This window comes from Anser brachyrhynchus, assembly GCF_964034855.1.
Source record: "Anser brachyrhynchus genome assembly, chromosome: 2".
Classification (NCBI taxonomy): domain Eukaryota; kingdom Metazoa; phylum Chordata; class Aves; order Anseriformes; family Anatidae; genus Anser; species Anser brachyrhynchus.
Genome location: NC_137695.1, coordinates 26331984 through 26388933, shown reverse-complemented (window position 1 = coordinate 26388933; position 56950 = coordinate 26331984). Strand labels below are relative to the sequence as shown.

The 56950-nt window shown below is 40.5% G+C and overlaps 3 long non-coding RNA genes across 3 annotated transcripts; 2 read left to right on the top strand and 1 right to left on the bottom strand.

Annotated features, from left to right (window-relative positions):
- Nucleotides 1–11949: 11949 nt before the first annotated feature.
- LOC308188623 lies at nucleotides 11950–16081 on the bottom strand. Its single transcript, XR_013945651.1, has 3 exons — nucleotides 15780–16081; nucleotides 15374–15437; nucleotides 11950–14845 (listed from the first exon to the last, which is right to left on the bottom strand). It is a non-coding gene; the product is annotated as an uncharacterized lncRNA (long non-coding RNA).
- Nucleotides 16082–30658: 14577 nt separating this feature from the next.
- Nucleotides 30659–34266, top strand: LOC308190054. The gene is made up of 2 exons (XR_013946809.1): nucleotides 30659–31128; nucleotides 31249–34266. It is a non-coding gene; the product is annotated as an uncharacterized lncRNA (long non-coding RNA).
- A 14983-nt stretch (nucleotides 34267–49249) lies between these two features.
- On the top strand, nucleotides 49250–54380 carry LOC308191347. Its single transcript, XR_013947904.1, has 3 exons — nucleotides 49250–49698; nucleotides 51127–51377; nucleotides 54109–54380. It is a non-coding gene; the product is annotated as an uncharacterized lncRNA (long non-coding RNA).
- The last annotated feature ends 2570 nt before the right edge of the window (nucleotides 54381–56950 follow it).

Here is a 56950-nt window from a genome sequence, read left to right as displayed (position 1 = left end):
AATCACATCAGAGATTATCCAAACCGAAAACAAAAATGTTCTCTTAAATTTTTTGTACCCAAAAAAGTCTCATAGAATGGAAAAGGAACAAACCAACAAAGGGTTAAAGCGCTTCCAAAACAAACCAGACTGTCTAATTAAGCGACTAATTATGATTTAAAACATCTTTGGTTTTTGGAAGGCTACCCTGAAAGGTTTAAAACCACAGAGGATGGTGCCTCTAAGCTATAAAATTGCTGTAGACAAGAAGTTGGGGGTCAAACCTACTACAGTCCCCTCAAAGATATGGCAGCAAACAAAGCTAGCCACAAGTCTGGTTCAAGATGCTTTCCATCTGACTAGTCTGAAAACAAAATCACCCGTTATGGCAGAAAAAATAACTATATCTATTGTTTTTTACCCAGCTGGTTTGGACTAGGGATTATGTGGCATCTGAAGCTACTCTCTCTCTGAGCCATCAGAGAACTTACTGTTTTCATGAAATTAAGTGAATGTGTTTGCTGCAAACAAAATGTATCTCCCTTCATTCATCCCTCTCATGAACTGAAAGATATTCAGTTTTTTGGAGAGCATCTGTGTACTTCTGGAAATACAGTCTGACTGTGTGTGTGCATCCTCCAGAACTGGTTTGTAAACTTCATCTCAGTTTAAATGCTCTTAGGAAGTATTGCTTGAAAGCTATTAATTTGCATTCAAATAGAGAATGTGAAAGAGTGACATCAACCTTAGTTCTTTTGTTTTCTGTATTAAATACTCATGATTTTATCTCTAATTTTAAATGTTGAGACAGTTTGTACTCCGTGTTGTACACAAATTCTAGTTCTGCATTGGGAGCATCAGCTGTGTCTAAGAATCCAAGACCTGTGCAACCTTTGTGCATATAGAGACATGTCAACACAGTCAGTCTTGCAAGTACATACTCTAAGAATTTAATGCTCTTAGATTAGGCAGATGCCTCCTTCAAAATTCAGGCCTCATTGTGTTTTTGCATCACAGTCACAGGACAAGATTTGCTTGTCCATCACACGCAAACTCTGACTTCATTGTACAGCTACTTGGTCAGCAGAGGAGTCTGAGGGGCAGCAAAGGGAAAAACAAACTGCAGCAGAGAATATGTATCTTAACTTGTATAGGGGTATAGGAGTTTACTTTTTTTTTTTTTTCCCCCTTTGGGTTGATATCATTTTCCTTAGCTGTTTCCAAATCCATAACTTACCCTGCAACTCAAAGTTGCCACATTCCAGATGATTTCTGACTGGGGTTGCCCAGTTGAACTTTTACTGCTTCGTTTCCAAACTCTCCTATTTATGAGCTCTTTCCAAGTTGCTGGAACTGCTGCCCCTATTGCAAGGAAGAGCTATATTGAAATGAAGCACACAACCGTGCTGTCACTTATTCATGCACAAAGATGAGAACAAGAGGAATGATATTATTGATGTTTATGCAGTATCAGCTGTGAAGACTGTGTATGGGCAGTGAGTTTTGTCATAGAGCTCATAGTTTCTTAGGATTTCCTTAATCAGAAGTAGGAAAGAAGTAAGCTTGCTTCTATTTTAACACAGGAAAACTTTATGGAAACCAAATCCTTCTGCTTGATTAGTAAGGGTTAATTTGCTCATGGTTTAATTTTGCTCGTGAGAAATTGTCATGGTTCACAAGCTTGACTTAAAAATGGGATAATTTAAAGAACAGTGTAAAGTTTCCTCTCATTCCTATTTGGGGAAACACATCAGGAAAGAGTTACACAGAAATATAAGACAACTCACAATTAGATATAAAACACACAGAAACAAAAAACTATTTACTTAGTTAAAAATAATACGATTATTTATCCTAGGAGGAGGTTTTGATTGGCGTTTGCTGATGGTATCAAGAACGACAATATTTCTTGTCTACTATAGGAGATACGCTGAATTAGGGATAAACTTTATGTAATACATAACTAACAAATCCATCATGTATCAGGTAATGTATTAACTTGTAAGCATACAGAGTGAAAATGTAAGCCATTCTTGTTTCGTATTATGGGATAGAGACCACATGGCCAGATTCATGGGATTAGATTATAGACTTCTCCCCAGTAAACTGATTTTGGATAAGGACACTGAGCTGTACTGATCCAGGTCTGATCCGCTGGTACATTCATGAGAATTACAAAATATGAGTTTGAGTCTTCTTTCCCTTGTGAGCTTCTGTGCCTGCAGCCTTGGTGCACTCAGTGGACTTCTTCCAGTGACAACTGGGGAAGTGGGGGGAAAAAGTAATCAGAGGGGGTCGTGGGCAATGCCTCAGGCTTTTACAAGGAAAACTTGTTCATTAACTAGCACAGAAGAGTTGACATCACAATTTGGTGAGCAGCTAGCTTTTTTTATTCTAATCCAAAATACAGGGGGAATGTCTGGGAAGAATTAAGACACTGAGGTTTTGTTTGGTAAAGAAAAAATCCTGTTGTAAATTCATCCTTTCGCTGTTATTCTTAAGCCCGTAACATTTAAATTTGCTTTTTCTCTTCCAACTAAGATTTATTTATTTTTTATGTTTTTATCAGGAATAGTATCTCAAGAATAGGGGGAGGAGCATACTTAGACAGACCTCAAACATTCCAAGTTCCAATAAGTTATGGATCAAAAACTTCATAGCAAACTCTTATCATTAAGAAGCTGCCAAAATGTGGAGCACCTTTCATGGTATATCACATATTCAGCGGGTCCAATTCTGTCCTGCAATTGTCTGTCTTTGTTCCTTTATTGACTGATGGGGGTAGCTCAAAGGTGGTGAGGTGGGAAACCCTTTCTTCCAAGACTGTCAGTGAAGATTCCCGACAAGCATTAACTTGCCTATGAAAACTATCAGGACACTGAAAGGAGGTAGCACGTAGTTTTTCTTACCTGTTAGAAAACCAGGAATATGTAATAATAAACAACTATTTCTGACTACATCCTAGTCTAATTTTGTTCTCTAAGACTGATGATTGAGATTATTTTAATTCATAATCTTTACTCCTAATAGCTTCATTGTTTCCCCTCCCAGTTAGTCACTTTTCCTACACCCACAATCCTCTTTCCAACAACATGATTTTCTCAATTATTTTTTCTCTAGGCAAATATATATCTATATATAGCTTCTAGATTAATTACTTGTTTGTATACAGAACTGCGTTTGACAGTTGCAAAGTTATTCATTAAAAATGAAAGCATATCAATTTTTACATGGTTCAGGTACTCAGTTCTTATTTCACCAAAGTAACAACTGCTCCTAAGGTCAGAGCAGGAGAAGAAGCTCACTTATTACAGATCCAGAACTAAATAATGGTCACATTTACGCCTGGGGGAATCTATCACAGTACACCAGAGGGTTTCATTGGTGCAAGATCCACACTACTAAAATGACAGGACTTTGGTTCTCATTCTTCACATCCTTGCCAAAATTAGTCTAATTAAAGCAATGAGCACCTTTACATTCACTCCCTGCTGTATTAGTTTCCGTTCCTGGTTTTCAACTCATTTTGCTGTTTCACTTTCCATACCTCATCTTAGCAGTTAATCAAATTTTGTTCAGAAATGTGACTAATAATTTGCATGTTAAACATGTCACATACACCAATATTTAGTTTTCAGGTCTTTAATATAGCCAAGGGACTCAAACAGATTAGTTAGCTATAGCCCCTATTTGCCAACTTAAGAGAATTTATAATCTTGTTATTGCAAAGGCCCGTTAAGCTTTCAGATAATTTCTCAATTTCATGCAACAAATGGAGTATTTGCAAACAAGTTATGTAAAAAGGCAGCATGATGGTATTGGCCATAACACCAGCAGTCAAGCATTTAGCTTCATGTGAAGCCACCAATTTACTATTAAACCTCTGGCAATTTACCTCCTGGGTCTTCGTTTCTTCCCGTGCTTAATGGTTGTAAGAGCCTTCATTTACATGACTTACAGACATGTGATGCATACTAAGAGTTTCATGCTGGCACAGGTCTTTGAAGATAGGAAGTTCAACAATGGTGCTAAATATTCTTCCTTTCGTCAACCCTACCTTAATTTCAACTGACACAGAAATGTTAATGTTTTGGCTGAGCTCTAACGCTCATCTGAACCTTTAGTGTTGAGTTTATTCACTCAACTCTAACTACACCCGGGTATTCCCTCTCACCAAGTAATTAATACAAGAATTATCCTTCAGTCATCACCTGCACACTTCCGTTGGACTGCTTACCATTGTTGCATGTGATCCTTGAATCTAATCTATGAATCTATTTTTAAGCAGAATATTAGGCCTTATTTATCATGAGTTGGCATAACTGTGAGTATGGTTGGGAAATGGCATTCTCACTGCCTGAATTCAATTGTGGATATAATTCAGCTTTTCAGCATTCTTCACACTGGGAAGGTGTGTGCAGAGGGTGTCTGCCCGTTAAAATGCCCACTGGAAGACTCTGCCTTAATGGCCAGCTCTACAGTTGTCACTTCTAAAGAAATTTTAGAGGAAAATTTGTGGCTGGTTATGGTTCTGACAGCCTGAGACACTAGCTTTGAATCACAACAATGGAGCTATGCATGCATATATTTCTTACACATATTGCTTAATGAGTTGGCCAGAAAAGGACTATATATTGTCACTTGCAGAAACTTTACCAGTCAAATAAGGCTGTAAAGGAACCATAACAAACAGGAAGCCCTTGTCTTTAAACCCTAATTTGAACAGTATGTGTGGTTACACAGAGCCAGCTAACAACTATTTTGCTACATGATCATGCTGATCAGAGATTTGCAGAAGCTTATCAGGTAGGCAGAATGCAAACACATCCTGTATTTCAATGCAGGGATAGATGACAAAGTGCAGGAAAAAAATGTAGAGGGGCTGCGACTGAGCTCAGGAGATGGCTTAAGGCAACCTTTCTGTGTTCCAAGTATACCTGCAAATATGTAGGTATGATATAAGCTGTTCTTAAATTTCAGTCCTACAGATTACCACCTTTCAAAGAAAGCAGCATGTTAGCAGTGCTCAGAGTTCCTGGGCTTACCCCACAATGAATAGGTGTTTCAGGATTTGTCCCATAATTCTTGTTTTTTTAGCTGACCTGGATTCTTGTATCCTTTCTGCCCTGCTCATGAGTGTGTATTAAGCTGGGTGCTGTGTAGAGTCACTCAGGTAGTGCTCAGGTAGCATGGAAAGGGGACAGAGGGAAGGTGAAGAGCTTTGTGAAATGGCTGCTGTTCGTCCTGCATCAAACATCTGCCTCTCCCCTGATGGGCCAGGAGCTGCAGCTGTGTGCCAGCTGTGAGAGACGCAGGAGCACTGTGCTGTGTGGGAAAGACTGCAGCAAGGCATGAGAGGAGCTGTGCTAGCAGGCAGCTTGGCTTTGCAGGGCACGAATGCGAACGTGGTAGTGAAATGGAAATCACTTTCCACCTGATTTCTGGGTTGGCCTTTATGAGCTGCTCATGCAGCTGGGTCACGCAGCTAACAAGTCCTGGATATGAAGTGGCTTGAGGTATTCCAGCCTGTGGAGGAGATTCTTCTCTTTCGTTTCTATGAGCTCTTGTGCACCACTGCTATGATCTGTTAGAACAGTTTCTTTGCCACACTGTGTGCCCTTTGCTAGTACACACCACCCTTTTGCTAAAATACTCTGTGGTCACACTAATTAGGAAATGAAACATGGAATCCTATCAGTTTTCACAACTAACTAATTCATGTAGGTGCTTTAACAAATGGTCTGGCACTGGCTGAGCTATGATAAGTGTCTCTGAGCAAGACTCAGAAATCTGTGACAAACAAGAGAAAATGAGGTTACTTTGTCCCTTTTCCCTTAAGGGATAAGGTAAATTGTTATTAGTTTGGTTTTTACAGGAACTGAATGTGTGCTTGTAGACAATACCATAAATAGTTGATGTGCAACCATATCTTAAACTACAAATTTGGTTGTGCGTATGGGTCTATACCTGCTTCCATCTGAAACTGTGTAACTGCGGAGGTTCATTGTGTCCTTTATAAGAGGGAGGTCCTACATCTGTTCCTTATATAACTGTCTGGTAAGTAAATGTATGTTAATCCTAATGAGATTAGGGTTTTGCTGTAGTATCAATACAGGCAATACTTTTTCTGTTACACTACAAATTTTCTTTTGGTATTTATACAGACTGGCCAGTCTTTTTTTTTTTTTTTTTTTTTTTTTTTCCTGGACTGGTCAAGGCTACATTTTCATGGACTGATTCCAAAATCTGTTAAAAAAATGAAAGAAAAAAAAAAAAAGCTGGAATGGGAAGTGGGAGTTCCGCATAGTTGGTCCCACGTCAAGCTGTGTCTCTCTGAGGCTGCAATCAGGAAATCTAGGAATGAGCCCATGTTCCCTCCTCATGTGTAATGCAACAGCCATCACCCAACATGGTGATTTTGTCTGGTTGGATTGAGCTCCCCGTGCTCAAGACCCCGAGGAGCTGCCTTTTTTTTTTCTTTTTCCTCCAGCAGATTAGGTAGAACAAAACTTTTGACAATTTGCCTGGTATTTTAAAGGTTCTAAAGCGGCAGAGAAATCATGAGTCAGAATAGACCTAAGGAATGTTTTCCAACCCAAATAGTTTATTTAAGCAAAGTACAGTCTGAAGAATGGGGGCGGGGAGGGAGACGGGACCAGATCAGACATTCTTACAATTTCAGCTGCAGTTTTTTGGGTTCTAGGGAGGAGTTATTTTTCTTAACCCTCTCATTTGTACTTGAGCATCTGAATAGCTAAAGGTGCAGACAATCTATGCATATTTTTCTTACTTCAACAAGAAGAGCTAAATTTTCATGACGAGTAAGAGAAGGAGAGTAGAAGGGGAATAAAGACAGACAAAATGACTGCCATCAGTTTTCTTAAAGGGAACAGAAGAGCTTCCCTCATGTACACTAGTTTTAATCTGGAGTAACTAGTAAATTCAATTTTTTTTTCAAAGTGCCACTAAGTCTGAGTAATCAATATTTATATCTTCATATATTCCTTTGCATTTACTGATGCCTATATTAGTAGATTAATGCTATTATTAGTAGTAGATTAATTGGCTATTCCACGTATTCCAACCTATAAACTCTGCATATGAATCACAGCAAACAGGTAACATCTGATCATCTGCTTTACTGCCAGCTACCTATATATTTACAGCAGCCTATACACAGCGGTGTATTGCCACAGTGTTTTGTCCTTCCGTACTTTCTCTCTCCTGTCCTCCACCATTAAAAAAATACCACCCAAAGCAGCCTTGTCTGGCTTTTGTTTCCACTGTGCTTTAGGGAGCTGCTGCAAAACTATTTTGTGGTTTGCCTTGATGCAGTGCAGCTGTTGGGAAGTACAGTACCTCTCCAGCTCCCTGAAAGCTCTGTACAGCTGCAGCTGTTTCCCCCTCCTTCTTTTCACTAAAACTGCTTGCAACTCCCTGATTTCAGTACTCAGGAAGATCAAGTTCGTTCTGATTTTGTTGCTTATTCTGGAGTGCAGTGGGAAGGGAGGGGGAGAGAAGCCACTATGAACCTCTGGCTGTTATACAGAAGTAAGACGCAATCATTGTTGACTAGAAATAATCATATTTAAGCCACTCTTCTCTTTCATGCAGCCCATCAGGAGAAGATAAAGGGCCTTAATCTCAGATGGAAGTCTCAGCAGAAATGGTCAGCAGTATGCTTTGGTTCACTTAAAAAGCAGAGGGCTTCAAATAATACCACGATGAGTTACCTGCTTTGTTAGAACACCCTTTTGGTAACAAAACCTTTGTTTTCTTGTTTTCTTTTTCACATCAGTGCCGTGCAGCATTTCAAAGGCAGTTAGCTTGCAGTGTATAAGCATGGACCCCAAAATTGAAAGCTCAGAGGAAGGCACACCCTTTGGTCAGCATAATAACCATTTACCTTTCAGTGAAATCCACGACTCATGTATTTTTTTAACCAGACACATTAAAGAACTAAATATATCTGTGACACTGAGATATGTATGAAAGGCAGCTGGGAAGGGCTGGTTGAACCATAGTTTCTGTCTGGCTGTGGTATCTAGCAGCCCTCTCTTATTTAAACACAATGTCCGGTGAAACTCATTTTAGACTTCAGTAATTCATTCAATTTAATCGCAGTGTGGGCATTGCACATCTTTGACCGTATCATCTCTTCTCCTAGTTAAGTGAAACTTCCTATTGACAGCCAATCTTTTAAATTTTTTTTTTTACTCTCTGTATATGTTCCAAAGCTCCCCAACAGTTAAATTGTCTGCCCCCAAACCCTGTTATTTTAGAATATATTTTAAAGCTGTTCCACATTTTTTTTTTTTTTTAATGAAAGACTGACAGGGCTCCTGGTTTAGGGTGAGATGCTGTGGATTGCACAGTGGAAGGATGGTTTAGGATCTCAGTTCTGATAACACAAGTGACCCTTGGCTCAGTGTCTTCTCTCCCCTCCTCATTATGAGATTGATTTAAATATCATGACATGCGAAATGCAAGGTGCACACTTGGCATTGTCTGTGCCCATTCTCTGATTTTGTGAATATAAATTAGAGCTGAACTTGATTTTGTTCCAATGTAAAGCTTCCATCCATATTTAGTCACCTTACCCCAGGACCTGCAGATAAAGAGAAATACAAAATGCTTTTAGAATTTGGTTTACATGATGAAAGCGTAAAGTGCCTCTGTGCGTGTGCACTTACAGCAACCAGTCTGACTGAAATGCAGTGACAGTTTGGATTAGTTTTGTTCCTATAGCTTGGGGTAGGGTCACTCCCAGAGAGATTGTGTTTCAAGCCTTTAACCCTTTTAACCTCCCTGCCTTGCTGTTCTCAGAAAGTTCTCTGTGCGCCAGTAGGGCATGGCCCACATGAGCTCAACTGATTACAAATAATTCTTAAAAAAAGGTATAGATCCCATTTTTGAGCACCCCAATCCTCCTGTGTATGTGAAAAAAAAAAAAAAACATATACTTTGTCTAGCAAAATATCAGAAAGTGATGATCTTTCTCTGGAAATCCTTTTGACAAAAATATCAAAAATATGAAAATACCAGGAAAATAACAGAAATTCTCAGGAAAATAGGGAAAAATAGGAAAACAACACTTTGCTAGGGCTGGACATAATTTTATTTCATGAAGACTGGCTTTTAATGCATCTGAGGATTTATTGCTGAGATATGAGTTTTTGGAAATTGCTTGGAAATTCTACTTGACTGTGCCTCTTCTTTTCACTATATTGCATATTGGATACGCTTTTTCCTTTTCATTTCTTATTAATCTGGAATAAATACAGCTGGATTGTAACTGCTGCAAAACAGGCTGAAAAACTCACTAAGATATCAATTTCTAAAGAAGAGCAGGGTCAGAAACACCTGTCCATGGCCCATGGACCTGGTGGTACAGATGCTTTAAAAGATTGTTCTGGTTTCTATCAGCATGACCTTGAAGTGCTTTGGCAGGCAGTGCCTCAGAAAAAAAGACAGGGAAGTATAAGGACAGGGGAGAGAAATGACTAGGAAGTACTTTTAGAATAAAGCCTACCAATCCTGAAAGGAGTGTGGCAAAGTTTCCTTGAAATTGCTCTGTCGGAGAACCGGAGGCCTGGTTTGGAGAAGTTAGTGCTGAGCCACGTTTACTTGTGTCTTTGGGAGGGGGCTGGAGAGCAATAGTGTGCTCTGTTCCAGCCAGCTATCCATGTGGCACCGCTGCTGTTGCTGCAATAGGATTCTTTCATCATTACGTTTCTTCTCCGGGGCTCCACGGTCGGTTCAGCTCTCAGAAAGTTATGAGCTCTCTCTCTCCCTCTCAAAAAAAAAAAAAAAAAAAAAAAGAGAGAGAGAGAAAAGCCTCCTTCTGCCTTCCTCCCAGTAGTCTGAACATGAAGTATGAAATAATATGTGGCAGTAGCCACACTTCCCATTGAGAAGGCGAGAGACTGGTGCCTTAAATTAAGCGACGAGCAGTCCCTGGGATTCCCATGCTGGCTAATAGGGGAAAAGCTGGGGAAGTTAATAGGGGAAAAAAAGATATATTTTTCTTCCTCTTCCATGTGGTAGGAGGATTCGTGGACAGAAATCACATCCTGAAAACCTCCTGTGCTGTCTCCTTGGGGGGGGATGGCTGGCTTGTCCTTTTCTGACATAAGAGTTGCTGATGGGCGTGCAGGTTGACCCCAGCCATTCCTGCTCATTCCTGGGGCTGTGGTGATGTCTGAGAAGGGCCAGCCCATGCTTCATCCTGTGTCACATCGCAGGACTACAAGCGAGGCCATGCCTTAATTTGTGCATATGCAAGACAAGCTACACACAAACAATAAAGCAGTGAAAACTGTATTGTTTCTCTATGTGCTACAGTTTGATAAAAACCTTTAATGAACGTGTTGGGAACTAGCTGTACCATGAACGTGCAGAAGCCAGTTGCTCACACAGCAGTGACATACTTGTGGAGCAATTGTCTTCCTAAGATTTTTCTTTCAAAAGGGAGGAAGAAAAAAAAAAATCTTTCTCTGCAATTTTTTTGACTTTGCAGGACTGAATTAAAAAAACCACCAACAACCACCACCAACAATAACAAAAGAAAAACAACTCTATTATTCCACTTAATTTAGTGAATTAAACATTCACTAAAATTTATCTCATTAGTGACTGATGGTTATGTGTTTGCTTTGTACTTAGCTACTTAAGCACAGCTGTAAGATTCTAAGATAATAAAAAATAGGCTACAGAAAGTCTTTTCAGGTGACCAAATTAAAAATCTTAGGTTCTTAAACCAACTAAGATCTAAAGTTTATTCAATTCATTTTAAAAAAGTGGATTTTAAAATGATTTTTCCAAAATATGTTAGATTTATGCATGACAATAGGAATAATTGGCACAACATGTTATTACTGTAGGTATCCATCCAAGCTATCTGGATAAGTGTTATGAATACTACTGCTTTTAGTGAGCTAGTCATTATGGACTTTCTCTGTTATGAGGATGGGTAAACCAGTTCAAATAAATCTCAATCTCTGGGGGAAGAACAAGAACCTTACCATTTCTTCAATACCTAAATATTCTGCTCTCTATCTGATCCTGTTCCTTTCCAGGTGGTATCTGTAGCTCTGTATTTACAGTGTGAAGTATCGTAGGTTTAGTGAATTTTAAAGATACGCTACCCTTTGAAGGACAAATGCTGTTCCTACTTATGGTAGAGTTACATCAGTCAGACAGGTCTGACATCTCAACAACTGTCCAAAAAGCCATTTCCATTCCCACATAGTCCTGTCTGCATTGTCCTACTTTTGCTAGTCTGAGCTTTCCTCTAAGTCTCTGGTGAACCAACACAGTTTACTAAACCAGCTGAAAAACACTTTTTTTTTTTTAATTTGTTTTGTTTTCTGGAATTTTAATAAGCTGAATTGACTCAGAAGGAAGTCAGACAAGCTTTGAACTGCAAAACTACCCCTTTCAAGCTCAAAGTTCTCAACTTCAATCAGTCCATCGTGTAAATGTGCATCCTTTACACATTGCCTAATTTGCACTTTCAAGAATTGGACCAACAAGTTACTAAATCATAGTCTGGGATCTCTTACTAGTACCACTACTTCCTTACAAACTTTCTCCATTTTATTTCACATATACCAAATCTGCTACTGAATTTGTCACCTTTCTATCCCATTGCTACTTCTGTTATATTAAAATTCACTATAGCTGACCTATGCTATAAAATAATAATAAAAGAAAGTTATTGAGCACTTTTCCATTTCAGTCTCTCCAAACAAGGCATCTCTCGTCCATTCTTTCTAGGTCATCAGAAAATTTCTCTTGCTCATTGTTCAACAGATTTCAGTCTGGTGTTCTTTCAAATTCTGATACACATAGAAAGCCAGTTGCAAGCAAGCAAAATAAAACAACAACAAAAAAGAGAAGATCACAAATTATCCAATGACATACATTATGCTGTGGTGGATTTAGAATGAAACAGGTTACAGTTTGTCTAAGAGTTTCTTAAGCATGTTTTCATAGGTCTGATTTTTACCGATTGCACCTTCAGCTTCACTGTGAATGCAAAAATGCAAGCACAGAAGGAAGACAAAACACCCTTTTCTGCCTGGGCTCCTATTGTTCAGGGACTAGGCAGTCCCTGAGCTTATTAGCTGCTGCTGGCTCATCCATTAGGAACTGGAAAATGACATGGCTGCTAAACAGTAAAATCACCAGTGCTGGAATGGAGAAGTGCCCGTTATATTGCAGGTATGAATCCTCATCTATTTTTATCTCAGTAGTACATCTATACTACTCTTCAGCCTGTTACCATTCAATGATTATACTAAGAGATATATGTGACACCAGATTAAGCAGAGATTCAGGAAAAATAGATCTAGAAAGCCTTCAGACTATTGATTAAATAAAACTCTGTGCACCTACAATATAATCCAACTTTTGTTTCAAGGCTTCCCTGAACTCTTCATGCAATAAGGTATCTATGTGAACTGCATCATGACAGATCACATGCTCTAACAGATAGGACTGTACTTTTTATAGATGCAAGTGTCCGTCCTGTTGAAGATACAAGACAAGCACTAAGTCTGAGGTTCAGATTGCCCAGCTTTATAAATCTGCACTATAGATACCTGCATTAGCAGTAGTCCTATCAGATTCCTTTAGATAAACACAGGATCTAAGGATACAGCTCATCTCATAGAATCATAGAATCTGACCTACTTTAGACTCTTATTTTTTGGATGTGAAGAACGGCACACTGAAGGTATGCATTTTTGTTCTTGACCTTAAAGGGAACATGGTGGGGGGTTGCTGTGGGAGTGGTTAGTTCAGCTACTTTAGGTCTACATTTGTTCAGATAAATCCCACTGTACTCGGGTTAAGAAAATGTTCCTTTCACACATTAGTTTAAATTAGCTGCAAAAGGAGGCAGAATTCTAGCAGAAACAGCTCCTGTTACATTTTTCTAAGTAGTCCTCAATTTGCTTTGATGAAGCATTTAGGTAAGATTAGGAAGGGTTGTTTTATGCTTTTGGAACCAGTGAGATGTGGCTTGCATTCCTGGATTGTTACAGACTTGCCAGCTAGGTCTATAGCCCCAGATACATCAGCTCCCATGAGCTACACTTTTTTTTCATTTGTATTGCTGGCTGTAGCTTCTACGTAACAGCCAGCTGCTGCTGGGCTGAACACCAGTGTGTTTTTGCTTCACCTCACAGTGCTGTTCCAAATAACTGAAGAGCTTGGTTCACATGAAAGCATTAAGGGGTCTCAAACATATCCCTTGCTCAGGGAGCTCTACTATCTGAGCTGCAAAAGTCATCAGCATGGCTTGTCTTTGAAGATAATGGATGATGTCTATATCTAGTCTTGAAAATTGAACTGCCACATATAGGGCATCCTTGGTCATTTAAGCCTTCTGTCCTTTCTGCTCTGAAATGGAGACATTAATATTCCTTACCTCAGAAGGAAGGAGTTTTGTGCACAAAGTCTTGACTGTGGAGTTCATTCTTTGGGAGTAGATATAACTCTTTCTTCCATGTTTCTTGTGTGTCAAACATATTCAGTCCTCTAGACATCCATTTTTAACTTCCATGCTACACAGCTGTAAACAGGCCTATTATACAACTTCAGCTGTGATCAGGGTGACTCAGGAAACTGAAGAGATGTTCATGAAGTGCTTTTCATCACTGACATTTTTTGTATGTGTTTGACTGGCAGACCCCAAATTCACACCCTGCTTGAAGAGATGGTCAGCAGTTAGGGCACTGGATATAGGCGCTGAATCTCCTTTTACTTCCTGCATGGTCTTGAACGTAACATTTCAGTTAATTCACAAAGGAACATCAGTGTGACAGGTCTGACCATAGCCATGTCTAGCATTCACAGAGATTAGGCACCTGCCTGATTTTCCTCCTTGAGCTTGCAGAAGCCTAAGACAGTCTATATGTGTGAACTAAACAAGGCCAGGATGTGGGCTTGAGCATTTGGCCAATGCGTCTTCCAGACAAAGCCAGGCACAGTTTGAAGATAATACAGGTTAGGATCTATGCTTAAAGGACAATATGCAAGGGTCATCCCTCTTTTTGAGGGAAGTGGTGAAAAGGAAGATTTATTAGCCATATTCATAAGAGCTCTGATGTGTTTCTCTTGCCCACAGGCCCAAATGATAGACCTTGCTCATTACGTCTACTAATACAGGTGCTGGTATAGACAACTAGTAGTAAATGTAGGACAGAGTGATATGTCCTAAACCCTGCCTCTCTTCCAAAATTAGGCAAATCCTGTTCTGTCTTACTTAGAAGCCTCTGGGAAACTGGGATTTCCAGCCCAAAGCTGCTGCCTGTATGAAGAAGTGTTAGTCATCTTTAGCATCATTTCATCATTTGTTCATGCAAAATTTCATGAGTGATCACTGAAGCAGATATCAGAACCCACTCCTTGGCGGGTCATCCCATTCCACAATTTGAGTTTTGCACTCCTGCATTTTTAAGTGAATGTGACCATGACTTCTGTGCTTTGAACTGAGCTAATACTAGTGCAAGTTGTGGAGATGAGGTGATCTAGACCTCTTCCATTTGGGTCCATCTGACAATTAAATGCAGGTAAGTTTGTGTATGAAACCCAATGAGAATGTGGGTACTGAGTCTCTAAGATCAGCTGAGTGTGTAAGAGGAGCAGTAGCTATACCTTTGGCTTCTAAATTACTTTTCTTTGGAGAAAACTTGGTGATATAAGGATGCTTATGTGCTTGTTCACCTGGGCAAGCTTTTTCTGGGCCTCTAGGATATGCATACTTAGTTTGAATTTTAAGAGGTTTGATGGATTTCACATTTCATTTCTTTGTGTCTCAGTTCTTCAAGCAGCAGCCAGTCCTCATCCTATAGCCACACTGTGAGAATAAATTCATTAAAGTTGTTATGAAGCACTGAGCCACTTTGCAAATTTGAGGACATCTGTTTATGAAAGGTAAGTAGAAGGCTACATTTTTGCATACTTCAGACTGCATAAAACCTGCAAATATGGAAAACATAGGCAATATATTTAGGCTATAAAATAATACTTGCTTTGGCCTTCATTCCATAAACTCTTACCTTTCAGAATAATCCTTCTCACTGAAAGTTCTAGGTTCCTCAGAAAGTTAGAAAAAGTTTTTCTAAATAAGATTAATTATGGAAAATTAAGATAGTGCACCACTGAGACCCAAGGAATGGGGATAATGCATCAGTCTTGTGAGATAAAATGGTAAAACAACCTAAGGGATGATTTTCTCCAGTTTTTAGTTTACTCATGGCATACAATGAGAAGTTACCTATTTAACTAAGAAAGCGTAGTTTGTTCTGCTACAACAAATTCTTTACTAGGGAGTTTGCTGTCTATTGAGTTATTTTTACAGGAAATGCTTTGCTTGTATACATACCACATGTATATATGTATGTGCAAACACACACGTGTACATCACAGGGTATCCTCAGCTTATCTGCCTACAAATATAGGAAAAATCCTCTTAAATACAAAAAATAGAGCAACTTGTTAGGAACACAAACTGTTTTCTGAATATAATAATGTTCAAGCTATCTAGTTTTCAGCAGACCATTACAAAGAAGTTCAAAGAGAGTTATAGTACTGAAACATATAACTAAGGTATGGAATCTATTTTTGCTGTGCAGAAAAGTTGATCAGTCACAGAGGGAGTAAAAAGGAGGGGAAACTCTAGAAATACACGTCTCTAGAAATGTAGCACCACATTATTAGCTGATTTAGCTTCAGTCCTCTCAGCAGAGCTGCATCCATTTGCCCCAGTCAAATCTCAGACCCAGACTCACTTCCACAGCAGCTCTTTGAATCCATGCCAGAGCGAGGTATAACTTAAACCAGAAACAGATGTGGATGACTGCAGTTAAGCTGCAGAATATATATAGGTTCCATACGTGTTAATTTTCCATGTATTTATAACAGGGTTGCTGAAATAACTTTAGAATCTTGTAGCTAATGGACCCTGAATGGTGAGAAAGACTTCTTCTTTGTTTGTTGCAAATTGTCTTTCATTTCCGCCTTCCCTATTTAGATTGCACTACATTTATTTTGAATTGTTTTCAGCCTTTTCTGCTAAGCATTATGGGAGCCCACGCTTAAGTGATTGCAAATGTTTCTGTGGTAATCATTTCCATTAGAGATGCCAGCTGGATCGTCCCCTATTAACTAGCTGAAAACTCTATCCTTTGCTTTTCAGAAAAATAAAACCACAGTGGGAGAAATATTGTTCGTTTGTATAAGTACAGTCCTGAAAATGTAGGGTGCAGGTATATAGGAATATATAAAGTGAGCATTCCTTGAAGCAGAGATATGCCACAGGAGAAATTCTTTTTCAGTGCACTGTGGTTTTGGAAGGCAGACCGAACGAAAAATGAGAGGTTTCCAGAAAAAACAGGGTTATGGGCCAAACTAAGCAAAATACTTAAAGTGAGCAAAGCAAAGCAAGAGTCCGTTAACAGTTTGTAGCAAGAGACTGTATTTTCTTTTCCAGCCTCCTACCCCAGGAACTTTGTCTTGACATCAAACAAAAAACAATGGGAATAAACAGATTGCTGTGGGTGTATTGATTATGCAAAAAAAATAGGATACTCCAAAGCTAAAATAATGTCTGCCTTTGGATATGATTTAATTCTTTTTTTTTTTTTTTTAAATGGAATATTTACATCTGATAAACTTGCAAATCAAGACTAGATCACTGTACATTGTCTTGCCTTAACTCTGCAACCTGATTAGGCATTTGGCCTGTTTATTGAAGCACTATTAGATAGTTTTTTTGTTTTGTTTTTGTTTTGTTTTGTTTTGTTTTTCAGAAGAAAGGACCTTTGTCTACTAATGGCAGTTACATTTACTGTTTAGATTGCAGGACTGAAAAGATGAATATTTAAGGAAGATTCAGAGGCCCACTTTTTTTTTTTTTTCCTATGATGTTCGTGCAGTCTGAAATGAAGGCGGAGAAAGAGAGTTCAGCTTTCCCATTGCAATAATTTCCATAGCTCCTTTCACGCTGAGTAAGTCCTCACAGTCCACAGCGGGCTCTGCATCCCTGCTTTAATACTAAAATCCTGAGCGGCGTATCTGTCAAATTCTTCATTATTCCATTTCTCCTCACCTTTGCAGAACAGTACTGCAGTGGGCCACCACATGGTCACAAAAGCTTCTGACTCAAATTTCCAGCCTCTGAAGTTGCTCGCTGGTATTTTAAGTTGAGAGTTACTTACCAGGCAGGGTTCCAGCACAGGGCCCATCTGCCACGTATGTCCCATCTCTGTGTGGGTCATAGGAATGTGAAGAAGTTGTGTTGGCTCCCTGTGCTTGTGGGAGTGTAACAGTGTCGCTGGCGGCTTGCAGACTGGTTTTGCATCAGAAAACAGCATTCATCTCTAAATGTTTCTTGTTTGTTTGTTTGTTTGTTTATTGCAAAAGAAAAGGAAATGCCTCCGAGTTTCAGAAAAGTCACCTGAAGAATGTAGTGCTCTGCAGAGATGACATGTAGAACGTGTGCTGTGGAAAGCCTGAGATAGTTCTGATTCTTGTTGGACTGTTCAAAGCAAGAGCTAATAAGATGGTGAGAGTGGGTATCTTCCCAACTTTAAAAGTTACTGAGGAGCACATCTCTGTGTAGCAAACCATCCTTACTGCATTTCAATATTGGGGGCGTCTAATTCACCAAAATGAGGAAAATTATATCAGACAATTGACTTTATTCAGACAAAGTGAAAAGAAGCTATCTACACTGTTATGCACCTGGAGATGACTAGACGATGACTTTCCAATGGAGAAAGTATGGGATAGCAGCATTGTCCATGTCATTTTCCACAGTTTAGAAAATAGCACTCATAAAGAAGATATTTGTCAGAACTCTAAGGCCAGAAACAGGCCTTAATGGTGACCAGTCTCACCGTGGCACCTCCACCATCATCTATGGGCCCAGGAGCTCGTTCTGGGGCCATCAGTCCCTTCATGAGTTGTGTTGTAGGTACACTGGTCTCCAGCCCTGTTTCAGGCCCTGCCTTCTGCATGGATGTGGGCCCTATGCCATAGGTAACTTACGTCACGCATGGATTTTGGACCCACAAATTAACTTTGCCTTCAGCTCTGTCTCCCGTTGCTGGTGACTGGACTTCCCAGAAGGCCCCTAGACCTGGTTCCTTGATTGCTGTGCCTCTGACTCTCAATGGATCCCATTACCAGCACCTGGCTTTGTCTGCTGTGTCACAGTCATCCAGTCACACCTTTCTGGAAACATTTATTAAACTATCTTTAAATTGTTTATAATGTATGTTTGATTGTGGAAGAAAAAAGTGAAAGAAACCAGAGTGACAAGTTTGTAGCAGATTCCAGGGCTGAACCCAGAAGTGGTACTGTATCTCAAAATATTTTATTTCAGTTGGATAAGAGAGAGAGGAGGTTCCTGTAAACAGGTGAAGTTGTCATACGTAGAGAAATAGAAATTCATTTGCACAGGTACCACATCTCAGATAGGGTATAGAAATGAACATTAACACTGAAGACTGCCACAGCACCCAAAATTGGAAGGAAATCATCCTTTGTGTTCTGGTGAAATTCAGCACCATGCAACTATATTCTCATGAATTAAATAGCACTGTATTTCTTGTTATGGAACCTGCGTCATCCCATTACATATGTCCCTGTGTTTTGTGCAGTTAACGTCAGTATCCTACTTCAGAGAGAAATACAGAAAGTCCTAAAGAATCCAAGTAGTTCAGAGAAATTTCACTAGACCTATTTATCACCTTGGTAATTGCTAGACTGTTTTGAAATAATTGCAAATACTATATAAATGCAAGAATTTAATTAATTTATTTTTTTAACAGTGAAAATGCTTACTATTTGGTTTCTCAGTATGCATTCTGGCTGATTTTATGAAAAATAAGTTAAAGAAACAGGTATCTGGGTGAGTTTATTTTCCTTACAAACCTTCAGCTGATCAGCAAAGAGATCAGTGTGTCTGGATGACAAGAGGAAAGTTGCATAGAAAATTATTAAGCAGGTGTCACTAGGATTGAAATGACAGGCCCTCATGTGCCATCAGCTACATATACCTATATCAGCTGAGGCCTTCACAGGCTCAGAGGGAGTCTGCCTTCAGAGAAAATCTAAAGAATCCGTGAGGATGACTCCTCTGCATTTGTAAGGGTTCACCCAAGGCAAACCTCTATCCGTACAGAAATAAAACTTCACGATGCTTCACAGCACACTTGGCTCCCCAGTCCCTCAGTCACAAGTGGTTTCACCTTAAGAATTAATGGTCTCGTTCAGCCTCTAGCTGAGAAAAGTAAATATAAATATGGGACCCCCCCAGCCCCTCCCATTTGGTAACCATAAAAGCAGCAGTCACATGTTAGAGCTGGAATTTGTGCAAGGCCTTTCTCATTAACCTAGAAATTGTAGCCAACTGAATGCCACAGCTTCAATGTATAAACAAAATGCTATGGAAAGAATGACCGTGTTACAGGCTGCCTCAGTCAGCCTGCTTTTTTAAAATCTTAAAAAATAATAATAATAAATTATTCTGCAAGTTGTTATGCTGTTGGTACTTTCTCTAACTTAGGGAGAGAGAAAGAAAAATATTTCAGCTGCTTTTATTAGTGTTACTACCGCTGTGCACCAAAGGGAAAAAGGCCAAGCTAGGAAGCATAGGACAATGTTTTAGCCCAGCAGCTGAAGGGTGAACTACGTATCGGCTGTAGCCAAGTTCGGGCCTCCTTAGACAAATTGCATCTGCAGGAATGCAGAGCAAGTGTGACCAGTCTGCCACACTCCAAGGGCCCTGAGCGCATTTTGTCTCCAGCCTACAGCTTTCTTTTTTGGCAAATATAAGTACCACAGGGTCTCAGCCCTGCAATGCCTACTCCAGTGATGACCTTGGTGCCAGTGCTGCAAGCAGAGTGTGGGGACCTCTCCCCTCGGCCGGCTGGGACCATGCCAGAGGAGGAGGCCCTGAGAGACAACTAGGCTCTTGACCCCATGACCAGGAGAGGGGCCAGGCAGGTGGGAGTTAATAGGGGCTGAAGCAGATTTTCCACGTTCAAAGGCAGGGCTGTACTGCTGGCTTGTATTTAGACAGAATAAGGGGTTTCCAGAGGCCTGGAAACAAATTGGCCTATGTGCTTTCTTTGCATGAAGGGGCTGCAATATAAAGGTTTCCAAACAACTCTTTAGCTCAGATGGCAAGCCTGGAAGATGAACCTGTACAAGACTTTTCTCAGCTGCAGAACTTCAAAAAACAGATTTTTATTAAAATGATGTTTAAGATGTAGAGTGCTTTTACACAGGACTCCATCCCTTTGTCTGGAAAATGCCTTCCCCTTCTCCTGCAGGCAGACTGCAGCACAGGTTTGGTATATGGCTGAGAAATTAAACCCTACGGATCTCACGGAAGACTTTGTGGTCTTGGGTTTTAGCATTTATCTTCTGAAGTCAACAGGTGATAAACCCACTGTACAAGTCTTTATCCAAAAAGCAATATGAATCATCCTAGAACTGCACTACACTTTACCAAACCCAACCTTACCAAACCCTGTTGTGTTTGTATACTGGAACTGTGTTTTAAATTAACTGGATGTAAAGTAGTTAGGAAATATGCTATATTATTAAACTATTAGTCTCCAGCTTCATGGAGCTAAAAACTTGATTTTGCATAAAGTGAAATATGATTTCCTGACATTCTTTTAGTGTTATGGAAATGCTATCTAGAAGAAGTTTATAGTATGAATACTTAGGAACAGGTGACGTAAATGGATGTAAAGACAGAAATTTTAGCTTGTGAATTCATGTTTCTTCTTCTTTTTAAATAGAAATGGTTTTATCTTGTTAGAATGCCAGTGAAAATATTTTTTGTTTGGATGATGTCTGTTCTATAAAAAACAACAAGCAAACAAACAAGCAGACAAAAGAAAAAAAAAACACAAAAAAACCTCCATAAATCCTGTGTATAAATTTTAGAAGCTTTACTTACATCAGTTAATAATACATAAAACACTGCAAAAAGTAACCTAAGGAGTTGTACTAAAGTCACACAACCTGAAACTAATGTGTCAATAAAATCCAGACGATGAAGGCTACTTAGGAAACCTGTACGGCCCCTGGTGCCTATTAAGTACAATGAATGGAAATGTAAACAATTGCTTTTTATGTTTGTAAGGTGAATTGATAAATACCTTTTATCAATATCTGCTGTACAAAATGTTTGTATTTCCTCATGAATTCATGAAAAGAAGTCAAACATTTAATTTATGCTTCAAAAATATTTAATTATAGAACAAAACATATTATTAAGAGGTGCTAAAAAGAAAGTTGAGAATGACTGAAGAGAATTTTTCACAAAACGGCCAAAGTATGATGTACTTGAGGAATTGATATCCTTTAACCAATAGGTTAGTTTTTAAAGCATGTGATTGTGGGGTGACTGACAAAGCCTTGCTCTGCCTGAGAATTTCATTCCTCTTGGGAGAGTCACTTTTCAGAAAAATTGATTTCCATGTTTATGGTTTATTCTTAGAAGGTTCTTCAGTCTGGATACTTGTTAATCAGAGACCTGATTCAGAAACCAAATGTCTACCCTTCATTTTCTTTCCCTACCACAACATTAGAAAGCCACTTGCTATATGCAAGTGCAGATGGGAATGCTGCATCATTAGACCAGGAAAGAAAAGCCCAGGGAGGATTCCCAGATGTGGAGAATCATCCTACAATATAACATCTTGCACTCTGCATCCAAAGGATAATGATCATCCTTAGCTCCACTCAGCCCAACCTGTTCCAGGTTTGGGGCTTTATTCTATCATTTTCAGACTCAAAGAGCCCACATATTTCTTCCATATGGTGCTCCCCAACAGAAGGAATCCCAGTCCCAGAGGACAGCAGAGATGGGCAGTCATTGCCTTCAGTTGGATGTGGGCCATGGCTCGCGTCTAGTCTATCTGATTCAGCACTGAATGCTCAGAAGTCCAGTTACAGCACTGCCCCAGTGAAGAAGGAAGACAGGTTGGGTTGATAGAGACATAAACACTCAAAACCAAAATCCCTATACCCAAGGAACTTTCAGCATGAATAACAGATCAGAAGTATATCTCCATGAATGCACTCCTTTCCATGGGTTAAACTTGCATAATACTCATTTTCATTACTTTTCTGTTAGTTGCAGGTGTAGATCTGCCCCAGAACAGATCCGTTCTTCAGAACATCAGAGACCAGAAGATATTTTAATTCTTATGCTTAATGGAACATATAGCTCTAAACCTATCTACTTACCCAAATGTAATATTTCAGGCAGGTAATCTAAATATGACAATATTAATTGTGCAGTAGGTTCAAAATATATGGATGAGTTAGTAATACTAGTTGAGCAGAAGTTCTGCTGAATTTGGAAGTTGAGAATTATTTTATATGGAAGTGGAAATAAAGTGGGAAGGTACTAAAGTCTGTCCTTGTCTGCTGAAAACACAGTATATCCTAAGCATAAGTGGATGAATGTCTTCCATGGCAGTTAATAAACAATTTGGCTTTGTAGGACTAAGTTAAAGAAATACGTTAGCTGTGTTTCCTCCCTGCTAATAGCAGCTGGTTCCTCAAGTGATATAAAATCAAGCACTACAGTTAAAGATCAAACCTTAGATTTGGCAGTAAGCTGCAACCAAAGGAATTTAAACATCTTAAACAAAATTGCTCAATGCTGTCATTTAGGACTCAAGGTAACAGATTTCCTTGCACTGTTCCTTACAAGTCTCTTCAGGGTATGAACAATTTCTGTGAAATCTTGTGATGTATTTTAACTGCATCCTTGAATGATCTCTTCAGAGCTAAAGTGTCATTAGATCTCCATTCAGTTGTGGAGCTCAACGACTCCATTACATGACAACAGTAAAATGCCTGGCTTGAAAGCCTGGCCCTACTGAAGCCAGTCATTTACCCAGTGTCTTTGACATGCTGAATATAACTTCTTCTACTCTGATCCTTGTCTCTTAACACTTTATGGGGCTGGAGAATAACTTCCCTGAGCACCAGCAGAAGGGAGAGAAAAATGCTTTCCTGCTTATGTAAAAATTCCTCCCACAGTAGGATGCCAGGTAAAAGGTAGATGTGGTGCAGTGATTCTTCGACACTTTAATTCTTTGACACAGTTTCTTAAACTAAGAAGGCTTAAGCAGTATTTTCTTTCTGTTCCCATCCTAATGATATTTTAACTTCCTAGCTATTTTTAACTACACTCAAGGGTGGGTTAGAGGTCTCAGAAATATTAAGCTCTTAAAAGTTTAATGTAAACAAGGTGCTGAAGAGAGAGACCTGAATTAAAACTTCTACATCCTGCTCTGGGAGAGCAACAATGAGAGCACGGTCGTATCATTGGACACCATGTAGTTAGCAGAGATGGAGAAAATCAGGATCCACTTACTTTGCTGCTCATGAAATGGCTTGGGTTTTCTTCTTATTTCTGTTTTGTTTGTTTATTTGTTTTAAGTAACTGAACTGCAAGTTAAGGCTGTTCCCAAAAGGCCAGAATCTGGCCTAGGTTTGAGCCAGCTCCATAGCTCACACTTCATGGGGATTCTCCATCTGCACAAAATCTCATGGTAGCTGACTCTGCGATGGCCTTTTTGACCACTTTGGCTGGGCCAGACTGAACCAGAGATGGAGCCCAAATCTAGTTCTCTGATCTCGGCTATCTTGGTGTAATTACTAATGCCCTTTACCTTCCTTACCGAGCAGGTGCAATGCTGGAAAGCACTAAACTAGATTTTTTTTGTATCCCAAAGTTTTTAAATCTCCAGTGAGGAAAACCAGGTAGTGTGAACAGATGCATTGCTAACAATGGGTTATTATGAGGGAACACTAAAAGTGGTTTGAGGAAATATTACATCAGTGAATCAAAATTTCTGTTAAAAAATTACTGGCATAAACAATCTGGCTGAGTGCTGTGTTAAGTATCCAACATATTTTTGATAAGAAACTAATAAGCTATATTTCTTATCAGTTTGCTTTACTCTGAACAATTCCTTCCCACATAGAGAGTTTTAATTCTTAAATCTTTTTGTATTTGGCTGCTTGAATCTGTAGCCTTAAAATATTCTTTTAATTTAGGCCTATATTTGTTTTATCTATTTGTATTATAAATTGGATAAACTGTTTCCGAAAGGCTGGTTAGGTGGTAGCTTGCCTGTGCTAAGCTTTACGCACACAAACATACCATCCTGTTTTCCGGTCTGAACTGTAGATGCTTTTAAGCACTTACTTCAGGAGAGGCTCGAGTGAGGTTATGCAGATCCCACAGCATCACCAAGTCCAACAAAAATACTTCAGGCTGAATGAACCAGTCATTGACGTGATGGGCTTTTTAAGCTATCCACACAGAGCTCTAACCACATAAGAGATGAGAAACCACCAACATAGCTACCTGTGGAGTTCATTAAGGAGCCAGATGTTGTTTCAGAAAAATAAATACTTCCTCCAGCCTGGCATCTAAGTCCTCCAGTTCTCTTTCAGAAGAGGGGTGTTAATGCAGTAGAGCTGGGCTGCAAACAGGTACAATTCTGCCTTGCCACTTCAGCCGCTTCATGATTTTTACATTAAAATCAGCATTAGAGGTGCAGGTGTTAAGTTCATATTAGTGTTCAGCACATACACAAGGGTCTTTGTACAGGGTGATTAGACATCAGCGGGCCTTCTGCATACATTTATTTTCAGATTTCACGCAATCACAGAATTTATATAGTAAATAACGTGTGAACTACTCAGATCTCTCCATTTTGGAAAATGGGATACTGCCTTTTTTCCCCACACAGGAAGTTCATGTTGAGGTGATTCAACAGGGCACTTAGGACAGGCAAGAGAGATGACTTTACATCAATCATCAGCTAAAGGAAGTCTGTAATTGCCTTCATTTTCTAGATGATCCAACAGTCATCTGTATGGTTGTGTTTATGATTTCTTTGAACTTTTCCAAAATATTTGAAAAGTATTGTCTGGATACCTTAATGTTCACCTTTAGATGTCCATATCAGACTGCTGCTGTCTATATAAAGCATGACCTTCAGGAAATGCTCGCTTATGTCCTCCATTCTTCTTTCAGTTCTGGTATTTATCTCTCCTTATTGCTCCCAACACAAGCTTTTTATGATTGTTTTTAAATCTCTGTATTTTCCTGTTCTTTTCCACGTATTTTGACATCTCAGATCAAGTATGGACCATTCATAATCAGTGTATGACAACAGCTCTGATACTTCAGAGGATGGTTTTTACATGAGGCTCTTCAGCAGGCTTTTGCTTTAAGTCCTTATTGTCCTCATACCCACCATGTCTGTGGTACAGCCATGGCTGAGACTCCCTGCCGCACAGTGCTGTATAGGAGTGCAGAACTGGCATGTTGGCCTTTGAGGAACAGTTGAACAACATTAACTAAACTCATCTAGGAGGGCTTCTGAGGCAGGCACACAGTGGCCCTGGTATCATTCCTAATGAATAGCACTGGGCCAAACTATGTGCAGGTAAAGCACAGGGATTATTGTCTTCTAACACAGTATGGCTTTAACTACGTACCAAATAAGCTAAAACATGTTTATCACAGTATAGTTGCTCCACCTTAAGCACTGCATCAATTTAACACCAACTACACAGTTAAATGGGTGCAAAAGGGCACATCAGGAATATCTTTTCTTTCATTAATATTTTGGTACTTTTAGGAGCTGAGCAAACAAATTGGGAGACCAAGTTTGTGCTGTTATCCCTACAGGGAGAGCACGTATGCACGTAGTCACTGTGGACCAGCTAATTCACTGGTTGGCCTTGCTGATGCAGTGATAAATTATTCCTGGAACAGCTTTTCATAGTTCACAGAATTGCAAATACACACAAGTGTTTAGAGGTGAATGGTTTTAGATACACTCTGCTAAAAAACTACCTAATGGACCCAAACCCAGGTAAGGTATCGTACATATGACTCAAATCCCCTCTCCAAACATCTAGACAAACAATACAGCATGAGTTTTCATATGTGCTGGGTACTTAGAATGTGAAGACTGTGATACCAAAGCTATCTAAAAATTAGATTTATGCCTACAAAGGAGTTGCAACATCATAATTGAATTAATTCTAGTACTATGTCTGTTATGCTTTGATTCCCAAGTAAATTCAGGTATTTGTGCATGGAATTGCAGTACATGGTGTAGATATACCCTCGGTATCCCTGTGCCTCAGTTGTTTTCCAGTTCACAGAAATCTTCCTGAACTGTGAGTGTATGGATACAGAGGTAGTAAGCTCATGGTTTCCTAAATGGAATTAGGTATTTTGTTTTAAACAGTGAGGTTTTAAGTGTGTTATATCACCTTTCGAGTCTGACTGAAATCTGAGGGACAGAAGGGCAGAAATAAGTAGGCATTTGGGAAGAGCTTTCTGCCTTGAATGACTTTTAGTGTGCATGTTTCACTTCTGCATTGACTGAAGAGCGCTGTGCTGGGATACGCTCCTGCTGATGTGGCACCAGAATTTCCAAATTTGTCAACTAGAAGGTATTCCTGTTACCTCCGCCTCCTCTTGCATGCTGCAGCACTACAGACGTGGCAGCTTCCTGAATGGCTTCCCAATTATACGGTATGCATACTGTATGTCCCTTGTGATGGTCAGGACAAGAAGAGAGTCAACAATTCCAAGTTAAGAGCCATACAACACACAGACACACACACAAAAAAGGGGGGGGGGGGGGGATGAGTGAGGAGTCGGGAATAAAAAACAAAGATTTTTTTTCTTTTTCTTTTTTTTTTTTTGATAGTGGAACTGCACGATACACAGGGACTGAGAACCGCTAGATCTCAGGATCTGGGACTTTTGTTTGTTTTGTTACGGTTTCTCAATAACATAGCAGAAAGTACTCTTACAGTTTGAGAAAAGCTTGCAAGATCGAGAAATCTGCAAGGGAATCTTTCAGCCTCTTTTGCCTGCCCCTTCTGAAAGGGGAGAAGGTGGGAGGCAGGATGACTCACTCACTCCCTGGGACTTTTAATTTTAAGTGTCTAGAGCTGTTGTGAGTGAGGCCAGGCTGTGGAACACCCGGAGCCTAGCAGGGTTTTATGACCCCCTTCCACGTCATCCTGCAGCTCTCAAATCCCTGGAAGAAATATTCAGGCAGAGCAGGGGGGAAGGGAATCCTTTGCTTTTTGACCTGCAAGTTTTCCTGCACTCCGTTCAAGTGTTTGCATCTTTAACCCATAAGCATACATTTTGCCATCATTCCTTCCAAGTGCATTTCCACTTCCCATCATTTTCCGACTGCATTTTTATGTCCTGTGGGTTTGTTTGGAAAACCAAGGCAGTTAGCATTTTCCTTTTCACCATGGGACATTTTGCTTTTCTCTGCGTCTGTACGTTACCTATTGCAAGTTAAAAGTTGATCTGTCACCTCTGAGACTTCCCGTTCTTCAATACAAAGTTTTGGTTTTTATTTGTGTGTAAAAACCAAAGCTAGGCTAATAGCAATATTTCTGAAAATCACAAGGAAGTAATGTAAAGCTGGAGGACACTTCTCATTTCTGTGCCCTGAGCAGCATGCATTTTGTTACTAAGATAGCTAAGTAAATCACTAACAACTTGCATCTAAGCAGAACAGTGCTTGCATTTCTTTTAGAAAAACACACAGAGCAGGAGCAATAGTCTCCGCAGCAGCACTAGGAAGAGCAGTTTTAATGAACAGCAAATGTCCAAACTTCCCCGCTGCTCTCCACCCTCCCAAAAAAGTTTCCCTGCTCCTTGCCACAACATAAACACTGTATGTGGCATTTTTATTTTTTTTTAAACTTAATCTGATCTGTTTCACATAGCTGTGCAACAAAAGAGTGAAAAAATCATCTGGAAAACACATGCAGGACTTCGAAACAGTCTGTGCAGGGTAAGATAAAAAGAATTTCATGGAGCAGCTCTGCTAAGAGAAGCTGGCTTCTTTCATTTCATGACGTGTCAGGAGGATGCAAATGATAGACCATACTCAGGCTGAGCACAAAGCCTGGGCAAAAATCAAGGAATAGCCTTTGCTAAACTGCCCCCTGGATCTTGATGAGTAAAATGTACCACAGCTCGAGATCATGCAAACTAATGAGGAATCTTTAATGATGATGATTACGAGAGCTTTAAATTAACTAGATTTTAGAAAATAGGAGATCACCAATGACAAATAAAAAAAATGATTTTGTAAAATAAAAATTCGACACTTGTAAGGATTTTTCTACTTTTTCAAGGTGTCATAAATATCCATTTTGCATTACTTGAAAAGTTTTACATACTGCTTTTTAATTGTTCCTGATGGTTTTAGTGATCAGCATTTTTACTAAAGCACTTTTTCTATTAAAAAAGGAAGGAAAGATTTTAACTAAAAACCTTTTCATTTTGTTAAAAACATTTTTTTTTTCACTAAAACCATTCAGTTTTTAGTAAGATACGTGGTTGATAAACAATTTTATTTAATTCTTCACATAAAAACTACTGAAAAGTTTACAAGTACCCAAAGTTACAGTAAAACTTATTGATCTTCAGTGAAAAATTCTGATTTGAAAGAAATCATTTTTTCAAAAAAAAAGTTTGTATGAAAAAAATCTGAAAAACTCTTCCCATCAGTAGTAAGTACCTGCTTCACAGAATCCTGCTGAGATATTTGGCAGTCAGTTAATTCAACTTCTTGCTTTAAACAACACTGGTGCAAATGCTGTATTAGGTTAGCTATGGCTAGCTCACCTGTGAGCCTGCTTCACTGGTAAATTTTTCCCCTCTGTGTTGAGATTTCTGATTAGAGCCTTCCCAAAGAGTCAGGTGCAGGGATTAGGGGAATACAGAGGAAGCTAAGCTGAGTATGAGCATTGCTGGTGTTGTTTGGAAGTACGTTCATAAGAATATTATATGTAAGCAGCTATACTGTGTTTTCTGACACTGATGAAGTCTCAGCTGTGTGTGCTCTTGGAATGCATATGAGAACAGGAGAGAGCAGGAGCAAGAGAGCAAGCTGGCACTCAGTCAGCAAGGTACATAAGAGGTTTAATAAATCAGTGTTGAAGAAATGAAGATTGAATGGATATAAAATCTATATTTTGCCAACTTTTGAAAAGTTGCTTACACTTCATTTGAGCAGAAGAAACAATTATTGTATTCTTTTAATGCAGAAAGTCTGGGTTTAGGTATTAGAGAAAAACTTTCTACTGGGACTATTGAGACAGGTGGCAGAAATCTTTTCCTTAGAAGTATATGAAGTATTTGTCAGAATCTGTATATAAATATTGAACCTTGCTTGGAAGTAAAGAGATAGATTAAGATGACTTGGCTTTACTTCTCAGCCCTACATTTCTGTTAAGTTTAATAGACTCAGTTTCTTAGATTTTTAATGAACTTGCTGTCCAAATATTAATTCTACCCAAAAACCCCATTGGCAAAACCTTGGCAGGAGCTGGGAACTTTTCCTGATGATAGAAATGCTGGTGATCAAGGACTTAAAAATCTGTCAAAGAACAGTGAGTCTCAGAGCCGCCTGTTCAAAATGACTCGTCACTTTTGCACGTCAAGGGATACAATATGTATTTTCTGATATGAAACCTGTGATATTGCCTCAAAGCTATCTGAAACTTTTCTGCCAAGTGTTGCTTTGGATATGAACAAAATTCCAGCATCCCTCTTTATGTCTGGGCCAAGCTGGCTATGGCTACAGTGGTAATTAAACAGTACCTGAGGGTGTTCCCAGTCACTATAAATGATCTATACTATCAGAATGGTTCCTGGGCTGCTTTTAGCCCATACTAATTCACGGTGTGCCAGACAAGTTGTGGTACTCTTTGTGAGTGTGCCTGTTCCAGGAGTCACTTCCCAAATCATCTTTGTATGCCGTGTAGGGTTAAAAAATATTTGCTGGCTTGGATGTGTGCCAGTACCTGATGGCTCACCTTTGTGAACAGAGCACTTCTGGGTATGGCAGATGTACTATACTAGTAGAGACACATATAGCTATGAGTAAAATCATAAAATTCTTTGTTTTAATGGCTAAAAATATTAACACTGTAAAAATGAGAAGAAGCTGAAGTCTCTTCTATGGCCATAGTTAGAGTTTCCTTCTTCTGTGGGTTAGAATGAATAAAATGGCAAAAACATTTTGATGTATAATTGAATTCATGTTGTAGGTAAATGTGGTCCCATCACACATACGTTATGGGTAGAGCCATCTGAGGTAACTTCAGATACGTAAGACATACAGTTTTGTATCTGAGCTCCCTTTATTGTCCCTGGACAGTTTTAGGACATGATTCATTTTGCCTTAGTGATGATGTTGACCAGATCTCCATATATTATGAGGGAGACAAGGTGACTATCTCAAATGTAAGAGCGTGGTTGACACAGGTATCTCAGAGCTGGGGAAATGAGTGGCTTGTAAGCACCACAGTGTCAGCTCCAAGTACTGTTTGTGACATCCACCAAACAGGGCTTGCCACAGGCTGTCCGGTCCCATAGAGCCAACCCATATATCTATGGCCTTGTACCCTCTCCCTCATCCATCCACAATTGCACTCTACAGCATGATAGTAAAAACTACACAGATGGAAGACTGTGAAGCAGCCCCTTCATGTGTGTGCTAGGTTGCCTTGTCATGGTTCTTCCTGGTGCTTGGTAGTACCAGCTTGTGCCTATAAACAAAATTTCACCATCAGGAAAATTTCTGGCAGCGATATGGAGGGATAGATGTGAAACTGGGCACAGGCTGGGCTTGGGTGAACCAGTGAACAATGCAAGGAGTTGAAAGCTGCATATGCTTAAAACAAAGGTAGTTTAGCATCTCTGCTGATGTTCTCAAATACTCTATGGGTCTTTTGGCTAGTTGGTAGCTAATGAATTTTTGCTGGTGCAGAGGATGCCAGCACCTGAAAGCCACACCTCAGAGTCTGCTCAGGACTTATAGAAGGGTATCTCTTCCACAGGTAACATCACCTCCTCTCCCCTTGTCATGGATGGGAGGCCTGGAAGGACCATGGAGGTGGACATTTTGATGTGAACATCAGTGTTAGGGGAAGAAAGCATGCCTGGGTAGTGGAATGATGGGACCACTACAAGATATGGAATAAATACAGCCTTAATGAATCTGACTTCTTTGCTCTGAAAAGGTAGGGCTGGTGATGGGGCTTAAGTGTCTAAGGAGTAGATGAATCTCAGTGGTTTGCTGGCTTACAAAGACAGCAGTTCTTAGCACTAGTAACATTTTTTTTTTTTTTTTTTTCCCACAGAATCATAGAATGGATGAGGTTGGAAGGAATCTTTGGAGGTCATCTGGTCCAATCCACTCCTCAAACAGGGTGACTTAGAACAGGTTGTCCAGGACCATGTCCAGATGGCTTTTGAACATCTCCAGAGATGAAGACTCCACAACCTCTCTGGGCAACCTGTGCCAGTGCTCAGTCACCCTCACAGAACAGAAGTGCTTTCTGATGTTCAGGGACCCTCCTGACCTCCTGCTTTTCAGTTTGTGCCCATTGTCTCCTGTCCTGCCACTAGGCACCTCTGAAAAGAGTCTGACTCTGTCCTCTTTACACCCTCCTTTAGATATATATAGACATAGATGAGATCCCCCTTGAACCTTCTATTTTCTAGGCTAAACAGTCTGAGATCTTTCAGCTTTTCCTCACAAGAGAGATGCTGCAGTCCCCTCACTGTCTTCACATTGCCTTTCTTTGGACTATCTATCTCCAGTAGCTCCATATCTCTCTTGTACTAGGAGGGCCAGGACTGGACAGAGTACTACAGGTGGGGCCTCACCAGTGCTGAATAAAGGGCAGGGGTCACTTCCCTCCACCTGCTGACAACAATTTGCATAATGGAGCCAAGAATACTGTTAGCCTTCTTTGCTACAAGGACACATTGATGGCTCACGTTCAACTTGGTGTCAACCAGGACCCTCAGGTCCTCTTCTGCCAGGCTTCTTTCTAGCTGGGTGGCCCCCAGCATGGTGCTTGGGGTTATTCCTCCCCAGGTGCAGGACTTTGCATTTATTGTTGCTGAATTTTGTGTGGTTCCTGTCAGCCCACTTCTCCAGTCTGTTGAGGATGGCAGCATGACCCTCTGGTGTACCCAGCACTCCTCCCAGTTTTGTGTTGTCTGCAAACTTGCTGAGGGTACACTCTACCCCATTGTCCAGATCATTAATGAGGATGTTAAACAGGACTGGACCCAGCATTGACTGCTGGGTTATGCCACTAGTTACTGACCTCCAACTAGACTTTGCACTGGTCACCTCCCCTTGGACTCAGCCATTCAGATAGCTTGCAATCCACCTCACTGGCTGTCAATTCAGGCCATACATCAACTGCTTGTCCGAGGGGATCTTACGGGAGACAGTGTCAAAGACATTACTAAAGTCCAGGAAGAAAATACCCACTGATACCCCCCTCATCTACCAGGCAAGTCATTGCATCATAGAAGCTTATCAGGTTGGTCAAGCGTGACTTGCCCTTGGTGAATCCATGCTGACTACTCCTGATGATTTTCTTCTCCTTCACGTGCCTGGTAATGTTTTTCAGGATTGGCTGCTCCATCACCTTTCCAGGGATCAAGGTGAAACTGGCAGGACTGTAATTCTCTGGGTCCTCTTTCTCACCATTTCTGAATATAGGATCGGCATATGCCATCTTCCAGTCTTTGGGCAGTTCTCCAAGACACCATGATCAATCTAGGATTATTGAGAGTGACCTCACAATGACATCTGTAAGCTCACTCAGCACTTGGGGGTGCATCCCATCAGGGCCCGTAGACTTATGAATGTTTAGTTTGCTTATGTATTCCCTGCCCCAGTTGTCCTCCAGCAAAAATATATATTCTTTGCATCAAAAGAGAGCAGATTGTCTTACAAATGTTATTACTATACAATACATGGCAGCCTTACTTAGGCTTTGAATGCACTATTCCAGAAGGGACTGCTGGTTTGGTCTCCAGGTTAACAGACACATTATGGTTCCTCTGTCATCCCCTACATGCTTCAGAAGCTGTTTTGACCTTGCAAATGTCTTTTCATCGGAAAGTCTTTCAATTTTTTTTTATAGTGTACCTGACTACTGTTGTCTCTATTTCACACAGGGGAAACTGAGGCATTAAGAGGCAAGACAGTTTGATTTAGGTGACTTATCAGAACGGTGACACAGCAGCATGAAAATCATTTAGTTGTGGGGAGTTATAGGTTTGTAGAGTAAGTGTTTTTTTGTTTTATATTCAAATTTATGCTTTTTTACATAAATATCAATAGATTGTAGGGAACATGTTTTCACCTCTTTCCCTACAAGGAATTTATGTGACTGTATTTCCTTCACTTTCTGTCAGAAGGTTTCCTGGAGATTGAAGAGAAACAGCAACAGACATTTTATTTCTCCAGCTCATCACACGTTTATATAACCAGAATGAAATCTGTTTTCTGTTAGAAGAGAGAGGAGGGCAGAGTAAAGCTGCTTTTTTTTTTTTTTTTTTTTTTTTTTTTAAATGTTAACAGAACCAAAAGTTGTCTGGAAACTGTGCCAAAACAATAGCATATAAAGAATGCATCTGGAAGTCATTAGGAAGCTTGGAGTGAGCAGTGATTAAAGCAGGATGGAATTTCTACTTTCCTTTTTTTTTTTTTTTTTTTTTTTTTACAGTTTCTAAGCCAATCAAGCACAACTTTAAAGCCAATCAAATCAAACTTTTAAAATCTTACGAATATGCAAGCAAGAAATTCTTGCCGCCTCATTTCCCTCCTGAAGGCAATTCCCAATCATCTCTTCTGTAATACATCCTAATGCATTTCCCTGTACTATTTAGGAGAGTTCGAATCAGTTTGCATTTGCTCTGCCTTTTCTTCATCTCTTTCCTTTCCTTTCCTTTCCTTTCCTTTTCCTTTCCTTTCCTTTCCTTTCCTTTCCTTTCCTTTCCTTTCCTTTCCTTTCCTTTCCTTTCCCTTTCCTTTCCTTTCCTTTCCTTTCCTTTCCTTTCCTTTCCTTTCCTTTCCTTTCCTTTCCTTTCCTTTCCTTTCCTTTCCTTTCCTTTCCTTTCCTTTCCTTTCCTTTCCTTTCCTTTCCTTTCCTTTCCTTTCCTTTCCTTTCCTTTCCTTTCCTTTCCTTTCCTTTCCTTTCCTTTCCTTTCCTTTCCTTTCCTTTCCTTTCCTTTCCTTTCCTTTCCTTTCCTTTCCTTTCCTTTCCTTTCCTTTCCTTTCCTTTCTTTCCTTTCCTTTCCTTTCCTTTCCTTTCCTTTCCTTTCCTTTCCTTTCCTTTCCTTTCCTTTCCTTTCCTTTCCTTTCCTTTCCTTTCCTTTCCTTCCTTTCCTTTCCTTCCTTTCTTTTTTCTTTTTCCCTCCCTTCCTCTTTCCTTTCCTCTTTTCCTCTTTGTAGTGGATTACAAGAATCAGATTACAGATGAATATCTATCTTTCTGCAAACTTCTTCCATTGACAGATCTGTTTGTCTGTGGGAGACATTTTCCTCCTGCAGCATCAGTGCTGTGGGCCAGACTGATACAGTGTCCTCCCAATAGCTCCTGACAAATCATGCCTTGAATGCAGCAATTACTACCATCAAAATAATGCCAGGGTCCTCCTTTCCTGACTACCTCCAACCCTTCATAGGACCGCCTTCTGATTCACGTCTGGTGAGGCAAAGGTCTGAAACTTGATCTGTTAAAGTCCAAATTTTTTTCATTCCTTCTTTAATTCTCTATAGCAGGAAATCTAATCTACTGTAAAGCCCGAATCAGCTGCAGTCAAAAAATCTGATAATGCACTTTTCTCAGCTGACGGAAAAGATAAATGACATCACACAGAAACATCCACCGATCACATTTCACCTCCACCACAAACATGATGGCATGTACTAAATTAATAGACACTGTTCCTGGTACCTGGTGCCTGGTACCATAAAGTCATGTCTTCTCACTTTGTATTTTAATGCCTGCTTATGCAGTGTTTGTACAGTTTTCCACTGGTAGAGTGCAACACTTTCCAGTTTGTGCTGCTCCGTTTTCTTTCTCCGTAAAAAGAGAGGTGTTATTTGTCCACTGTTCTCAGTGTTCTTGCACTTAAAAGATGAAAAAGTGCAAGACTGGAAGATCAGTATGTTGACTGGCATGAGTGACGACTGTATTCTGCTGTTGGATTGCCCTGTGGACTTGGCTGTTTCCTTGGACAAGCCAGGAAATGTTTGCAGAACTTCAGTCGTGAGCAAAACGATAAAGGTCTGGCTTCACAACTGAAGCTTACCTGCTAGTCCCCAGCAGAGTTTTATGGTTCATTGTAAACAATTCATTTTAGTGTGTCCTATAGAATCATAAAGTTATGTATGGGAAAACTAAAGTAAAGGAGATCATACGCAGATGTCCCATTTCTGCCAGGTAAATTCTCTCCTGGCAGGAGCCCTAGAGAGGGAAGAAGAAGAGGGGTCTATGGCCACCAGCCAAAACAGTAGCCTGTGCCTTACTCCATGCCCACAGGAGCCCCTGTGAGTATACAGAGCTGAGCTGTGAGGACTGCCTGAGCAAGATGAGTATTTCCTGTGGCTCCTTGAACATGCTTTTCACACTGCATCTCCTCAGACCTTATGGAAAAATGAAATATGTTGTTTTACCTGACATTGCATGTTAGAGAAACAAATGTTTTCTTCTTCCCACTGCCTTAGAATAAGTGTTGCCAACAGGAATTAACCTATGTATTATTTTGGCCTTGAGATTTCCGGATAATTTTTTAGCCTAAGACGTATACCTCAATATGAGATTTGTTAACAACTTCCAACTTCTTATTTGAACCTTGGAGCTGCTTATGGCATTGTCTCATCCTCTCCCCTTCCCCAGCATTTTCTTTTGGTTTGGCAGCTCTCAATTTTATGCAGAAACAGCAATGAGGCCACTGGGGCAGCTGTCAAACTCTTGCTTCCTGCCACAAGGACCATTAAAAAATCCACTGTCTGGGGCTAAGAAGATTTTCCTTGAGGCCAGGTGCAGATGCAATGGAAAAATAAAACACAGCTTATAACAGCACCGGGAAAAGAGTTTATAAGAGCCTGTTCCTGTTGCATTCCTCTTAATTTTCTAACAAAGATCACAAAACAAGTGAAAGAACTCAAATAGGAAGGGATGTGAATGGCACAGCAGTGTGAGAGAGGGGAGAAAACATGGGGGAGAAACTTGATTGACACTGACCACGTAGGACTGACTCAGATGTCTCTCCATGTGGAGGATAATGGGACTCCTCTCTCCCATGAGTGGCTCACCTGTAATCACTAAAGCCACTTGTATGAATAAAACCCGAAGCATTAACCTCTCAGGTAGAGATGAGGTTGATCTATTGATAGGGGCAGCATTTGGGGTACTCAGTCTATATTTCAGATAAATGAGTGGTAGTCATATCTGCAGCAAAATATGGATGCAAGAAAAAATCTTTGTGTGACTTAAAGTGGGGATCTGGAACAGTGGAACCCAGAGGCTTCACGAAAGGTGCAAGACAGGATGAACTTCTGCGTGCCCTGATACATTAGCCTATAGAAACTATTGAGAAATTGGGAATAGGAGGAATTCATTCCACACAAACTCCTGGAGTATTATAATACGATGATCCCAATGCAGGCAGGAAAGAAATCACACTTGTCAGCTCATGCATGCACTCTGTGGAGTGCTAGATTTCTGTTTTCTCTCACTGCTGTATATTTCTGTTTACACACGAAACACGAAAAACAAGCTTGGAACTGCAGCTGGAAATTGGCGAAGAAGGTAACCCTTGCAAGACAAAGAGAATCACATGTAAACGTACATTAATGATCATTTTCTGATCAGATTAAGTTCTCCAAAGAATGATTAGGAATACCTGGTTTCAATTCTTTGGCAAAATCTTCAAGAGCAGCCGTTAGCCTCAGCCCTGGAATACAGTGGATGTAAACTGCTAGATTTTCCAGACATTGAAATAGGAGAACTTTCAGCTGAGGTGGTGTGGGGATTTCAGAGCTTCTGAGTGTTAGGAGAAAACCATAAAACTTCCCAGTTTGCTGCTGATACACTCTGTGTATGTTAGAGGTTTTCTTTATTCCAACTTTCTTTTCCACTCCTTTTTCTCAAATAGCATCTCTATTGTTACCCACACAGGTGAAATTCTCTGTGAAATTCATGTATTCTGCCAGCATACCCCAAAGAAGGCAGAGCAAACAATAAATATAAATGGTAGGCCCAGGAAGATCATTAATATAATGCTCATTTATTCCCCCATTCTTTGTGCTTCAACCTTTCCCAAAGGAAATGGAATACATTTTGAGCAAGTAGAAAAATATTTGCAGACAACTTCATGTGAATTCCCTTTCTGATATCATCCCAACCTTTGTAATCAGGTATTGTAATCATCTAAGCAAATGATTACACAGATTCCTACATTTGAAGAATTATACAGTTCATTAGAGAGAGACATGTAGATCGCAAGCAACAAGGGCCCTTTGCCAAAAGAACTTTCACCATTTCAGAGTGAATTATCCTTGATTACTCACTTTTCTCCAGAGCTGATATTTTCATATCAGCAATGAGGCACACCTGGTGTGGGGACTGATTTCCCAGTCCTGAAGAATCAGAGTTTCAATCTCCAGGTCTGTCAGACAAAGACATTTCATGTGATGAGTTACTATTCCCCTCCCTCAGTATTACTTAAGAACCCTGGAGATTACCCTTCAAAGTGTGCAAGGCAGAAATGTGAGGAGAAAGGGAAGAAGATGCTACAAGAATAAGTGTACAATCCCCCAAAATTCTGTAGAGTTGGACATTCAGCTGTCATGTGAGATACACAGACCCAAATTCTTGCTCAGAGTCAAATAGAAGACTTAGAAGTTGAAATTCAGCACCTCAGATTCTTGTTTTTCTCTCTTAAATAAGGGAGCCTACTAAATCATCCTTCTTCAGAAGGAAATGGCAGATCTGGGAACCAGCCAGTGGTCAGCCATTAATCTTCCATCTTGTCACAGGGTACAAGAAATAAGGAAATAATAGATGAGAAAGTCAAGATGTTGATGTGAAGTGATAGAAATTTTATTTTTCTCTGCGTGTTTCTACTACATAGAACCCCTAAATTTCTGAACAAAACTATTTCTGCAGAATGGTGCTAGGAGATATTCTTGTAGTGTGAGAGAGAGAATGATTGACATACAAGAAAGGCTATTTCATTCCAGATGCTGGTAAGAAACTGTATGGATAAAAATGAATTATATACAATACATGAAAAAAAGTAACAGTTATCCTGTAAAGGAGGTGAAATGAAGTGGAATGAACAAAACTGACTACTTGAGCTTCCATGTACTGAATGAATTAGAAAAAAAAATAAAAAAAAAAGAAGAAAGAGTGAGTGCATTCTGGAAAATCTTTAAGTTGGAGGACTTCGCTTAAAACTGCAAGGGAGAGATCTGAAGGAATCCTGTTGTCACAGGGATTCTGATTTGAGCCCCAAAGATGACCTCGAAGTCCTGAAAGCAATGGGGTGAGAGGAGAAGGAAAAAATGAGTTAGACCTTGAAACAAACAGCAAAATGTCCTTCAACCATATAAATGAAAGAAGAAATGTGCTGATAAGCAGTGAGAAAGGTGAAAGAGAGAGAAAAGGCAAGTTTTTCTTGAGTCAAAATCTAGATAAGTACTTCATTCTTTATTAAGAAGGTAATGCTTTTATTTGCTGGGGATTTAGAAAAAAAATCTTGACACTAATACTTAAAAAAAAAAAATGAATACAATCATAGAATCATAGAACCACAGACTGGCTTGGGTTGGAAGGGACCTTAAAGACCGCCCAGTTCCAACCCCCTGCCATGGGCAGGGACACCTCCCACCAGACCAGGCTGCCCAAAGCCCCATCCAGCCTGGCCTTGAGCACCTCCAGGGATGGGGCATCCACAGCTTCTCTGGGCAGCCTGTGCCAGTGCCTCACCACCCTCTGAGTGAAGAATTTCCTCCTAACCTCTAATCTAAATCTCCGCTCTTTTTGTTTAAAACCATTCTCCTGTCACTATCTGCCCAAGTAAAAAGTTGCTCTCCATTTAAGGAGCAACAAAGTTGCCTCCTTTAAGCACTGAAAGGCCGCAATACATCCTCCCCAGAGCCTTCTCTTCTCCAGGCTGAGCAATCCCAGGTCTCTCAGCCTTTTTTCATAGGAGAGGTGCTCCAGCCCTTTGATAATCATAGTAACCCTCCTCTGGACCCTCATCAACAGCTTCATGTCCTTCTTGTGCTGGGGACTCCAGAGCTGGACGCTGCACTCCAGATGGGGCCTCGTGAGGGCAGAGTAGAGGGGGACAATCACCTCCCTCCCCTGCTGGCCATGCCTCTGCTGATGCAGCCCAGGATGGAGTTGAGGAAATATAGATATGCATAAGAGCATAGGTCAAGAACTTTTGGAAGAGAAAGAAATATTTATATATATATATATGTATATTTATTTATATTTAACTTGTTTTTTTCTGTTAAATAATTTCCTAGAAAATTGTGGAGCATACTTGAGAGATCATGTTGGTCTCTGAATGGGACAGAGACTTGTTTCAGTGTTTCAATGGAGGCAACTGGAGCCTTCAAGGAGTCTTTGCTGAGACTGACTGCTGATCATATCAGACCTATATCCTGGAGTAAGCATTGTTGGCAAAGCTACAGGAATATTTACGTAAAAATAATACACCTGATGAACTACAACCTAGGTTTAGGCATGGGTCCATTAACAAAGTTTTGAGACTTTTCTGTCCAAAAATCAACCACTTACTGTAAAGAAGTAGAAGATACAAAAAGCACAACAGAAACCCTATAGGAATTCCCCACAGATGACCTTTATGAAGTCATCAGAAGAGCCTACACCCGCTCCATGTGTTGGACCAAAGGTACATCAGAAAGTCAGATACATCTGACAGAGGTGCTTCAGCAGGAATGTGAGAACAGATGTGCACACCAGTACTCCTGTGATACACAGTTGGCTGCTTAGGACTTGCAGACCTCTGGATTTCAATCAGATGTCAAGTTCAACAGTCACCGGTGAAACTATATTCCTGATGAATCTCTCTCATCTCCCATTGGACCTCTGTGCACGTGCACTAAGTCAGAGTTATTTTTGTGAACTCCCAGCACAGCACAATCCTTTCACACCCCTAGAGGCATCTGTTTGTTTAAAACAAGACACCCCTCAGAGCCTGGTTTTAGACGTGGACTTCAGCACCTACTCCATGAACAAAAATGATGAACAGCTATAAGAAAATGCCTTTTCTTGAATAACTTGTTTTCCCTATGACAATTTTCTCTCTTGAACTTTGAAGGAAGCCTTTCATTTAGTTTCAAGTAATATCATTCTGTCTTGACAATAAATTTACTCTGCTCTTTTGAAGAGGACCTGCTGTTGTTCTCACTACACAATATATATTAAAAATGCCTTGGATAAGTTTCGGTGGCCGAAACAAAAGGGATATCTTGTTAAGTGTATTGCAAATGAGCACGGCTGTGTGCTGATTTTGGCTCAGTCATTTCCTATTCCACCCTTGTATTTGTAAATTAAACTCCTATTTTCAGATTTCCAAAGACTGTTCCAAAGTTTATGTGATTCCTTTAATTATGGCATGAAGTAGAGGCAAATGCATTCCAAGGAACCAACAATTACCTGGAACATGTTATTACAGCGAGACTTATGGAGATCTGCAGCATTTGTGAAACTCCGTGCAACACAACTGAAGAAGAAACTGCTGAAGATGGATCTGAGTAGGTTACAACAAAAATCTCAAAAACTAGTCTTCTTTCAGTAACGTTAATTGTTGTCGCAGAATTATAGTTCAAACAATACTGCCATTTGAAAACCTCACAAGGCGAATATGGAACATTTTTCATCAATGAAAAAGATGAAAAATCAGAATAATTTTTTTCTTAAGACATTACAGCTATCACATATGCACTTGTCAGCAATATTGCTTTTGACATATGGAAAGATTTTTTCAGTGGAGATACTGCAACCAAAAAAAGATGAAAATTCAATACAGGAGCTGCTTTCCTTAGCAGAGTCATGTGGGGTGGGTGTTCTGCAGATGTTTCTGGAGAAGAACATCTATTATACCATAATTTATGTTTTTTTTTTGTTTTGTTTTGTTTTGTTTTTTTAACTCCTCTCTAAACCTTGCTTCATAGATGGCTGCATAACAATACTTCCAGTTTTAAGGAATTAGAATAAAACTCTCTCCCCAATTTAAAATTCAGAATAGAAACATTGAAAAATAAGGGAGAAAGAAATACCAAGAATATCTTGAATTTCCTCCATCACACATGATTAGTATGAGATTTGGGGGACATTCCCATGTCAAGCAAGAACACCTGTAGTCCCTTAGGAGACAGGCATTTCTTGTGCAGCTGTGAATCCTATGAACACTTTGCAAAGCTTTCAGTTCTAATCTACAGCTTCCTCACTGTGAATATTACTCAGGGTCATTCTTGTTCCTCCTTCCCCCATTAATGGTCATTGTTTCTAAGATTAAGAAAACAGCTGACATTTTCAAGCCAACAAAGCAACAGTTGTTTATTCTTCAATTTAAATAGTAAATGTGGAAAGGAGTGCCCATGAAAAGGGGATTGAATTCCGTGCTATCCGTGCTACCACTTAATTTTTGTTCTGGGAATAAAGAGTAGCTGAATAATGGTACACCGTGCTCAGGTGAGATGAAGCCCTTTCTGGCAATGAAAATGGAATCCTCTGCAGTCACTGGATGTGTCCAGATGGCTCTGGGCAACCTTGTTTTCTGTGACCTGCAAAAGGTAGGGTTTGCTTTTTCATTGTAAGACTTCAGCATGATTTGCATCTTTAGCAGCGGGACTGATGGGCCTGATCCACTCTTGCTGAAGGGCTGTTAAATCTCTTCTGCATAAGGAAATTTCTCTCAAAATGATGACACAATCAGTAGCACTCTCTACTTTGAGAGACCTTTTACACATTAGTGCCCTACTCATCACCTGGGAACCAGAATGGCAGTAGGCGAGATGTCCTTAAAACCCCTTCCATTCCTGAGAAAACAAAACTCTAAAGTAAATATATTTTTCTGATGTTTACACTGTGAATTTCAGTGTTACCAAGAGCTGTATGACAAAATGCACCTTAGTAATAAACGTAAGGCCTTCTCTGCTCTCAGGGTGTTTGGTAGGCACCTTCTTTCATTTTTTCTTGTACTTTTCCTTCCCCAGATCCTGTGACTTCTGTTTTTAGTTATGCTTCTGTACTGCCAGCCTGAAACTAGTCCAGCAGCTGTCTCAGTCCTTTCCGCCATAAACTCACACTCTTTCTCTCTCTTAAGAGCAATGCTGAAAATATATTTTGATCATTGTTTTTAGTGAAGTCTCTAGAGAATGCTGACGTGTCACTCAAAACTCCGTATTTAAACCTGGGATTTTTTTCCTGGTTGTACAAAATTGAAGGGAATATACTCCAGTTTTCTGATGCTGAACATCCATTGCTAAATAAAAGTCTTCTCAGATCTTGTCTGCTCAGATATGAACTTAGCAGGAGAGAAGACGAAGAAGGCATGTGAGCAAGCCAGGATAAACAACAGCCTATCCTCAGTGTGAGATTTAATGAAACATTTGAAAGCTGGTGGAAATAAACATCAGCCCTCTAAGTATGCATATAAAAGCTGTGGAAATGGATACACAAGTTACGGAAGAAACATCAGTGACTTGTGCTTATATACCACTGTTGAATACAGTGATAGCTGCTGTTGGAGCAAGGACTGCAGGTGTGAGGAATTCACATCTCTATTGATACTATTATCAAATTCATGAAAGAAGGAAGATGCCAGTGTTTCATTACTGATTTGCATGCCATACTGAAGCAGGTGCATTGTCCTGACTGAGGATGTGCAAAATATAGCATCATCCTATAAACACAGCTCTTTGGTGGGGTGCAAGTTACCTCATTACTTCCTAGCACTGAGACCAAAAAGCCATAGAAACATATTAAGGAAGTCCTGGGTCCCTAAGGGTCCCACACAGATTTAGAGGTCACCTGGAAAAAGTGTTGTGAAGTGTCAGTGTGGCCAGTATGTTCTAGCCAGCTGGATCCCTGTGTAATATGGCCACTGGCCAACTGGCAACATTAGTCCTGGGGACAGAGGTCACACAAACTAGTCCTTAATGAGCTTCTCCTTTAATAAGTTCAATAGGAAGACAAGCTGCTCAGTGCTTAATGATTGGTCTCTTTATTCTCAGATAGTGTGTTCTTAGTGTATGTTGTCCCAACTAATTCTCAGGGCGATTCACCCAAAATTCAAAATTTGGGCTACAGGACAGAGTTCAACTCATCTCTGTTGAGATTTTTTGAAGTCAAATATGTACATATGAATTTAGCACCTGAAAAGGTACCTTTTGAGAGAGAGTATCCAAATCCCTGTCCACTAAAGTGGATCATTTCTCTAGCTGTTAGAATTTGGGGTTGAGGAAGACCACTGATAGTTCTTATGGATGATTCATGCTTAGCACACATTTGTAGTGAATTTGGTCCAACAGCTTTAAAGAATCACTTAACCTTCCTTAACGGTAAAGGTGACCCATCCCATGGTACTTGCTATTAATTCCTTCAGTGGCTATTGCAAGACAAAGGGTGCTTCTGCTATGCCTCTGCTTCCAGTCTGTCTGGAAAAGAAAGAGCTGTATTGGCTGCTCTAAAACATCATTATTGAACTAGAGACTGTTCCTCCCAAGGAAGACCATTTCATTTCAGTGTCGGACTCTTGTTGCACATTTTTTAGACTCAATGTGTTCATGTGCAACACTGCAACTTTTTAGATTTGTCATTCATTGTATAGCTATGGATTAGCCTTGTGTCTCTGTATGTACAGAGATTTGAGAAAGAATAAACAAGACTATCTTTAAAAATGAAATTACCTTGATTTTCTGCTGTATGATGCCATTAAAATTAAATATAATTGTGGTGGTTTTACCTTGCAGGGCAGCTGAACTCCACCACAACCACTCTCTCACTCCCCCTCAGAAGAAGAAGAGGGGAAGAAGAAAGTATACTGGAAAGAAAGAAAAAACAAAACAAAACAAAACAAACAAACAAACAAAACACCTAAAGGGTTGAGATAAGGATAATTTAATTAAAGGGTAAAGGAAGAGGGGAGAAAGCAAGCAATGGATGCGTGGATGCACAGAGAGAGAGAGAAAAAAAAATATTCTGTACTTCCCATCAACGAGTGATGTTTGGCCACATCCCAGGAAGCAGGGCCTCGATATGCATAGCGGTTGTTTGGAAGGACATGTTTTAATAACGAGAACTCCCCTGGTCTTTCCTCTTTCCTACCTTTTATTGCTGAGTGTGACACCATAATGTAATATCCCTTTGGTTGGTTTAGGTCAGCTGCCCTGGCAATGTCCCCTCCCCAGTGCTTGCCCACCCCCAGCCTGCTGGCTCTTGGGAGGCTTGGAGGGGGTCCTGATGCTGTACCCATATTGGTCAGCAGTAGGCACAACACTGGTGTGATATCGATGCTGTTGTAGCTACAAGTGCAGAGCACAGCACTGTATGGGCCGCTGCAGGGAAAGTTACCTCCACCCCAGGCAGACTCAGTACAATAATTCAGGTGTTGCTTATTATAGTCTTACTTTCATATTGTAACAAACCAACTGTGTGTGCTCAGACTATATCAAAGTTGATTCGAAGACATGCAGCCTTTAAAAGCGAAAGCTGTGTTTCATACTTGTAGGGGGAATGCCATGTCCACCCGTACTTCTGTAGGTCATTGACGTAGAAAGCCCCTCTCCAGGGCTTAGAAATAGTTTCAACCATTTTGTCACAAGAAAAGGAAAGTGTTTTGGTTCAGGTGCTTACGATAAATTTAGCCGCAAGTTTGTCTCACTAAATTATGTCATAGCTCCATAAACTTCGTGTCCTCTTGACTGTGGTCTGGGTTAGGTTTTGTTGTTTTGGTTTTAAATTATTTTGTAGAGTTCTACAAGTATATGTCTACAGACCCTGCCCAGATGCCATGACACCTTTCACCCTTGCTTCATTTAGTGAGAGAAGACCAACTAACATTCCTTACTTGAACCAGTAGATGAAAACACACATGAGAAAATGAAGTTCAAAAACAAGCTGGAGGGTTTCTCTCTGTCATGAAGAAAGTGTCTTAAAATGGGTACAAGGAGGAAAACACAATCAAAGATCTGGAAGGGACCTCCTGGTCACTGCATGTAGTCAACTGCTATTACAGAGACCATACTTATTTTGGTCAAAACTTTCTTAAATTTTTTCATAAATGTATGTTCCATTTGTCCTGTTGAACTTAATTGCCATGGTGGTTAAAGCATGATAATTTCCAGCTTAAATTTAAGAAATCATTTAAACCTATTTTTTTCATGTGCCAACATTGTTTGCAGGGGTAAATATTAAGTCCACAACTTTGATGCTCATCATCCCTATCTGATCATCTAAAATACTGTTTGATTTGAATTACGGCTTTTGTGTGTGTGTGTGTGCTCAAAGCATTGTCTTCTGCATCTGACTACATAAATTAATCTAACAAAAACTTTTTTGTCTGCCTACAAACCTAATATTTCTTGCATCCTTAGTTTCAACAACATTGCTATTATGTTAGCAATGGTTCATGCAAATGACAGTAGTTTGTTTTTGGTTAATAACCTTCAGAGAGAAAAAGGGTACTGAAAAAAGCTAATGATAGTCAGCAGTAGACTGCTTAAGTGACAGTAGTGATCTAAGAAGTTGCGCTATTTTCTTTAATGATGGTTTTGTAAAACTTCATGCATAAAAACAAACAAACAAAAAAAAACATATTGAAATTGATATATATACAGCTACCCACAGCACAAGACTTTTTTCACTACTGTAGGGTGGGAAATGTTTTAATTCCCGTCTCTGGAAGATAAGGAAAGAGAGCCTGCTTGCCAGTTTGTCACCTATGTATCGTCTTAAATATTGTAAGTTATCAAGTAAATTACATTGGGTATCATAACTTAGTGCCTAACTCATTCAGTAAAAATTGTTAATTTTTTTTTCCATTACAGTAGCATAATTTACAGTCCCATCTTGTGCAATTTGCTATTCCATCTCACTAGAAAATGATTAACGTTTATTTTTCTATTCTACTTCTAGGCTTCTTGTGCAATGGCATCCAGATAGATTAATTTCTGGCCACTACTTTTCCTAAAGGTTGCTGAAAGCCTGTCTTCAATCTTTTTGTTAACCCTTTGCTGCTGTAAAGCATTTTTTATTGATCATAATGCTCAGTAACTTTCTTCTACTATTTCATTCACATGCTTTAAGTAAGAGCTCACAGAAACAAGCTGTAGTAGCTGCACCAGTATTTCTACTCCTTCAGGGAGATTAAATTTTGCCAGGCTTCCTGCAGGATAAATACATTTTGCTGGTCAGGGCCCAGAGTGACTGACTTGCACTCTAATGAACTGTGGTCCTAGCTTAAAGGGCTGATCTAAATCCAGCTAAAATCAATGCTAGAACATTAGCACTTCACTTTTTGTATTGACTCACTACCTAGAAAAAATTTCCCATGATAAATATAATAATTCAGGCCACCAATGAAAATCATATTTTTAATTGTGTCCTCAGTCTGCTTTAGTTCCACTGAGGTTTGAAATGTCAAGGAAGTACAATCTGTCCTCCACTGAATCTGCAGAGAAATGCACCTTCATTAGGATTTGCTTCATCAAAATGCTATTCTTTAAAGCTGTTCTTTAACACTGCGAGTGAAATGAAACGAAATGGAACTGCTTCTCCAAGTCGCAAGGAGCCTCTCTCTCCTAGGTGGCAGGACTGTGACATTGGAGCTCTGCAGAAATCATTCCACCTTCTGAAGGGAGGGGAAATGAGATGATGCAGATGGTATTTGGATTAAGGCTGAATGAGCAAGATGCCTCCTCTTAGTGCTCCTTGCACAAAACTATTGCCAGAGACATTGTATGAGTGGGGATGCAGTTCACCCTTGTTGCTTTTGAAAACTTTGACACCCTTTTCTCCTGGAGTGACTTCATCTCTTACAGTATGGGAGGGAGCGCTGACTTCACTGCAGATAGAGAAAGGAGTTTATTTTCCCCAGCCACACTCTTGCATTTTTCAGGCATGCTAAAATTCATCTGAAATGGAGAGAGAAAGAAATGAAGCCTAGAGGTGATTTCGCAAAACTCCGCTTTAAGCTTCTCTGTATTCTCTCTATAGGCCAATGTCTCTGCATTTGCTTCATTTTATATGAAACTGATGAAATTCATATGTAGCTCCTCCAGTTAGGTAAGTATTTCCATAAATGCAACAGTAATTAAATTCAGCTATTGGCAGAACTGTAGAAAGTGCAATGCTGCCAAAATCACTGACTTCGCTATACTGTAAGTTCAGCCTTTCACAAAGGAATGGAGTTAGAAAGTCTGTGCAAAGGTTTCATGTTTCACAGCTTTAAAAGCACTTTAATTTTAGCCTGAGAAAATCGTTCTTCTTCTGTTTTATATACATTCACTGTGCATACCCATGCTCCCTATAGCAGTTCCAGAACTGGCTGCCTTCAGTGCTATCCTACTGCAGATTGTGGACTGTTCAGTATAGAAGTTGCTGCAGTGCCTATAAAGCAATGCCAACTGCAAAATCCAACCAACATCTAATTTAGGGAAGTGACGCTGGCTTCATGCAAGGAGAACTGCAGGGAAAATCTTTCCTTAGTGCTTTGCTGAAGCAAGGCAGTGATCTGTGGGATGAAGATGACAGGGAATTATCTGAAATTAAAAAATGTAAGCTGAGGTAACAGAAGCGACGTGGCTGTCAGTAACAGCAGTTATTTAGGATCAACCAGAGGAGGTCAAGCCTCAGCCTCAGCATGCCAAATAAAGTCCTTCTAAATAATAGAGTGGGAATTCCAAATAGTCTCCATCCAGTCTGCTTGGAGCTCACTAGACCGCAGTGCGAGGCATGGCAGTTAGGCTTGCCAGAAATATGGCAGGACAGGGAGCACCCTCTTGTTCAATACTTTTATTTTCCATGTTTGGGTGAGGGTCCTGTTTCACCCACTCAACCCATCTTCATAAGTGCTGCACACATGGAATAAGGTGGGACTGTTCATGCATGTGCAGGGCATGCTTTGCAACAGTAGGGTCAATCTCTCGTGTTTGGTTCACCAGAAGCCTTAAGGAGTTCCCACTTCTTAGCTCCTCCTCAGGCAATACAGTGGGTACCTCATGTGAACTTGCGAAGTCAAATCCAAGGATTTATGCTGTGATGAACAACTGCTGCAGCAAGACCAGGTGTTCCTTTAGTGATTTAAAAAGAAGGTAATTAGTCACAAAGGGTAGGAAAGAAGGCAGGTTCACTCCTTTTATCACCATTGAAATAAAGGGTGCTCAGTAGGGCTGTCTTTCAATTTTCTCTTTCTGCATAGGGAGAACAATTTAAAATAATTTAAATGTAATTTAAAAAATGAAGATTTTAGGTGAGCTTTAAGAAAATTAATAATAGAAAGCAAGAGAGTTGAAAGAACCAGTTGAATCTGATTAAAGGAAACTTTAAGAGCAACGTATTCTCCTCCAGCTTCTCTGGCAGGAAGAAACTAAAATTAATGGGAAGCCAGAAGAGATGAAAAAGAGAACCATACATCTGCCTGCTTTTAAGAACTGGTTGCTTCTTAGTCCAATGCAATGAAACTAAGATCAGAAATGACCACAGGTGTTCTAATTTTTTTGTTCTTCCATGTATGACCTGGCCTATTCACCATCAGCCTCATCTTTTATGGTCTCTTCCACCAGTGCGAAGGGGGTTCAGCACTGACACCGGCCTGAATTGAGGCAACCAGGAATTGAACACTGAGTCCTGGGACTCTGGTTATAAGGATATATGTCTTACATGGCATCCTTGAATTTCACTTTCAGATTCTGTAGGACAATTTCTTTTTTCTTACTTTGGCCCATATTCCAACAAATATATTCTTTCAGTCAGAATGAACTTTATCTGAAGTGCTAAGAAGAAACAACTGAGAAATGCAGATTTTATAAGAGCGCACCCTAGGTATTTGCATAGTCCTATAAATACATCCGTACCTATAATTTTGTGGGCGTAGGTCAGCTTTGTGCCAGTCCGCACTGAACAGGATATGGAGCAGTTCTGTTTCAGGATGTGACTGCATTTAAAGATGTAAGGAAAAGAAAATCATCTTTGAGAGCAACCTCCCTGAACTTGCACAAGGAGACTGGTGAACCAGTTTGTTTTTAATCTAAAAACTGGGCAAGAAAGCTTTGTGGTCTAAACAACCTTTTTGAGGCTGAAATAATGAATGAATCAGAAGCAGGTCAGTTGATGTCCCAGAATATATCCGGTGCTGTGAGAACGTCTAGAATCATTACATTACTTTACAAATAAATGTGTAGCTAATTACTGCAATTTACCATATTTTAATACACGGTCAGTCTTTTCCTTTCCAAGACTCCCCAGCTGCTGCTCACTTAACCACTTGTGTTTTCCTTTCATCATTCCCTAGCAAGAAGCACAGAGCAGAGAGGTCCGGGCTGTGCTGAGGCAAGCTGCAGGGGCTGGCAGGCTGCAGAGGGCGAGGGAGCCACATGCAGTCCCTCTGAGCCCTAGCAAACTCTCCATCACACATTTTCTATTGGGAAAAGCTATGCTGAATGCAAAAGACACAGATCTCTGTGAAACAGATTTGACTTTCAGAGGAAAGACGAGCTTTCGGATGAGGAGGTGAGTGGAGAGAAATCTTGGTTACAGCTACCTTCCCTCCTGAAGGCAGTCAATTCTACCTTCATGATGTCTACTCCAGTTTTGGTTGGTTTAGGCTTGTAGCAGGATAGACTTTTTAAAAATTTCCTCCTTACTAGACTGCTGGATTTGGCATTTATTCAAAGGGCAAGGGCCCACCCAATCAGTCTGCTGGAACCTTCCCCAACGAAAACACCTCTCTGCTGCAAGCCTGTAATCACTTGCAACTGAGTAGACGGCCAAGGAAGAAGGGGGAGAAAGGAATTCCTCCAGACTTTCAATTTTGCAGCTTTTCATTAAATTTCACCTGTGTGTGCTCAGTTTCTTCAAACACTTTTTTGTTTCATATATGCGGGGGGGGGGGGATATGGCTTAGAGGCTGTGGATGTAGTTAGCCACAATAACGACATATAGTCATTAAAAAAAATAATTCTTTTATTAACAGAAAAATCATTATTCTCTCTGGTCCTCATCACAGGCAGAAATGTGTGGGTGAGAAAATAATCCTCAAGTAGGAGCTGCACTTCTGCCACATTCTTCCAGGGCAGAAAGGGGCTGAGGAGAAGGCATCAGCTGGGCTCCGCCAAGAAAAAAAGGAAAAAAATAATAATAAAAAAAAATCAGAGCTATTTTCCCAGCTACCCATACAAATGTCTCTCCCCTGCTTCTAGGCTATCTTGTCCCCAGGGGATGGGACAGCAGAGCCCGTAGTCAAGCTGCTGCTGCTAAAACTTTGCCCAGACAGCAGTCCTGCTTCATGCAGCTTTTCCTGTATTTCTTTCACTGTCCTTAGAATGGGGTGAGGAAAAATTATCCAGCTTGGTAACTGTTTGGTCAGGCTCCTCCCTCTGTCCATCCTCCTCTTTTATTTTTTCTTGTGTGCACAGCCCACTGACGACGTGGACACTGTGTGGATGAGCGCCAGGGCGAGGGGCACAGAAGAGTGGAATTCTGTGTCAGAGCTTCTCTCCCTTCTCACAAAGCTATCTCGGCTCTAACAGTTCTTCACCCAGCTCAGCATTTACCAGGGGAAGAGAGATAATTTAAGGAATAAGGCCTCAAATGAACATTTTTCACACTGGAGCTGAGCTGCAGGAATTTTCCACATCTTCAGCCTCAAATAATTTCAGCTTGACTATGTGGCAGGAGCATTTTCCGAGCACCCTTTCGTATCTCTGCCTTAACCCCTAATCCCTTAGATAGTATGTTTTGGAAACTCAGTGCTGATAAGCCTTGTTGATTAACAGATATATAGATTGAATTAGTTCAATTTACCCAGGGTGAGAGAGACCTTGGGAATCAGCCTGTCCCTTAATCATAAACACGCTTACACCATTGTAAAAAAATTATACAGAGGCTGTGTTGTGCTAAAAACATTTTCAATTGTTACTGTCTGTTCTCTTGTCTTAGGATCATCACCAAACAATTCATGTGCTGCACGCTGAAGTGAGCAATGCAAGTAACGTGCATAGGAAGCCCAGAGTGCTTGGAAATTGGAAGAGCAGAGTGCGAGTGGAAGTGCATTGTGGATTACTGTGGGGCACGAATCTGTGACCAGAAGATCATGCCAAGAGTTTGCTGGTGTAGCGTGGAAGCATAACGGAGCCCTCCAGACTGCAGAGGATTTGTCAGAAGGGGGGTTATTGCCTTCAGGATGTTTGGTGAATATTTAAGGGATTTAAGAAGGTGCCAAGAAGGAAGAACAGTGTAATGGCTTGGCAAGGATCGCGGGGAGAATTGATAACGTGCTATCGGATGCAGGGGCCTTTTAGCACAACTCTGGGAGTATGATCAGGCTGTGGAAAAAAAAAAGATTAGTGAATAACAGCAGATTTTTCTCAGAAGTTATGAGAAAGGGCAAAATCAGGTAGAAGGGAGGAAAGATGTTTCAAAACGAAATTATCTTGGTCTCTGTAGGATATCCTTGCAACAATGAAAATCAGCCCTCTGGCTATGACTAAAGCAGTTACTTTTTTTTTTTTTTCTTCTCTTTTCTTGCTGGGAAGATAGATCCAGCAGGATATCTTTGTTAGGGACCCCCTTTGGTCTACCATAAACAGAAATGTATTTTCTATAAGTAGAAATGGTGTATTATTAGATAATTATTTGACCAAATGCTTTGAAACAGGAACAAAATTAGCAAAATGCCATTCCCTGTACCAGGGTTCATGAAGGGACCCTGGGAACTTTGAGATCTGTTGAACTAGGTCCAGTCCCTAAGCCACAGAATAGGGATTCTCCAAAATCTGAGAAAACAATGGGATCCTTGAGACCCATTTCTGAAGGGGTTCTGCAACCTCCCAGCTCCTGGGATTCATAATGTCCCAACTGCTGCCGTAAAGCCCCTTAGCAGGTGTTGTAGTGGACTGACAATATTGTCTCAGGCCCCATAATTTTCTTAAAAGATTCCTGCCACGGTTGGTGGAATTATGCAATCTGCGTGCTCTGAAATCCTCCGGCAGCTGTTCCTCCATCCTTATCCTGCATCTCTTCTCTTTGCAGCTGGGGTAAACTACCTGAGGGAGCACTCACATTCAAAGTGGCTGATCCCTCCTCCACTGGGGAAGGGGGATCCATCTCTACCAGATGGATCCAGTCCTTGAAGAGGCCCTCACTCACCTTAGGCTCCTATGAAGAAAGGGGAGAGAGGGCTGCATGAAATTCCCTGATTAATGCAGACTATAACTAAATAAACATTTGGGGAAAGCAAGAAAGTGAGAGAGCACATAATAGAGATAACAGAACCCAAACTGAGAAGAGTAGGCGGTGGAAAGGAAGGGAAGAGAAAATGCTGGAAAAATGCAGAGGCCAGTACTGGGGGAGATCAGCTACATTACAGAGTTGCTCCTGGGAAGTCAGCCAGAGTATCTCTGTAGGAGTCTTCATCTCTCTCTGACTGTAAAACAGTGCTAAGGCCTCGCACAGCATCCAGTTAATGAGCTTAACCAGTGGTAACAGGATTCAGATAGCATCAGATATCATCAAATCTCTTCCCCTAGACTATGCCAGAAGGGAAGTCACTGGCTGGAGATTCAGAGAGCTCCATCAATTTCCCTGTAAAGCCTGATGGCTTTTGTTAACCCGAAACTATCCACAGCATTTTGTACTTTTGTTTGTGCTTCAAGAGTACTCAAACAACTACTTGCTAAAATATCCTTGCTTCCAGTGTTTACATTTATTTTATATATATATATATATTTATATTTTTTTTTTTACCTGGAGAACTTCCTACAGCATGTGAATGAGCAAATTAATTGAAGAACCCACACGGGGGTACCACTGAAATGATCCAGTGTCTGCAGGCATTTGTGTTGCACACTGCAAATACAGCCTGAAGATGTGTGCTTTATTACTGGCATGAGCTTTGAGGCAAGTCAGGGTGCAAAAACAGTCTGTCAAGTTTAGGTTGTAACAAAGTGCACCAAAATATTCTATGCCTCACTTTTCTTCACCTATAAAACAGGGACACAGTCATAAAACATGTTGATATCTCTAGCATGCTGCAAACCATAAATATTGTTATTCAATTAAGTTTTGAGTTAAGACTTTGCTGCAAGTCAGAAAATAATATATATGTATTTTTCTAAGTATAGCAAAACTTTTGCTGATTTTCAACATGGACCCATCAGATGATTCTTGCAGTTACTTTCTGACTGATTTCTAATTTGGCCAAAATTCATGAATGGCAATACCACTCACTTATTTCAATAGCATATCATAAAGCAGTTCTTCCAGCAGGACCAGCAGAATGGCATAGTGCACCGGGTCCTGTGAGGTGCAGGACAGCACCCTGCAATCCCTGCAAGTATTACATCCACTAGGCCTTTCAGCATTCAACAGATTTTTGTTAAACACCCGTACATTTTCCAAATAAAGTAATGAGAGCTGACAGAAAGAAAATCTCATTTAGAACAGGGCATTGCAACAGAGGAATGCAGGTACGTATCTCCTGGGCCTGGTAGCTGTCATGGCCTGGGAGAGCACAGCTGGAAGCACCATCTAAGCTCAGGCTCTGAAGATTGTGGCATTTGATGGTACATGGTACCCTTCTCTTCAGGTCCCTCTGATCCCCTGCTTGCAGGTGACTGCTCCTGTTGCACGGCAGGCTGAAGGCTGCTGAGCATCTTCCTGTCAGGTGTGGTGCTGCCTCTGCACTCAGACTGTCCATCACAGGCTCTTCTCGCGGCAGGCACTCCCTGCGATGTTGCCCAGGCCTTCTGCTCTGAATCTCACACTGCACTCCACCTCTCCCTCTCTTCCTACGATCAAGTCCTCCAAACCTCTGAACGCTTTCCTTTCTTGAGGACCTCCTCTTGAACATCCTTTCCTGAGCCCCTGCCTGCCTTGAATGACTGAGTCAGTCTTTCTGATTTTGTTCCCTTCCTTTCACAGAGCCCGGCAATGACGGTCCATCAGGCCCCTGAATCAGAAGAAACAACAGTGTCAGAACTTAATAACAACATACAGATAAATCTGAAGTCATCTGATTAAATGGAAAGCTTTCACCTCCAAATTTGGCCATCCATATTTTGTATAAAGTTTATGGGCACATGTTTGTGTGCCCATGTATATGTAGATTGTGTGTGTTCATATGCATGTGAGAGACAAACCTGAACATCTCTTGAGATTCCACACTCTCTACCATATGTGAATAAAACCTTTAAAAATAAGCCTACAGATACTAGTTGTATTCTTAATGATAGTCTAGCAATTTCCCTGGCAGAGAAAAAATATCTACAGATACACATCAAAACATCTATTGATATTCTTACGCACCATTTGTGAGAAATTGTATCTGCATAATAGCATTTGTGCGTCCTAGATAGCTGCAAACAGCAGTGCACTTCAACAGAAAATGTCATTTCAGTGGATAAAGACTTGGTGAGTAAGTGAATATCTACAGACTATAGGAAATACTAATGTTTGAATCTGTCTGGCTCCCGTGTTCTTTCTGAAATGCCCTGCCCCACCTGATCTTCAGCTGTAGTTTATCATCCTGCCCCACACCTGAAATTCCTGTACTGAACCAGAGGCATGCAGTTTATAAACGTACTCTCCACAACCTTCCCAGCCTCTTGCCAACAGGCAGTGGGGACAACCTACAGTGCAACCAAACCATCTCCGTGCAGGATGTGCAGGATGCTTTGGCTTCTAGCTGCTCTTTGGGTAATCGTGAGAGGTGTTTAATACCAGGGCGATCTGGACAAGGGTAAGGCAGACGTGAGAAAGCATCAGGGAGATGGAAAATTAACAGATCCAGAGGGTCAAGAATCACCCTTATCAGTGCATGATGATGGAGACGTGATTCAGCGAAGGGAGGTACGGAAAGACAGCTTATTAGCAAAAGAGGAGAGTGAGCTGATGGAAGGTACAAGAAGTGAGCAAAGACAAGTCTTCTGCTGCAGAAGGGTTGAGGTAGTGTGAGAGAAAATAATGAGGGGAAAAGTGACATGGGACAGAGGGAGTAACAGGCCACAGTCTCAGGACTGCAACAAGAAATAATATCATATACAATCTGAGCAAAACTGCAGTCTAAAGATCTCCCAGATGTGGGTTATTCATTGTCACTGTGCGTTTTGTGAAGACAGATCATACAAGGGAGGCAGGACACAGCCTATATTCTCCAGTTTTCCAGCATGCAGAGGCATAATTCAGACCAAAGTAATTTCTCCTTCCCACACGACCTTCCTTTCTCCTGATGTTGTTTGTTAGGGAAACTCAGGCACGCATCCCATTGAAGGCACCCATCCCCTTTAGGTGAGGTGTGTGGCGTAGGCATCCCAGCTGGGATCACTGTCCTGACTGCCAGTGAGGGATGCTGTGGAGAAACAGTGCAGCTCTTTCCAGGCAATGCTCTCCTCCGTCCCTGACACTTCCCAAACTTATCCACGTTGGCCACCATTAGCATCCAAGGAAATCCAAGATTTTGGAGCCAGCTCTCATGGCGGGTGACCAGTTCTCCTCCCTTCCAGACAGAGGAAGACCAGCGTGTCCATGGAGTGGGGGAGCGGGCCCAGTGGCAGGCGGGGAGGCAGGACAGAAGGGGAGGGACAGGCTGCAGGAGGGGCTGACTGCACCATTCACCCAGCTCTGAGGTCTTGGTGCTCGCGGCTCATGGGAAGAAAAGTATTTCTCTTCTCTCCCTGACTCCCCTCACTCGCACACAAGATAAGGGTGGACTTGCGTTCATAGCAAAATTTCTTTTACTGATAAGATCAGATGGATATGTGTATAATTTAGAGCTTCTTTTACAGCTTCTTTTACTTCCTAAGCGAGGCAGCAGGCTTTTCCACTTCTTTCCAGGCTCCTCCTGCTTGACATTTTTCCTTTAATTTTCGTGGTGACCCATTTAGCTTTGACGGGACCCACTTTGGCATATCCACAAAACTTCAGCAAGGGTTGAATTAGGATACCTAGTCCTCATTAACCATTTAAAGTCATTTAAAGTGTCTGCAAACTTAAAAAGCATCAGATTTAGAGCATGGCTTTCAAAGCAAAAGGTATCTAATTATTATAAGGACTATCGCTTTAAAAAATAGCAATCTTTTCTAACTTCTCACATGGTGAAAAAGTGGTGATATCAGCAAAAAATATTCTAAATCTTGAGTGGACCTCCACAAATTAATCTGTCTTGAAAATATGTCCCAAAGACTATTTGCATAATAAATTAGGTTTAATTGATTGTTTCATAAATACCATACTTCTAATTCTTAAAGAAAGAAAAGATGAGAGGCAGCGACTTTCTTTAATAAATGTTAGGTTTGTGCAGCACAACCTCAAACTTACTCAGGGTGGAAAAAAAAGCATACCATTATTTTCAAAACCTCTCTGCTTTATTTTTAACTCTCTTTTTCATCTAGTCTTTTTCAGTATAGCAACCTCTCTGTATTACAGGGTGTATCCAAATTCAGAGAAAAACTTCTGGCCAATTGTTTTTGAGGAACTTTCCAAAGGACTGCGCTGCTCTGTCTGGGAGACTGAGAGTGCCACGTCGCTCCCTCGTTTTAAAGGCTGAGAAAGCCATCATGGTTACTTTTGCAGTTCTTGATGTGGTTCTGGGTGGTAACTTCAGATCGCCAACATTGTTTTTTTCCCCCTGGCTGCAAGGACATACCATAATTGTACTTGGCCGCGTCAGCTACAGAATGCTCTGAAGTGCAAAACTGGATCACAGGGACCATCTAGTGTCCTCAGCCTGCACGCTCCACAGCAGCAACGCCTTTCGTCAGACTGA